At 42.4% G+C, this 72,089-nt stretch overlaps 1 protein-coding gene across 2 annotated transcripts; it reads right to left on the bottom strand.

The window, feature by feature from the left end:
- Nucleotides 1-3,566: 3,566 nt before the first annotated feature.
- On the bottom strand, nt 3,567-44,016 carry IRS1 (insulin receptor substrate 1). 2 transcript variants are annotated; one of them, XM_073674697.1, is made up of 3 exons: nt 40,086-44,016; nt 26,521-26,574; nt 3,567-4,661 (listed from the first exon to the last, which is right to left on the bottom strand). In XM_073674697.1, the coding sequence occupies exons 1-2, from the start codon at nt 43,324-43,326 to the stop codon at nt 26,537-26,539; spliced, it is 3,279 nt and encodes a 1,092-aa protein (XP_073530798.1). In that variant the 5' UTR covers nt 43,327-44,016; the 3' UTR covers nt 3,567-4,661; nt 26,521-26,536. The 2 variants fall into 2 exon arrangements, with proteins under 2 accessions (XP_073530798.1, XP_073530799.1); XM_073674698.1 differs by lacking the exon at nt 26,521-26,574 and having other exon boundaries at nt 40,086-44,015.
- Nucleotides 44,017-72,089: the final 28,073 nt, after the last annotated feature.

Consider the following 72,089-nt stretch of genomic DNA (forward strand, 5'->3'; position numbering starts at 1 on the left):
TTCACGAGATCTAGACTATATGCTTCTGTTAATACATCCCAGAATTGTATTTGCCTTTTTTGCTGCTGCATCACATTGTTGACTCATGTTCAGTCTATGATCTATCACATGTACTGTTGCTTAGCTCTATTCTTCCCATTTTGTATATGCTTTTTTCATTTTTATTGCCCAGATGTAGTACTTTGCATTTTTCCCTGTTAAAAACCATTCTGTTAGTTGCTGCCCACTGCTCCAGTTTATTTAGGTTTTTTTTGAATCCTCTCTCTCTCTTCTCTAGTATTAGCTATCCCTCCTAGCTTTGTGTCATCAGCAAATTTAATCAGTTTACCCTCTATTCCTTCATCTAAATCATTGATAAAGATGTTGAACAATACAGGTCCCAAGACAGAGCCCTGTGGTACCCCACTTGAGACATTCATCCAACTGAATGTGAAGCCATTTACGACCACTCTTTGAGTCCGATCACTAAGTCAGTTATGAATCCACCTAACAGTTGCCTTGCCCATTCCATACTTGGTCATTTTTTCAATAAGGTTGTTGTGAGATACTTTGTCAAATGCTTTGCTGAAGTCAAGATATACTAGAGCTACAGCATTTCCCTGATCCACCCAGTCAGTGATTCTGTCATAGAAGGAAATTAAGTTAGTCTGACATAACTTGTTAGTTACAAACCCATGCTGATTCTGGTTAATCACTTCATTCTTATCCAGGTACTTACATACATGTTGTTTAATAATTTGTTCAAAGATCTTTCCTGGTATAGAAGTCAGACTCACCGGCGTTTAGTTCCCTGGGTCCACCTTCTTCCCCTTTTTGAAGATAGGAACAACATTTGCTCTTCTCCAGTCTTCTGGGACTTCTCCTGTTCTCCAAGAATTTTCAAAGATTATGGAGAGTGGTTCTAAAATTTCTTCTACGATCTCCTTCAGTACTCTGGGGTGTAATTCATCTGGACCTGGAGACTTGAACTCATTTATGTTAGCTAAATATTCCCTCACAATCTTTCTGCTTACAGATAACTTGGATTCTTCTATTCCTTTAATAGGACATAGAAAAACAGAACTATTGTATCAAATACTTATTTCTTGCAATAAAATGCAAATTAATTATGTAAAAATCATAGTGATTTTCTGGATTTTTTTTTTTTTCAAGATTCTGTCTCTCACAGATGAAGTGTACCTACGATAAAAATTAGACCTCTCCATTCTTTGTAAGTGGGAAAACTTGCAAAATCTGCAGTGTATCAAATACTTATTTTCCCCACTGTACCTTTGTCGAACTGTTTATTGCTGGCTACACAAGGAATTAACAGAAAATCCAGAACAGGAGGAGTTGTAATTTAGGGTTTGTTCACAAAGTTTTTTCCAGGAGGGCAAAAATTAGCTTTGTTTTTAGGCAGAAAACACTTCAAGAATCAACAAGATAACATTTTTCTTTGGCTTCCTTTTGGGGCTATTTTCAACAATGAATAAAACACTAGCAATTTTTGAGACAAAAAGGTTTCTAAAATGCATAAAAAGGCACCTAGACATCTTCTGGGCATTCTTTTTAGCCTTCCCATTGACTTCTTTGTAAACTATGGAGCAACTTCATAATGGAAAATGTCCTAAGAATACTTTGCTCACTACTTTTAACCAATTGGTATTTTTGAAACCTTAAAGGCCAAGTTCCCACATTGAGCTTTTGGTGAGTTTTTGATGTCAGATTTTCTGCACCCATTAAGTAAATTAGGTTTCTTGCATTCTTCTGAAAATAAGCAGCTTGAAAAGCTCACCAAAAACTCATTGCAGAAATGTAGCCTAAGTGGTTAAAAGACGCTTAACAGACTGAACGTATGAAAAAGTGTTTTTTACAGTATAAATTAATAAGTCTTTCAAGCATCTTTTTTGAGCGGACTCTAAAAACATGAGAACATACTCTTACGGTATGTGCACAAAAACTAAAAAATAAAAAGTGCATGTCACTTCTTTGAATTGTCTTCTGATGGAAAATGCTCAAAATAAGGCAATGTCCATAATAAGGCTTCAAAAAAATGCTTCAGGGTAAAAAAAAACAAACAACTCATTGAAACCGCTTTAAAAACTCTTCAAAATAGTAATTCAGGAAGCGAAAAACAAAACTCCTCAAAGTTTCTGTAAATCGCTTTTTCTAGAAAACTTGTTTTTGACCTCTCAGCTTATTTATGACTACAGACCACTTAAATTGGAAAGCAGGGGACAAAGATCCTGTATAAATCTAATGGTGCAAAATAAAATCCAATTGCAAAAACATTATCCACAAAGATGTATAAAATAACTGAAATAAATATATGCCCAAGTTCACACGCTGTGTTTTCGCAGCGTTTTATTCAAGTTTTCAGCTGCGTTTCACAGTACCAGCAGAATTTATGAAATTTCAGAAAACTCATGCACACACCTTGGTTTTTTTCCCTGACTGTTTTGTCAAAGAGCTTCGTTTTTTGCAAAATGCAGCAGGTCACTTCTTTCAGTGTTTTTCACCCATAACGGCTAGTGCAAAAACGCTACAAAAAACAAAAGGTATCAGGTAAACCTACTTTTTTGACGTGGCTTCTTTACTGCCAAGAGAGCAGGTTTTGCCTGCAGGAAAAAAATGCAGCAAAAAGCAACGTGTGAACATAGCCTAAAGCTTCTTAAGGCCCAAATACACATTAAAGTCAGCTAAACCCACCACTTTTGCTGTGATAAGACAACCATCTGAGGTGAAGGAACCTCCCTACTTCCCTCAACAAATATCAGGGAAAATGAGGACAGGAAATTGTGAATTCAAATGTCTAATCAGGCATATACTCCGCTACCACAAAAGCCCAACAGCGGTTAACTAGCTCCTCATAAGACATGAAGCCTCAGCATAGCGCTCATGTGTATGGATTGTTGGGAGAGGTCGAGGTTGACCGCTCCATAACCGTGCATTCATACTGCGCTCTGTGTCCTCGTCGAAGCATACGTCCTAAAACTCAGCAGCCTACGTCTGAGTGCCCGCCTCTTGTGCGCATACACTGCCGAAAAACGTGCACGGCAGAGCTCACGTTCGCTCTGCCGTCACCATTGTGGTCTATGGCCCCCATCACAGCATACGTCCGGACCAGTTTTGCGGGGAATTTTAGGACGTATGCCCCGATGGGGACACAGAACGCAATGTGAAAGCACCCTAAGAGATATCAGCATCTTTACTTCTGTATCAATGGCTACAATTTTGTACACAAAACCAAGGCTGTGGAGGCGGTAAGTCAAACCTCCGACTCCTCAATTTCCATGACACCAACTCCCTGATACATGGCTCATGTTTAAGTGATAAATTTACTGTAGCACAGATTCATCTCAGCTAAAAGTCTAGACCCTTAGATCAGGAATAGGACAGACATTTATAGGAAATTTCATAACTTTCCCAAATTCTGAAAAAATATTCCCCACAAACTGCATTGAACTACTGTACTCAATTTATTATATATATATTTTAGGAGTCGGAGTTGGTCCATTTTATACAGACTCCACAGCCCTGCTTATAACAACTGCTTATACTTTAAGAAAATAAACATACAACTCATGTACCAGGAAAAAATTAAACAGTATCTAGTTTATTACATATAGAAAGATTTTCCAGAATTTACAAACAACCACATTGCTCATTCCAGGGAGTTTCATTTAAAGAGTTCAGCCAAGTTTCACTTTTTTTCCCTTTTATTTATTTTTTTTATTATTTTATGTTTTTATTTCTTTGTTTTACATTATATACAATGGAAGACTTGATTTCATATTTTCTTGTACCTGTGCAGTGAAAAAAAAAAAGTCTGTTTTTAATCTTTTACACCTGTGAGTAGTATGTTTAGGGTCGTCAGTTCTGATAAAACATCTTAGAAAAACTGCAGCCCTATCTGGCACAGAAGGAGTTAAAGCACGTCAATGCTGGGAGTGCGGATGTATTTTTTTTTTTTTTTACATACACTTATATTACAAGTGTCGCTAAATAAAGGACCCAAAATAAAAAAAAATAAAAAATAAGTCCTTACAATCTAGGACCTGCTCTGTTTCTTATAGAGGAGAATAGTACCCTACTTATTTTATTAGCCATATTTTAGCAATCAATTATCCAAAGTCTGTTTATAACAGAATACCTCAAACGCCCAAGTAAAAATGGGCTCTAACAAAACAAAAAAACTGTATAAATCAAAACCTATGTTAAATATTTAATGCTCATCAATCATTATTAACATTTCTTTTTTTCTCGTACTTAATAATTTACACCAATGATTTGTAATACAGTTTTTCTTTCTTGAAATTTTCAGCAGCAAATTAAATTGAATGAATCGAGAACAATGTGCGAGGATGCAAGTCCGTGCGCACCGTGAGCAGGTGCGGGGGACGATCGGATCACTGAGGTGGTCTCCACGGATGTAGAAGAAGGAGCAGATTGCTTCTGTCCAGACGTCACAGTGCTTTTTGCTTGGCACAACAGAGAAGGTGCGGTTCAGTCAGCTGACTCCTGAGGTTTGCGTGTGTAGTAAACAAAGTGAAGTGGATGCAGCGTACCATTTATTGAAGAGGAGGATGTGAGGTCCTGGTTGTGATGTGTGGAGGCTACTTAGAGTCCATAATCCCTTGAGATTCAACGGGTATCTTGCTGAGGTTGTAGAGGTTGTTATTCTGGAGAAAGAAAAAAAAATGCACAAAATATGAATATATTAATTTACCATCCAAGGATCATTAACTTTAATAAAACAGGAACAAGCGAATGACCAGAAAAAACAAACAAAAAAACACAACTTCCTTATGTCCTTCTTCATCACCCGATCCGGATGATGGAGAGTGACTATGCACATGTCCAGCATATAAAGAGAAATAGTGAGGCACTAGGGTTGAGCGAGTATGTTCTGTCCGAGTATGCTCGGGCCGAGCTCCGAGTATTTATAGCTGCTCGGTGATAAGGTTGAATCGCTCCCGTGAGCATGATTTGCAACTGTTTGACAGTTTTATTACATGTGAAGAATGTCTAAGAAATAGACATTCCTCACATGTAATAAAACTGTCAAATCATGCACACGGGAGCGATTCAACCATATCACCGAGCAGCTATAAATACTCGGAGCTCGGCCCGAACATACTCGCCGAAAGGGTTACTAGAACATACTCGCTCAACACTATGAGGCACCAGTCACGATGTGCAGCATTCAAATGTCAAGCACTGGTCGCTGCACTCTACATATGAAAGAGTGTTAACCTGAAAACCACGTAGACAGGGCACTAGCCGTGTGCAGGCGAGCCAGGTGGTGCAAATTCCAAAGTCCTCGCACCCTAGAACCTGCACCACCACTCTGCATGTGTAATCCCGAACAAACAGGAGTATTATCAAGCAACACTGTTGGTGAGTGCATTATCTGTTCCATTTCTACAGCTTTGACGGCTCAGGTGTGACTATGCACATGGTCACCATTTTCTTGACAGATCTGTGACCCTTCATCGTGGATCAGTTTGTCGACCTGTTAGAAAACTTGTTTAGCGTAGAGCTGCACATGATGGAAGTGATGTGGATTTTACCTCCAGATTCACGGAAGTAAAATCCACAGAGGATTACAGTACCAGGGAAGTGGATTCTAGCAATTGCAGCATGTCCATTTCTCTAGCGGATATTCACCACGGATTTCATCACGGTCAATGGCGGGTGAAATCTGTGGCGAATCCATCACACATCTGGATGAGACATGCTGCTAATTCACCACATGTGGACCTAACCTCAATTTATTCAACTCATATGTATTAGTTTCTATGGCCAGCGTAATGGGGGGGGGGGGGGTGTCTGTCAGACAACGCTTACAAAAATGTATCGTTCTGGGGTAACAAACAAATAAGTAGATGGTGAAGAGATTCAGACAGCACTGCATACAAGTAAAGAGCATTAATTAGAGAGGACCCTGTCATTTGCCAAAAATATGTATTTTTTTTATCGCTGTTTATTATTTTTCCTTGAATTCTGGTGTATTTTTTGTTCAGTCTCCTCTCAATTCTTGAAATATGGCCCCCTCTTTTCTGCATATGAAACTAGTATTTTTTTAGCCAACAGATTGTTGTTTTCAAGAGGACAACTACCGAGAACAGCCGATGATTACACCCACTCGGATACCAAGACTAGATTTATATACAGGGAGAAGGAGCCATGTCTAAAAAATGGAGAGGTGCAGGAACAAAAGAAATACGCCAGATTCAGGAGACTAGTCCTGGTAAAAAAAATGACATTTTATAAAGAAACAAGGAGCGCCGCCCCTGGTGGTGCAGGATACCACTATGTTTATACCATGGTGCTATAGGTGATGGGGGATGGGAACATCTATCACACAGTTATGCAGGTCTGATTTGCAGACGTTAGAAATAGAAAAATCATTTTTAGGTCTTTTTAAACATCCACAACTGTGTCAGAGGAAAAAACTCAAGATTTCCACATGATGCAATGAATGCAGTCTGTGCCGCTCATAATGGACTTATCAAGTGAAGAGACGGCAAGTGCTAAACGCCGAGCTTAGATTTGTGTCTGGACTCACCATTGTTTCTCATCAACAACAGTCACTATTTCCTTAACAACCTATAAAACAAAACTCCACACAAATGGCTTAGTGCAGGGGATCTCGGGCTACAGTGAGCTCAGCGCAGGATCATTTAATGTCACTGACATCAGTGCTGGCAGCTTAGGAACAGGGGAAACCTGTGTTTAATCTATTTCCTACTTACCGCCAGCAATAGCTGGAGTCCCCGATAATACAGCTTTGTGGTTGGGCTGCACGTTTTTGCTGGCTTACGCAAGCCTTCCTGGCAAGAGGAACAAGTAAAAGAAGGCTACAAAGAAGGAGGGGGGATTTTTGCATCAGTCTTGTGCTTCACATCTGCTCCAAGGTGTGTTTTAAGGAGACTGAACCTTATTTACTTTAAATGCTAAATTACTGTCATTGCCAAATAAGAAATTACTTTTCTGTACATATATAGGAATAATCATCATGCATGCTATGGACCAGGAACAGCAGACAGGTCTGGAGATTACTCCATCACTATTTATTCTGGAGCGGAGATTTAGGACAATGCTGCAAGTAGAAGCTGCACTTGACTTATTGCGATGTCTGCTAGAATAACTCAACAGGTGGGCTTATCAAGATGCAAAGGTTTGAACTTGATGCATTTACATTACTACCTAAGGCTGGGTTCACAACACACGTCTTACCCAACATTTTGTACTGTATTTGCCTTGTTGAGGCTGGAAGCATGACGCAGTCTACTAGGTCTTGGCGCCCGCCAACAATGGGCGTATATGGCTGAAAATGATGCATGACAGAGCACAGTGTGACCCCTTCTGCATCATAGTCAGTGACCCCATCAGCGCATACGCCCTAATCCAGTTTTTCAGGTATTCGGACGTTAGGCCCAACAGCCATTGAACGCATTCTACAACGATATGCGATCATAGTCTAAAAGGAGTACCCTTGTTACTCTACCATTCTGGGTATTTTTCAGATTTTCTGCAAGCAGTATGGGCTACAGGCTCTGTGCCTCCTGACCACACTATGTGGTCTCTGTATAGAACTGCAGACAGACCTGCGGCATCAAAGGAGGAATCTACTAAATCTTTTAAGCTTCTCACATGCTAAACAAGGTTTCCAATGCTTAGCTTTCGGTTCAAATGCTAGAGCAAATCTATGAACTCGATAACCCCTCGCTGACCGGTAGCTCTAGGTGCAGACCTCAGACACCAACCTAAAAAAAACCCCAGTGCTGGGGTCATTTACAACTTTTGCAAGGTGCAATGTATAGCAAAGATGTCGATAAATTTGTTTTCTGTTAGCAGAGCTGGATCCCAGACGGCTAGAAACCTCCAAGTAATGCGTTTGGTATGCATTTCTGGAAAAAGCACAAGGAAAACGAGCCAGACCTTAAATGATTTACCATATCCTGTGACGACATAAAAACAAAGTCAAAATGTTTCACACGGTATAAGCAAATATGAAGCATTTCAATATTGCCGCCCCCCTGGGGGCAAATCAAGACACTCGTGTATCTACCCTTAAGTGCCGGGTCTGGGTTTTGCTTGTACGATTTTTCCTTTATTACTTCATTGCATATAGCTGAATACAAGGAAAGCTTTACTCCGCTTATTAAACCTAAATTAAACTTATATGCAGAGGGAAACCTATGGGAGGCTGATATAATACAATGTTTAGGTTAAGAGGAATACATTCAGCATGCTTGCATGTTTAATCCGGATTCCTGTTATGCCCCATAATTGAGAGAAGCAACTAATGAGGACGAGGAAAGACGTCATGTCTGGTTTCATCTAGCCATCTTTGAAAGTCTTGCAAAAGTGATCATTAAAGTTCCGTTTCCATATGTGGAAGCCTTGTTCTGGGCATTGCCTAATAACGCGGCCGGCCATTCCAGTAGAGTTAGGCATGCAGAGCGGCAGACTTCTGAGGTGTACAATTAGGATTTTGGACACACAATCTGCCAGACAATGCAGGCTTAGCACAAAACAGCACACTACATGTGTTTACATGTCTGGAAAACCAACATTGTGTATAAATGATTGTTATGAGAACAACAACTGTCCTTTCGCCCTATGAATGTCAGGGGGTGGGGTGGGTCATCTGCTTGGAAACCTCCTCTGTGAGACAGAGGAGAAAGCAGCTCCCTTTTGGTTGGATTTAAGCAATTGTAGTATTACATGAATGCCCATTCATTTGTAAGGCCGCCATGGAATAAGGGCTGGCAACAGCTTACACTGGCAGAATAAGCGGGTTTCTGGGGGTATCGGGGCAGGGAGCAATGGCAAATCAGCAAACATCACAAATACGGGGAGTATAATGTTTTTGTTTTTTTTTATATATACACTACCGTTCAAAAGTTTGGGGTCACCCAGACAATTTTGTGTTTTCCATGAAAACTCATACTTTTATTTATCAAATGAGTTGCAAAATGATTAGAAAATATAGTCCAGACATTGACAATGAAATAATGATTTGTATTAGAAAGAATAAATTTCTCCTTCAAACTTTGCTTTCGTCAAAGAATGCTCCCTTTGCAGCAATTCCAGCATTGCAGACCTTTGGCATTCTAGCTGTTAATTTGCTGAGGTAATCTTGAGAAATTGCCCCCCATGCTTCCTGAAGCCCCTCCCACAAGTTGGATTGGCTTGATGGGCACTTTTTGCGTACCATACGGTCAAGCTGTTCCCACAACAGCTCAATGGGGTTGAGATCTGGTGACTGCGCTGGCCACTCCATTACAGATAGAATACCAGCTGCCTGCTTCTTCCCTAAATAGTTCATGCATAATTTGGAGGTGTGCTTTGGGTCATGGTCCTGTTGTAGGATGAAATTGGCTCCAATCAAGCACTGTCCACAGGGTATGGCATGGCGTTGCAAAATGGAGTGATCGCCTTCCTTATTCAAAATCCCATTTACCTTGTACAAATCTCCCACTTTACCAGCACCAAAGCAACCCCAGACCATCACATTACCTCCACCATGCTTGACAGATGGCGTCAGGCACTCTTCCAGCATCTTTTCAGTTGTTCTGCGTCTCACAAATGTTCTTTTGTGTGATCCAAACACCTCAAACTTTGATTAGTCTGTCCATAAAACTTTTTTCCAATCTTCGTGTGCTTTTGCCCATATTAATTTTTTCTTTTTATTACAAAGTCTCAAATATGGCCTTGTCTTTGCCACTTTGCCCTGAGGGCCAGCATTCCAGAGTCACCTCTTCACTGTAGAGTTGCCAGTTGAGGAGCTATGAGGCGTCGATTTCTCAAACTAGAGACTCTAATGTACTTGTCTTGTTGCTCAGTTGTGCCGCGGGGCCTCCCACTTCTCTTTCTATTCTGGTTAGAGCCTGTTTGTGCTCTCCTCTGAAGGGAGTAGTACACACCATTGTAGGAAATCTTCGGTTTCTTGGCAATTTCTCGCATGGAATAGCCTTCATTTCTAAGAAGAATAAACTGTCACGTTTCACATGAAAGTTCTCTTTTTCTGGCCATTTTGAGAGTTTCATAGAACAAACAAATGTAATGCTCCAGGTTCTCAACTGGCTCAAAAGGAAGGTCAATTTTATAGCTTCTCAGATCAGTCAAACAGTCTTCAGCTGGGCTAACATCTTGTGCAAGGGTTTTCTAAACCTCCATTAGCCTTCTTACACAGTTGGCAAACACAATGTACCATTAAAACACTGGAGTGGTGGTTGTTGGAAATGGGCCTTTATACATCTATGTAGATATTGCAATAAAAACAAGACGTTTGCAGCTAGAATAGTCATTTACCACATTAACAATGTATAGAGTGTATTTCTGATTCATTTAATGTTAGCTTCATTGAAAAAAAATGTGCTTTTCTTTCAAAAATAATGAAATTTCTAAATGACCCCAAACTTTTGAACCATAGTGTATACTTTACACAGGGGATTGCAACATTTAAGAAAGGTTAGTCCAAGAAGAGGACAACCCCTAAAACTTACAAACCAAATAAACTTGATTTTATAGACAGTTAGGAGTCAACCCTTCGCATGCCGTCAGTAATGGAAACTTTCTTATTTACATTTCACCTACACATTTGATACTGGAGCCAGACCGAAATGGGCTGTCCGGAATTAGAGAAGCATGGCGGCCTTCTCACAAACATCGCTAGCCCTGGCTATAGGTTTTGTCTTGTTTGTTAATGGGGCTACACAGCAATATCACACACAACCTCTAAACAACGTAGTGCTGTTTCTGAAAGAATTCAGTAATGTTTTTCTAATGCTGGACAACCACTTTAATTGTCTGGCTCCAAAAAAATAAATAAAAAACCAAGCTACTGGAATATTCTATTTGGCTCACTAATGCAGCCATAATGTCACTGTTGTATGATGGTGGTTATCAAGTTCCTGAGCATCTCATGGACATCTCCATCAGATGGACCCTCACAGCCATAAGTGTGAAAACCCCTCCCTGCCAAAAAAGCAGTATCAGCATTGCCTAGCAACAGTGCTACAACAGCCGGCAATGGCTTCTGGAAAGCGTTCATAGATCGCGAGCTGGTCAATTATCATGATTGACAACTAAACTGGTTTTCCCACTAACAAAATAAATTTTAAAAAGTTAATTTTAATCAATAGATCTTGGAATAATAATTTCCACAATTGGATTTGTTTAAATAAAATGCTCCTGTGTTGAGATAATCTTATAAATGTGCCCCTGTGTACTGTGCAATGGCGGTGTCTGACCGTACAGGGACATGGTCTGATCATACCACATCTCCTGGGCAGGGGAGGAAGAAAAAGAGTATACAGACATTTCAGCAGAGGATCACACCTGATTCTTTTTGTGAAATAAAGCATTTCCCTGCCGGTTTTTAAAAAAATGTTTTACTTCAAAGAAACATTTTTGTGATCCTGTACTGTAATGTCTGTATACTCTTTCTTCCTCCCCTGCCCAGGAGATGTGGTATGATCAGACCATGTTCCTGTATGGTCAGACACAGCTATTACACAGTACACAGCAGGGGCACATTTATAAGATTATCTCAGCACAGGAACATTTTATTTCAACACAACCAATTGTGGAAATTATTATTATTCCAAGATCTACTGATTTAAATTAACTTTCTTAGTGGGAAAATCCCTTTAAAGGTAATAGGCCAATATACGCCGGTGCACCATTGAGCCAATTTACTATCTGAAAGAAACAGAAGACAAAGTGAAGCAGTGTGGCACCGAAAGGGCACGACATATGGGGAGTGATTTTCGTTGTTCATAGTGATTATATCAAATTAAAAGTATAATGTTTTATTTTCTAACAGCGGTATTACACCAAATGAATTCACTATATGAAATAATAAGCAATAACAAAAACAAAACGATAACATTTCAATTACTGAAACACAAAGGCAATCCGGGTGACATGACGTGTTAGCATGTAGACCTGCTACCCCCCTGACTGATTAATAATCTGCCATAGCCATATATACAAATCTCATAAATGACCCACGTTAAGTGTCCCTGAATGCCATCTGGCGTTGTAACTCACATCTGAAAAGTATTTGTACCAGGACCAAAGTATGCAAAGCAAAAGTACATCATGAGACTCTTATTACTCCGTGGTCTCAAACGGCTACAGCAAATCACTGCATTTATCATCAGAAGCGAAACGTTCTCATGGCCCAAATATGTAGAGTAACAGCTTTCCATCCACGAGAAAGGCAAAGCAGACGCTTAAAGGAGCCCTAAGCATGTGATAGAGAAAGGGCCTTTAGTAGTAAAAGTTAATGTGCCAAGAATATAATGTATATTCAAGACCAGCTCTGGATAGACTGAAATACGGCTGCAAATCAAGTGCGAAACAAGTGTCCCCGGGGCAGTGCTTACACCTCTGGACTGCTGGGTGCATGTGATTTTGCTTCAGACCTGGTAAAAACTGGTTGACGTTGGTTGGGCCATCCATGCTCATTACGTGAGAAGACGCTGTTAAACACTAGGAAAGCAATGTTTAGCAAATAAAACCAGATCGATAATGACTTGGGGTTAGGTTCTCGTTAGCGTGTTATATTTCTTTAATGAAGGTTGAGTCATTTTGTGATTACATAATGAAAGTGGAAGTAGTGCAATACCCTTAAAGGGAACCGGTCACTAGGTTTCCCAGTATCGAGTACGGCCTTTTTTTTACAGCATTCTATAATAAAAGACCTTTTATTATATGCACATACAGTGGGGTCTTCATCCGGCGCCTCTTTTATTACAAGCACTGCCCTCCTTGCTTCCCGTGGATGATGCGTCCTACATCATCCAGTGTATCCCAATCGCGTTCCTGTGCAGGCGCACCTCTCTGCCCTGCCGAGGGCAGAACAAAATACTGTACTTGTACCGGGAAAGGACAAACAGCGCAGATGACCCGAAAGTAAAATGGACGCATGAGATCTATAGTGCTCTGCTCTGACCTCACAAGGGCAGAGAGACGTACACTTGCACAGGGCTGCGATTGGGGGGCACGGAGTGGATGATGTAGGATGCATCAGGCACATGAAGCAGGAAAGGAGAACGGAGATTGTGGGAAGAGATGAGGCATCGCCATATCAAGACCAGAGATTCCCATCGGACAACACCATATGTCAGTATAATAAAAGCTATTTTTGCGCTATGCAGAGGGGATTGGGCACCAACATAAGCTTCCCAGAGTGCTGTAAAAGAGGCGTTAATGATGGTGGCCGTACTTTACATTGGAAAAAGCTGGTGACAGGTTCCCTTTAACCCAATTTTGCAGTAGCCAGCCACATTGGGGATGAGCATCTTGGAGTATTCTTCAGATCAACACCAGCATGTTAAAAATGGCCTCTATGATCTCTGGGATTTTATTAGCAACATAACAAGTTTTGCCAATGTTTGACATGGAAATATTTATTGCTTGGTAAAAAATTGGATGACTAAAGCCCCGTAAACATCAAACTAATGTTGGCTACACCTGCTAATAACTACGTGTTTGATCGATAGTCTAATGTTTATGAGAGCTTAAGACAATTGACTGTCGGGAAAATTAAGAATCTGGCGTGTGATTCCGGACTGGTGATCCGTTTGTTCTCCCTGAGATAATCCACCACCAGACATGTCTTCCATAGGGAACAGGAGTGCCTGGCCGAGCAAGTGGTGCTATGGGAGAGATGGCCAAGATAGCTGTTGGCCGACTGATTAGTTGCCCCAATCGATCGGCCAACAGCCATCTAATGTGTATGGGGGCATAAAATACTAAAAACTTTTACAAATTTAAATAAAAAGAAACAAAAACAGGTCAGGTGAGTTGAGGCATACTGGCACAGTGTATGCATGGAAGCCTATGGTTACATTGAAGTTATACACCAGACCCGACACTCCCGATGTATACCATCAACAGTCAAAATGCGAGATGTGAACAGAGCCTAACAAAGTTATCAAAAGCATGCAGTAATGCTTACGATCTAGTCTTCCTATCATATAGCCACATCACTGCCTCAGGAACAAGATAACCTATCAGTACTTGGGAGGATATTACAGCACAGAGAAAAACCAAAAGGAAGGCGGTGAGGAAATACAAGCTTCTGTTATCATCAACCCCCAACCTATATGGCTCATCCATTTCTGCTTTGCTAGAAACATACATTGCTTTTCAATTAATAAAAAGGTAAAAAAAAAAAAAAAAAAAAAAAAAGATTATTCCCTGCTATACTGGGCGTAAAACAAGAGGTAAGACGCCAACAACACGGAGCTACGTAACAGATGAAAAGCCCCACGTAATAGACCGTAGAGTAGAATCACTAAGGATATCACAAGACAGGACCTTCCTAGGTTTGACTTTCAATGGCGCCGATATGCTCTTGGGATGAGTTTACGTAGGAATTAGGCAGGGGCAGGGTGGGAGGACAGCAGCCAACGCTTCCCCGGACCCCTACAAGTGGAATGCTGCCAGCTGGGGGAATATGACGCACTCCCGGCATCACAACGCATGTGGCCTCGCATGTATGACAGATGCATTATTTTTAAACCACTCAGAAGTATGGTAAGAGGAGGGGGGAAGGAAATATCCTATAACTGTTCATTAGTTATAATTAGGTGCAAAAAAAAAAAGAAAACCATGTGTGACAGTCATAGACAGAGCAGCCGTGGCACAAATCAGTTACGGTGTCACATGTGCCAGGGATAAGTCTTGTTTATGCCGATTAGAGCAGGTAGCGCTCAACCTAAATTGACATATTTCCTATTCTGCAACCTAAGCACGATTTCACACAGATTTCTTGTCTGTGAATAGAATTCCAGAACTACAGTGAAGACTGACACTTGTAGGTGGTGAAGAGAAAGAAATCTGCACACAGAAGAAAAAAAAATGGGATTTTTATACCAGGAAAGTTCTTAAATAGCCATGTTACAGCCTTTTCATTAGCTGTCTCAAGTTTTTAAAAATGAGCAAACTGTTTGAAAAAAACAAAATTTCCTGCTTATTATAAATCCTCTCAAGTCTTAAAAACAGGGAATTTTAATTTCATTAGTTTACTGCTTGTTACCCAATTTACCAGCCACTGCTATAGGCTATCAGAGGTGGCCGGTCTCCTAGGTAAGGAGGGTGAGCTTGCAAGCGGTTTGCTATACAGCTTGTAAAGGCAGCTCTGAATCTGGTCAACACTGGCCAGTAAACATGTCCTCTCCGCTTCTCAGATGCGGTCGCTGATCCGAACTGTCAATGTGCAAGAGGAAGGAAGCCGGGAGGCAGAGGAGCGGTGCGCTCTTGAAGAAAGAAGATTAGACAACCACTTTAACAAATTATTTTGATGGAGTTTTTTAGTTTTGTAATATATAGGGTGAGCAAAGCTGCTGCCCGTTTTAGTAGCATCATGGTCAATGAGATTTTATGACCCCTTATCCACACACTGCAGTGAAAAGCTGCAGCATTAATTGCGCAGCACTGCAGATCGAACATTCAATGTACAACAACTTATGCTGAGAATTTTCAGCGGATTTTAGTGTAATGTGAAGAGTTGATGTGTCAAATTTGCATAACTTCAGCGCTAAAATTACCATAGCAAAATCCATACCAATTTGCTGCAGATTTTGACACTGAATAAAGGCTCCAAGTGGATAAACCCTAAAAATGTGTTTTTGTTTGTTTCATTTTAAACTCCTATGTGGGAAGAAAAATAAAAACCCCAAAATGCCAAAAGTAGCTAAATCACCTAAAAACGGTCAATCTAGACATATATTTTTTTTTTTTTTTAAGAGAAAAAGTAAGAAAAGTAACATCTAGCTGCATTGTTTTTAACCAAAAAGTAGAGGCGAGCAAACGGCCGGCCATTAGTGATACCAACAGATTCTCCAGGATAAAGGTTTTCTATAAAAAGGTATGTGCGTTAGGATTTTGCAACAGAAAAATCTGCTGCACATACTAGTGTTGGCAGGAAAGTTACTGTGAAATGTGTTTTGTATGAGTTTTTTCCCTATACATTTGAAAGAGTGAAAAATACTGAAAAAACACCAAAAGAATTGACATGCTGCAGATTTGAGAAAAAGCTTTGATGGTTCAAATCTGAAAGTTAAAAATAAGCAGCATGTGCATGAGGTTCAGAAATTTCATTAGTTTTACTATAACATTAAAACACTTTCTGTGACAAAACCGCTAAGATAAAATACTGCAAAAACGCAACGTGTGTACAAGCCCTAATTGTATCCTGCGAAAAGGGACAATCCATGAAGTAGCAGATCACAGAATGAAAAGAAATGGTTCACTTATGTGCATTATATTTCACAGTACTTTAAGTAAAAAAAAAAAAAAAAGCACATTGTGACCCGATCAACAAAGAAACACATCCACTGGCAAAACATGCAGAACCAGCGCCATAGAAAGATGTAATGTAACTTTCCTGATCTAGAAAGAAAAGATAAAACCACGTAGGATGCCGAGCCCTGTAATGAGGAACATGTATGCAGAGCGTCATCCTTTCCCCGTAATCACAACAGCTGCTACATGTTCTGAAACATTAACCACTAATTAACAGATGTCTCCTATTGTGCCGAGAACACAGGCAGCACCAGCCCAGGTCCATGAAGCTGTGGCATGAGATCGTTTTATAGCGAAAGCCATCATGAATGGGAGATCACAAGAACAGGCAGGCACGTGCCCGCAACCCTCTGCTGAGAGGTGCCGCATGCTTCAAAAGGAACCTTCTCTTCAGAGCTGCCATCACACAGGGAGGGATGTGGAGATCTGCCAATGCTACAACCCATTTTACGGAGCTGTCATGTTGGCCAATATTCACTTTTCTCATCTTTTAGCAGAACAAAAGGTGGAAGCAGACACACTGAGCCGCTAGCTACTGCTACTCTAGCTGCAACGTAGCAAATGTAGAAGCTGTTGTAAACTCCAGCACTTCTTACTTCTTAAAGGGGTTCCTGGTGCACTGTTTATTTGTGTATACCAGATCACAGGTAGGACAATGAACAGACAGAAATAATGGGGGCTTCCTATTTGAAAAGTTTGGGTTACAGGGAAAAAGGCAACAAGTGGTCTTAGGCATCATGCGGTGATCCACCAGCTACAGAGTAGCGACACCACAATCTACATGTATAATGGCCAATGCATAATCTATTTAACATGTTCTTTAGAAGGCAAGAATAATGTAATCTGCCATGAACGGAAGCCACAAAGCCAAATAAAGTGTACTCAGAATCGATAACTAGGAGGATATTGATGGTTTGGTCCAATGTAGATGTCGTCAGAAATGCAAAAGCAGATGTTGTTAGCCATTTGATCCGCATGTGGCTTGGGAGAATAGTTTTTGGCCCTTTAGAGAATCTGATGGAAAGTGCACAACTTGGTGCCATTCTTCATACATTAGAGCCAAACCAAAAAAATCTGCCGTCTCACAATGTAACAGTAACTGCAAAGCGGGGACGCCAGCTCTGCTCCGATCGTCTAATATAGCCGAATATTCAGCGCTGCCTGTGCTTGCTGCCTCCATGAAAACCAATACCTCCAAGCTGCAATGTGTGTTGTTTATGTGAAGCTAAAGTTAGTAGCTGAAACAGGCACCGTGGAATATAAATCAAAATTGTGCGTAGATACGATACAGATATCTTCTGAAGACAGGAATGAAGCAGAGTGGAAAAAAGTAGCAGCCCGTCTATGCCCGTGCCCAATCTCTGCACGTTACACGCTGCAGAAGATATCGTTGCAGCTGCACAAAGATTTTCCTATGAATTATATACAAAGTCTTCAACTCAACAAATACACCCAAGTGATCCCTTAGCGCTCTTACCCTAAAGAACAAATGGGTATTTTCTCAGAGGGAAACCATCTTAAACTCAGTCCTTTGCCACAAATTAATAGAATGGTAAAACTTGCATTTGACATTTAGTGTGTTGGACTGGGCTACAGGTGTATTCTTTATAGGGTAAGATATGCAATCACTTTACAATCCATGTGGTTCCATCTTGTGATCCCCAAACCATGGCGGTGCTTTAGTCCTTTCACGGTCCTAGAGGTGCCTCAATCACCCACTGTGCAGGAAAGCTGCACCTCAGCTCCATCAAATGGAGTAGGGCTCAATACAGTCCCTTAAACAGTCAAGGGGCTAGGAGCGCTGCCGTGCAGGTAAAGACTGAAGGTGTTGCAGTGCAGATCGACTCCTATAATTTCTAGCTTGGAGAGTAACCAAAGTTAAGACCACCATCATTTATATCCTGGGTATGTGCCATCAGTTTATGAGACAATACCCCTTTAATTTTCAACCAATTAAGTGGAGGATTTGAGGATTATGGAGACCTATTTACAAAATTAGAGGCTTTACCTGTATTAACAATGAGTCCCACATATTTTTGGCTACTGCAGGACTCAAGAATGCTAATGTAGCTGCTGAATGAAGGGTCTAGCAGAACCTGCTTCCAGGGATTTGTCACTTGCTCAGCAACTTGAGGTAATTTCAATACAATCAGTGTTTTATTAGCAGGAGATCCACACTGCAAGACTAGGTGTCTGTGCCAGGCAGTCCAGCTAATATGTGTAATCCCACCCCCATCACTGATTGGCAGCTTGCTCATAATGCACTGTGGATACAAGAAGCTGCCAATCAGTGGTGTGGGCGGGGCTATACACAGCTCAGCATTCTGAGCACTGCTAGATCTGCAGCAGAGAAAACTGGGATTCTATCAAAACTGCACCAAGCAGCCCAGTACAAAGCAAAATCCTGCTGCCAGATTCCCTTTAAGAAGGAGCAACTGGGATATATGGTGTAATTGTGATAAATTCCTCTAAACACAGAGCCAGTCACATAGCGTTCTCAAGATGTTTGTTTTCCTGTGCTTCGGACTATTTTTAGTCTCTTCATTCAGATTGCTGCATTTTCTCAGTGCCTTCCTTTTATATCATCTTGTGGTTTTACAGTCTTTAGAAGTATGCAGAGCATTGAGAGCTTTATTTTCCCTGGGAAGAATAGAGCGTAAAGGCGTGCCAAAAACATTAGAAGCAAAACCGCATAACAGCACCGTTTGTGCCACGCGTCAAATACCCAGAGTTACAGAGCTTCAAGCACCACGGAAGAAAAGGCTTCCAGCCTTATCACTGTAAAAAGACAATGGAGCTTTACATATCAATCAGAGAAGATGCATCTAAGCTGCCTGACTGGCCACGTGTAATGGATGCTAATATTGCAGACCTTGCAAACTCTGGAGGGGGCTAAATCTCTTAAAGAACAGAAGGAGCAGCAGTCCAAAATCGGACATGACTTCTCTCCCCCGACATCATCTGCCAGGTAAGAATCAGGAGACCCCATTCACAGACTGTCATCTGAACCCGTTGACATCGGTGGGTCCAGCCGATGGTAGTCTAAAGAGGCAGTTACATTGCAAGATAACGAGCGTGGTTAAAAATGCTGGTTTCATGATCATCTTGCCTTGTAAACAGGCTGCCGGTCACTTGATGAACGATCAAAACACTCAATCTTCGGGTGCAACGATTCTTTTCCGCAGCACAAAAGATCATCGTTCTTGTTTGTGCATCGTCCTGTGTAAACCAGACTCGGACAGCCGAGAACTATGGCCGCCTGTGCGCTCTGATCAATCTAGTATCAATCACTTAATGTGCATGGTATACTTTGGTCTGCCTGTGTAGGCAGGTGTTATGTGCCACCAGTCAGTCCGTGTAAATAGTCATAAATTGTGTATGGGGGACTTTAGAAACTCACTAAATTTCCATCATACGGAGTGTATATACACCATGTGAATGCAATGTACAATGAAACTACCGATATGTGATATTTACAGTCCTATTGTGCTGTATCAACTGCTAGGGTATTGGCAGCTCTCAAAGCTAATAAAGCACATATTTACAATGTAAATGAGAATGTCAAGGTGGACATCAACACACAATTGGTCAGCTGGTCTACCAGTACAATGCATATCTGAAAGGAGATCATCATACTCTACTTCTGAGCATTCGCACTGGCCTCTGTTTAAAGGGTTAGCAATATGATAAGAATAGACGCTATAAGGGAACAGCCAAAGGCTCAATGGGAACCCCTATCGACAAAGCTCTCTGCCTGAGTCCACAGGCTCTTTCTACAGAAGATCCAGTTTGTGCTAAAACCTCCAGCTTTGTGGGGGCGGAGAGCGAGCTATCGGATTGCTGTGAGCTGTGGCCCAAAGCCATTAAATTCTTTGCTGCTCCCTGCTTTCCCTGCGTATCGTTTTCCGATCGCACAGAACTTCCATCAGCTGCGTGACCTCACGTTTGAGGACACATTTTAAAAGTAAAGCCCTCTTGGGGTTTTGAGCTCACAGCCATCGTGGCTACACACGGAGCCAAACATGTGCTCTCCAGAAAGATGTTTACAGTCTAAATTCCAGTACAGTTCAACTGTATTACATTAAGCTTCATTTTGATCACAAGTTACTAGGCAATGGGGGAAAAAAACAGTCATGTTCTAAAACGCCCAGTCTGAAGACTTGCTGCATTAATACACATATCCTAAAAAAGATGCCCTCCCTCCCTTATGGGGAAGCTCCACCTTGGCTAATCTGCATTAGAATGCAAAATTATTCACATCTGTTATTATTCTTTCTCACTCCCTTCAGTCTTATTGCACTGCATAGAACTGAAAAAGAGAAAAAAACGTGGCAAACAACTCCGCATATCCCAGCTTCCGGGGCCTCTGTGCAAGACTATGTTCACAAGTGTTGGGTTTTTCAGTGTGTGAAACCTAATCTCTAGCAGGAAATCAGCTGCGTCAAAAAAGCAGGTTTTGATGTGTTTTTTTCACTGCCCTTCTGTCTCTATTTATGCATGTACATAAAGTTCTGTGGGGAAAAAAAAAAGAACCCCATTCTATTCTGCCATCAACAAAGCTGATGCAAAATTTTGGTGCGTTTTTTCACCGCCCCTTACTTCCCATGGGTGAAAAAAACGCTGAAAGAAGTGACACTATTTTCCAAAAACCCAACCAAGGCACAAAATGCACAGCAAAAAAAAAACAAAAAAAAAAACACGAGATGTGTGAATAGAGAATTCTGGTTTGTCATACACTTTGCTGGTACTGCAAAACGCAGTTGAAAAGTCGCATAAAAATCTGCAGCAAAATATTTTGAAAAACCCAACATGTGTGAAATGCGGAGGTCAACTGGACTGAAATGTGTCCACATTTAGGATTTGATAAGTATTTCAGTGCAGATTCTGAACCTAAAAATGATCACACACCTTAGCTAAGTATGTAACCGACAGCTGTTTCTCCCGACTCGCTCGTTCATACACATGGAAGCTCACAGAATGCATGCGTTTTCAAAAGAAAGGAGTAATCGTGCATTTAGCAGAGCAGAAATCTAGAGAACGAGAGTGTTGGAAGACTCTTCCCAATTATTCACCCATGCAAATATGTCAACCATCACCAAACAAATGAGAAAAACACTTGTTAGGTGATTGGATTGATTGCCCTGTATAAACAAGAGCTATGCTGCCAATAATATGATCCTGTATGGGGAACCGTTCTGTCCCCATCATTGTCCATTAGTTTAAAAAAAAAAAAAAAAAAAAAAAAAGCACCAAATAACTAGTATATGCCTGTGGAAGCACACAATAAACCTCTGACAATCACCTTTGTGGGTGCCGCATCTCCTGGGGGCACAAAAGGAGAGGGCATTTAAATTCACAGTGCATGACCTTAACCCCCCCCCCCCCGTCCCGTCCCGTCCCGATAATACCTGTCAGGAGAGAAAGGGGAGGTCTTTAAGGGGCTTAAAAGTGGTGCAAACATCATTACCTATCCAAAAGGAAAGGTGATGACTTGTGGATCAGTGGGGGGCAAACTCGTTATTGGGATCTATGGGGGTTTTAGCAGTTAGACCCCCACAGATCTGCAAGTCATCCGTCTCATGGTCATTAAATGGAGCTAAAACAAAAAGGTTTTCCGTGCACAATTTAAGTACTCAGTCATTTTTGCAGATGATTTTCATCTGCGGTGTGGAAAATATTAGCTGCTGATTTTTTCCTCACCATGCATTGGCTGCACACAAAAAAGGGTTAATCCCACAATGAACAGTTATCACCTATCTGAAAGCGCAAAATACATGCCACAGGGAAACCAGTAATGTCTGAATACAGCCCTGGGCTTTCTATTCTGTTAAGCGGTCTTTTGCATTACAACTGGAGCTTGTTGGAGAACAACCCTCTCCACCCTCGGACAGACACAGGTTGTCTTCTTCTGTCTATGGTTTACCATGAAGCACACAGTTTAATGACTCATTACTGAAAGCATGCACCAGTACATGAAAGTGATTATAATCCTAATTAAGTCTACTTGTAAAAAGAGACCAGAGCAGCTGGCACCTGTGCAGAGCTACTAGGCAGCACCATGAAGTCACTGTCTTCTGCAGCAATCCTTGGCTGCATCTTCTAAAGTCTTCAGAGATGAACAGCTGTTTAACTAGTTGGTAGGTGAGAAATTGGTAGGCATTACAGGCGCTCCTAAATAGCTAAAAACATTGTAATGGAGCAGCTACGGCCACTTATTTATACAAACAGAATTTGGCACAATGTGCTCATAACAGGGCAAGCGTCACATTAGTCACATAATCTGGACCCTTGGAGCTTCTATATTGGAACCGCAATTGCACAAATGGTTATTACATCAATCTGTAAAGCAGCTGTAATACATACACTTTAATAAATCTATATTTATCTATCTATCCACGTACAAACACACAGGACCATAAATATATTACATAAAAATAAAAAACTACATCCTGGAAGTTGCATTAGTTACTATATTTCCATTATTATTTATCTACCAGACTGATGAAGGTAGATTTACTGTAAACACTTTTAAAAGGGTAATTCCATCTACATGGTTTATTTAAGGGTTAATATCATGAACGGATGATAGATGGAGGTCCTAATTGCGGAGCTGAAGTCCATTGACCACTGTTCCACCAGGCAAAGTAGTCCTGTCCAGTCCCAGAGTGCCCGCCGTAGTCTCCATTCCACCTTTAAAATTATTAAAAAAAAGCCCAACTCTGCGTGGGAATGGTACATAAAATACATACTTGCCAGATCTCCTGGATTGTCCTACTGGAAAAAGCAGAGATTTCTCAGACTAAGAGTCTGCCCATCTCCCAGGCCCTACTGAAACCTCCCAAAACTGAAGTTTTTTCCGCATCAGACAGACCTTGGACATCCAATTACAAATTCAGGGGATAGGACATGGCTTGTAAATAGGGGCATTTTTTGGAAAAGTTTTTGGCAATGTGCATCGCACACTAGAGAACTGCCAGAAAGGCAGCAGTAAAGTTGGCAACTATGATAAAAAGGTATGTAAAAACATAAAAATAAGTACACAAATAGTTTTTATGCAGATTTTAAGTATGGTATTTTGTGTAAAGTTTTTAATTTTTTTTTTCTATTTAAAAAAAAAACACAAGGACACAGACCGCTATATGTATGTACACATGGATGGATGAAAAATGTAATTGGAAGGGAAGGATTAGATGTCTGTCAGTACAAGACTTGTTCCTAGGGCCCTGCAAAGTCAGCGAGTCAGGTTGATAGACCATTAATTTCATTACAATATCCCTAACCTAATCTCAGCCTTGTGTGTCTAAACTGGCCTGCGACCAGACTGCTTTCTGCCAAGGTTTAGAGTGGAGATGAATCGAGGACACGAATCACAGAAAATGTGTAATACCGTCTAGGAATTCAAGGTCAGACTGTTTGGAAAGGGTGGAGGGTAGTAAAATACTTGGTGTTTTCATACTCAATGAGAATTTAAGAAGTGAGGTTGTTTAAACAAGATACACAAGTCCTGCCAGAACCTGAGGAATCCTAAAACTTCCACTTTTAACCCTATATGACATAAGTAACAAGACCACACAAACTACATTCACTACATTCATTATGCCCTATCTGATGGCCGGATTAGTAACATCCACATGAGAGCGTCTACAATACACAATATGGGAGACACTAGGCAGGAGACTACAACACAGCAGACATTACATAATCTGACCACAAAGGCTGATCACTCTTATTAGTCTCAGAGAACCCTTTTAAAAACGGGAATTTACCAATAGTATCCAGATGTTAGATAGTAACCTTGTAAAATATAGAGAAATCACGACCCAATATCTGTGCAACCCGGAGTTTGTTTGTTTATTTTACAATCTACTCACTGCTATATTGCATGCTGATGCAAAAAGGGGGAAAAAGCACATCACCCAAAAAAGCAACTGTAAACCATAGAGTTCTGCTGTGGACAACAACATTGGTCGTACTTCAAGAGCCCCAGAAACAAATGCAGAAATATCTCTAAAAACATACAATTGGCAATAAACTCTTCCGGAGTCTAGAATTAATTCCCCAAGTTGTCTTTAAACAGAATTATGAGAAGACAAGCTGTGGAGGTTAGCATTGCTAGGAGGCAAAAGCCCTGCACAGCTACTACATAGTCGGAATACTAGAGCAGCAGGACAATAGATGCTGGAACACATCTATGGCGAGTTGGCCGGCCGCCATTAGTGCAGTCACTCACTACTGCTCTTAGGGTTTTATATTCCCATCTTCTGCGATGTCCATTTAGGAAGTAACATCTTACGCAGCTGTCTTTGCATTACTTTTATGGTCTGAAACAGTTTTGCTTCCCTTGTAATTATTAGTTGTAGCAGCGCACCACATAGCAGCTAGCACAGACTCCAATACACACAAGCAAGGAGGCTGGACCCGGGAGTTGATGTGGCCTCGTCATGAAGGTAGTCGTGGAGCTTACACTTCTTACAATTTTCAAATTTTACTCAAATGTTTGCAAACTTGTTTTTTTTTTTTAAATATAAAACTATTAATAACCAAACTCCAAAAAACATCCATGGCTATTCAGAGAGGATTCACTAAAACCAGATTCCAATGCAATGTCCTACAGAATAAAACACTGAAGCCCCGAGGATGAATAGACATTGCCACCCAATTAGATCAGAATGGGAAGGCTGGAGGGGCTTTGTGTACGCCTGATAATAGCAAGCCTCTGCCCCAGAGATCCGGCCCAACAAAGGCCTGTGTGAAACCAGCTTTGAAGACACAATAACATTCCTCTGCTGAATTTCAAGCCCCGCAGGTTCAGCAGCGCCAAAAACAGCCACTCGCTCTTCCGTATTGAAGCACATTCCTAACCAGAAGTTCAAAGGCCTGCAAGATAACATGCCAGAGCTGCACCTTTCTGCTGGAAGATTAACCTGTTCACAACAGCACAGAAATTATGTGACCTCAGAAACGGAGCCAAATTCTCAGAATCTGCAGCGCATTATCCTGGGCACAACAACTAATGAACATTTAGGGCCATAATCGGATTACTCACATTCCAGAAAGTGACCAACACTGCAAACTAGATAACGTTTTCTTCCAATGACATCGCTGTAAAGGGAGCTGCAGTCATCATGATACATATACATCTGGCTTGACCGCCATATCGCCTACAGTGACAACATTAGGGGCCGCATGTCTGTCGCCAATGGCTGCCGGAGAGCTTGAGCAATGCCGACTGCAGAGGCCCAACACTAAAATTACCATGGTAGCACACACAGATGATCCCAACACCAACCTCCACAGGTTATGTAATGTTCTCCACGACAGTGCTTCGATGGGTGGAGGGATGTTATTAGACAAAATGCTATATTGTGAGCCATTAAGGCGTATTTGCTAACTGCAAAAATATGTGGACGAACATGTTTAATCCACAAATTATTGAGTATTTATAGCTAAAAGGAAAGGAAAGGGGGATGGGCAGTCAGCTAGCTTTTCTCCCGAAGTCATAAAAACTATGATTGTAGCATAGCATGCAATTACATAGATAGCATGCACATTTTTTTGCAAATAAAAATGGAGACCAACATCATCAAATGTTCTTGCACTATCAAGCCATGGACCAACGGGGGTCTAGCACCACAAGAGTCAAGGCGGCAGGGACCACAGCGAATTACACACAGTTTATATATTACTCTTCCCAACAATATCAAATATTAAAAGATTTTTTTTGTGCTGTGCACTTGGGGTCCCAGTCCCAGCACCTTAATCCACACATCTTTCCCAGCAAGGATTTAATTAAAAGCCAAGCCTGGATACTATCTCTCCCCAAGTTAATATGGCCTATCGGGGCACATGGAGAGGTGACACATTAGCTCTATGGACCATCTATACGAGGCACACCTTGGTATGGTTGGATGGCTTTTACAATTTTTAATTAACCAAGTATCTTCTTTTTAACGTCTATAGCAATATTGGAGTTCATATATTCATTAGTTACAGTGTATGAATAGGTTTGTATACTGGCCACTTTCATATTATTTTAATTCTCTATTTGTGCGGAACATTTTTTTTTTAAGTTATATTAAGAGGATGCCAAATACTTGTCTACTCTAGGGAAGCACTTTGTCCCGAAGTCTAATGTTCAAACCAAATAATTAATTTTTTTTTATAGAATTTCCCATTCTTGAGATTTGAAGACTTTCCAAATCTTACCTTACATCTTGAAGGGTTATTCCCATCTTAATAGATGAAAATTATTCGCTGGTGCTTGTGGGAAAAAAAAAAAAAAAAGCACTTTTACAATTTGCAGCTGTTAAAATATTAATCACTTTTGTTTACAGCTCGTTGCCTTGGCGCCCGACCACTGCACCCCTGTAGTTTGTAGGCACTGCGTTGAAGCTGGCCGCCAGGATTAAGAGGTAACCGCACATTAAAGCAATCCTGGCCAGATTGAACACCGTGCTTACAAGCTCATCAGAAAAGAGCTAGAAAGCACTGAGCATGGATTGATGAATAGAAAAAGGCGGTCAGTATCCAAGGTAACAAGTTAACAAAAGTGTTAATCTCATGAACGGCTCAAATTTTAAATAAACAGTATATTGCAAAGACTGCTATTCCTCCCAGCCACCACATACACATTCGCATATATTGCAAAGAGCACATGTGCTCACTAGGCAGAGGGGAATAAGGATCTGCTGAATACAAACATAGGATTGGACATGTTGAAAACCTTCCACTCAGTTATCTGTTGTTAGGAAACCCCTATAAATATTAAATGGTTATGCAGTTACATCGAAATTAGTGGATTCATCCAATGAGCCAGATTAATCAAAGCTTTTACGGCAGTATTCTGGCAAAAAAAGCTTTGATAAGTCGCAAAACTTTGTGGCAACACAAGGCTGCTGTACAATTTTGCTACTTTTGGTGATCTCTCGCCATTTTTGCCCAGCTCTGACAAAGTGGGAAGAGCTGAAGCGAGACAGGGGGGCTTGACATGTGGCATTCCTTACGTCAAAAATCTAACTCCAGTCTCTCTGACTGGAGTAAGGTTTATGGCGAGGTTGCACACGGAGACACAAGCCATGTTTCCGACCAGCTAGATTCAATAAGACGCCTGCGCATCTTAATGAATTAGGAGCGTCTGACTCCAGCACACCTTCCCATCAAGACTGGTGTGAAAAAAGCAGTTTTTAATGAATCGGGGCAAATGTGTATAGAAACCATAAGTAGATGGCTGCACTTGAAAAGAATCTTGGCCCGAGGATATGTTTGAGGCAATGTTACCTCCATTTATTAAGTTCTGCAAGAGCAAGGTCTTGGTTGGGAGTACAACTCTAAACTTGCTTTTCTGAAAGAGGTAACAAATCAGAGGATGTTCTGTTTGAAGGTGCACAGCTACTGACTCCAAGTACAGACTTTAAGTGATCTTCCCAGCAGATTAATTATTAAGAGATTAAATCTTTTCATGTGGCAGTAGGTACCGCTGCAGTCAGCCTGATGAACCCTTTGTAGCAATGAGGGATTTTCTCAGGCATCTCAGACATTGCGCTAATTAGGTAGCTGCAGGTGGGATGCAAATCTGCAGCTGGCTGTCAGCGTTGGGAAGCTCTGATAAAGCCAGTGAAGCCTGGCACACGTGTAGCAAGAACAGACAGGCACAACCACCCAGCAAAGCAGACTTGTTGACTTGTAAAGGCTCCGTCCCAATGTACAGTATTAGATGGCTAAAGCGGCTGGACATTGGCTAATATGTGGGCGCATTTCACTCTGGGGAATTACCTCCCCATATAAGATTCCCAGCTTGATATATTCATCCGGCCAGAAATATAGCGCAATCAGGTGGTAAAAATACTCAATACTGCGCAATGATCTTCAATGATACATCGGGTAAGCTACCTGAAATTGTAGGTTTCCTGCTTTTTTTTTCCTCAATGAAAAGCTATATATAAGGTACTGTGCCATGGTAAGAAATGGGCACACAAAAAATACTAGTTAGCAAAACAAAGGACCAATAATCAGATCATTCAATTAAATAATAAATGAACATATAACAAAAAAAAAAGGTACATTTTTCTTTCTAAAATCGTAATCTCCAGCACAACGCAAATTCTCACCACAGCAAAACATGGTTGAGAAAAATAACACAAAAAGAGAACATCTCGCAGCTACTTTAAGGATAAATCTCTGAAGACATCTCCTGAGTTAGTGACCTAGAACTGTCACATTTCATCAGAAAATTGCACGTCAATACATCTCCATGCTCCCCAGCAAATAAACTAAACAAATGAAACGCTCATTCCCATCTCACAAGAAATTAGAGATTTATGGAGCAGAGGGCACTTTCCAGAGACATGACTTTCAACAAAACCATGGCCAATCCGCTCTCTTTTTAATGCACTGGAACTTGGATTTTAAAAGGAGCATTTACTGAAAATTACACAGGCAAGGACAGTGCAGAATAGCGCAACAATGCTGATGCGGCCGCACCTATTGGAGGGATACAACCAAATAGGATATCTTTGCTTTTTAAAGAATCTAATGAAAATGTGTCATACATAGCAACACGGGAAATCTAATAATACTGATTAAGAATGTTCTCCTTTTCACTATTCTGGACTAGGGCACCACTTTCAAGCATATTAAAACCTATTGCCAGCTGGGATTCTCCATACACTGGGCGAGAATAGGGATGGGACACCCAACTTGTGAGGCTTTGAAAGTGTAAATATTTTTCTAAGGACAAGTCCAGGTGTGGTGGAAAGTTTCTGCTACAGATCTCACCACAATCAGTAGCAAAATCTCCATTTGTAGATTTTGTTCCAGGTTTCACTCATTATCCATTGAAAAAGTGAAATCAGTAGTAGAAATTGGAGGCTGTAATTTAAAGTAGCCCTCTCATGACGTTTCTTTTTCCACTAAATCTGTGTATGTGGTGTGGTAGGTGTGTTAATGTTAATATACACACGTACCGCCAACCTCTCCAGTATTCAGCACGTTCCGCTCTTCTTACTCTGGGTCACGCTGCACTCTATGAGATTCGGAAGTCGCTTGTACAATGTAAGTCTATGTAATGTCAGAGTTAGGCTACAGAGACTTATATTATAAAAGATTTCAGGCTTGTGCATAGAGTATAGAGTGATCCGGAGAGCCTGAAGAGCGGTGATGTCACTCAGAAAAGGAGTGGAGCTGGATGCCAGAGAAGACAGCAGTAGGTGAGTAGATTAACACACACATATACAGAACATACATATATTCACAGATTTAGTGGAAAAAAAAAAAACTATGGGAGGGAGTCTTTAACAATCCCCAGCAAGCACATCTTTCTGTTGCAAATTTCCATTTGGATAGTTTCCAAAGCCATGTTTCAAAGCACTGGAGAGATGAATCGCAGGTGACCTCCTTAGTCTCAGGTGGACACTACGATGGCCAAAGCCACTCTTCAGGGAACAACATCTGGAACTATAAATGTGAGAGGAGGGGAGTGGGATCCTGGGACTAAACTCAACCATAACCAAACTCCCGCTCAAAAACAGAAGAAAAAACAAACCAAAATGCTATCACTGCATTTGTTGCCATAGCTCAAACCTCAGGTACAGGTTGTTTTGTTATGTTAAAAGGGTTTTCTAGGATTTCAATACTAATGGCCTGTTGAATCCTGTGAGAAGTTAGTGATGACTTATCCCTAGGACTGGTCATCAATATTAAAGTGGAAAGCCCCTTCAATTTTAATATTTTTTCCCCCCAAGTACACGTATTACAAGCAAACTTGTCATTTCATCCTGTCTCAAGGTGCTTTTGCCTGTATTGCACTGAAAATTCAATCCTACTTTATGACCTGAGCAAAACACAAGCTCTCCTGGTGGTGAAGAACGTAATCATTTTCAGAAGACCTGAACAATGCTTTACCCGAGAGTGAATAGCCTGCCCAAGGCAGAAGATTACCTATAAGACTGAGCATTAGACTCATCACAACAGCATCGGGGAACTAGATCCTTTCACATAACAAATCCAGCCATTATCGGGCTAACACAATCAGATGTGTGGCTGAAGGTCAATGGAGGAGATGCCCGCCTTTCTACATGTAGGAAAAGGTCCAGAAGATGCTAGGTACCAAAGCAGATTGCTCACTATTGCTAAAGTCCTTCATGCACCCCTCCTTAGTCCTCCAACATTACAAGCTTGCTGGAGTTACAGGAGGTTCCTATGGCAGGGGGACTAAAATATTTGCTGTAAGTACAAAGTGTTATTAAAAGGGCATAAATTGTCATAAGGCCATTTCAATAAAGTTTTTTATGCTAAATATATTTAAGAATTAGTTTTGGTTATTCTCCATATCACTTCACCATCAACAATAATAAAAAAAAAGACCCTGATATTCTGCAATTTTCACTGACCATTTTTAGCCTTGTATTTCTCTTTGAGAGATCACTTTTCAGCCGCCATTTCACTATCATCACAGACAGAATGACAACGTAAAAGGACACTTTATAGACCTATGATTCAGGATCCACTGTGCACATTAGGCAATACTCACAGCTCACCTCCTCTCCCTCTCTGCACAGGTAACAGAGCATGCCTAACTGCACCATAAGAAATTACATGCAGAAAATAGAATTAAAATGAAAAAAAAAAAGGTTTCATTACCTGGAATAATGTTAATCAGTATAATAACGCTAAATAGAGACCAAACAAGTAACCAGTAAGATTAGAGTAAGGAAAGCCTTTGCCGTCACAGATATTACAAAATATGACAATATAAGAGCTGTTTGATCTAGGGAACCCTATATTGATTAGACGAGAACGCCTCTCCTCCCCCTGGTCTCCCAGCACATACTGACATCTCTACATGCATCACTGGATTTCCCTCTAATAACGGGAAAGCACATCCTCCACAATGGCAACACTAATTTATCTTGACACACTTACTAATTCTTCCAGAACACACAAATACCTTTCCAAAACGTCACCTACAAGCATGTCTATTTGGAATGAAGCTTTCAATGTCTCTCTATTTTTAATTTACAGATACTTAGCTGCTGAAATGTCACACAACTACAAATGTACACACTATGATGGAAAGTAAAATCAGCTACATCTTCATAGCATGTCACCGACCGATATAAAGAAAAATGCATAGGTTTGTGTGCAGATCACCAATGCAATCTCAGCCAGATCACAACATTGTACAGTAATCAGATCCCACAGACGGCAGTGGACATTTTCATTTCTCCTTAACAGTAGTGTACCAATTATTTAATTATATGGGCAAACTGCAAAAAAAATATTATTACAGTTGCCTGATCAGCTCCAGTGGTCAAGAAGATGTGCTATCTCAGCACCCAAAACTCATTAATCTCCTGGAGAACGTCTAGTGTGCATTTACAGTCCTGATGATCAGTGTTTAGGACCAGACAGCCATTGCTCCTGGAGATTTACTGGGTGGGTGACCTTTAGGGGTTTTTTCCACTAGGGAAAAAAAAAAAAAAAAAAACACAAACCACCACTCTCACCTCCCCCTACCCCACAAAATATTCCCTAGCTGTGAAGAGGACATTACCACCAAGGGCCTCCTAGTGTGTCCTTAAATTCACCATATGGGTCAATGCAAACCTGTCAATGTACATAGACATACACTAGTTAAGTTTCTATAACAGTATAGCGTTAATCCATTCATGATTCTAGACAGCAGAAAGGCATTAAGAATTCAGAGGCTACACACAGTCTGGCACAACATATAAAAGGCTATGTAGTAATGAAGCTTTACTAGATAAACAGTAGCAAACGGAGTTTCCAGTGAGGATTGCATTCCTTCATGACCTCAGCGGCCATACTGTTTTCACAAATGGCATTGTGTTACAATCTCAGAGATATTGAAGCAGTATTAAAGATGTACAATGTCTGAGGTACAAGTGGAAAAATTTGCACAAAACCCATGCACCAGATAGAGATATATATATATATATATATATATATATATATATATATATACACACACACACACACACTTTTTAGTTCTACCAAAAGGCAATTGAATTGGAAAACAACCCTTTATTATACTTAGGAAGGGCAACAGGTCCAGATAACGGTACAGCCAGATGCAGTTTCTGCCATCATACAGGAGTGACACATTACATGCTACATGGAATACTAGACTCAACTGAACTGCCCAACATATAATACATGGATTCCTTGCTTAGGTCCAAAGGCTAACATCTATGAAATCCATATGCCCCAGGGGGATATCCTCAAGAAACCCTCCTTTTTAACAGGATATTAAATAAATAATCCCCACCTTAAATAATTGAGAGGATTCAATCACTAAATTTCCAGTGTCTCTAAAAAGAACAATAAACATGAAGTAGCAGTCGGACAAACGTTAAGTGTTTATCTCTCCCGATTTCCCCATGCAGATGAATGTTCAGCTCAACTGAGCATTCATGTGTTATTTAAAGAAGAGAAAAGAGAAAGCTGCTGCCAGACAGTTCTGGCACTGGCTTATCTCCCAATAAAAACAAAAGGATCTGGTGTGGAAATGCCATCTGTCCTGATCCTATTCTCCCGACATAATTGGATCCACATGATATGATAGTCGGGTTAGATAGACTTTCATCTAATATGTATTGGAGCCCTAAGAATAAAATGATGTGCAGATTCAGAGCCCTTCATTCGGTCCCGGACTCCTGCAGTGCAGGGGAACAGCACCAGACAACATTGGAAAACCCTAATAAAAGAATATAGAGTTGATAGCTTGTTTCAAGTGTTTGTACATTGTGGATTTATTAAGACTGGCATTTCATATGTCAGTGCAAGATAAAAAATAAAAAGTGGTGTTGGAGTAAATTACGCTAACATTTATTTAAAAGGCACTTGCTTCCAAATTTGGCACACGTAGGGCTGTCCTAAAGCCAGAAAATAAATCTGTGCTTGTTCTGAACGGTCACAGATATATGACAAAATGTTCACCATTTTCTGGCTGTAGTATTTATAAATCTGTCAACACTTGCAGACCATGCTCACTCCAAGTAAACGGTGCCCACTTTTCTCATCGCTTTACAAAGCTGACAAAAGTTGGAAAACATTAAATAATCAAATATGATGAGAATGTGACTGTTTTAAGCCAACGTGCCTGTGCTATTGATACATTCAGACAAGCCACTTCTATATAAATAACATGAAAGATCTTTTGGGGGGGGTTGCACTGCATGAAGATATTAAAGTGCATTAATAAGGACATCCACACATCGAGTAAAAGCTCTTTATCTGCAGATGATGTGAATGAATTCATAGCACTGCCGCTTTAACAATATAACAGAGGTCTGGGAATGGAATGGCATTCCTGTGGTTTAATTAAGTAAAAAAATACTCCAGTAGATTGGCCTGAACATGGGAAACTGATATACCATTCTCAGCGGTCAATCACTTCTTTAGCCTTTTGCTGGTTTGGAAAGAGAAAAGAGTCTGGACTGTGAACAAAGGCTCAAAAAAAGAGAGAAAAACAGCAAGTGACAGGTTTAGATCAATCCAACATTCACCAGAAGTGGAGAAAACACAACAGATCAGCATCTTTGCAGACACTTCCATGTCAAAGCCATAAACAAGTGAGCAGATATCATAGCCATGTAATGCAAGCAAATCTCATCCCACAGCAATATATTAGATTACAAGGAAACTAAACGCAACAAACAAAACAATCTTCAACATATGAGCTTACTTCTTACAGTTAACACCATGATGGGACTGAGGAGATCATTAATACCCTCTTGGTGTTAACAAAAATGACAAGATTAAATCCTAAATCTTTCTGATTCCACACTCCACAACTAACCATTACATAGACAAAAGTTAGCCACAGTGACCAATTTCCACTATTTCCTCTAAATATGGTCAGTAAATCTCACAGCTACAGGCTTGACAGATCTAAATAGAACAATAACATCAGGACCATCAGAGCCATTGGACATTTTCCAACCCTTTATTGGCTATAGCTGCACTAAAGGGGTTTTCCCAGGAACGAAAGTTCATTTTAATCAATACATCTTTGAGTAATAAGTTCCACAATTGGATGTGTTAGGCTGTGTGCCCACTATGCGTTTTTTAAACGTTTCTGCAGCGGCAATTTCGCCGCAGAAACGCTTAAAAAATGCTTGTTAGTAGGTCTGCAATGTTCCCCAGTGATAATCCACATGTGCTGTGCACATGCTGCGGAAATTTCCGCTGCGGATTATCATTGCGGAAAAATCTGCAGCACTGCCATTTTGCGTAATCGCGTCGTTTTCACCGCCATTGACTTGCATTATATTGTTTAATATCCGCATGACTACATGTGCACATGCGGATATAAAGCAATTCAATGTGCGGATGGTACCCGGGTCTGGAGAAGAGGGGACTCTCCTCCAGACCCAGGTACCATAGTACCTGTAAAAAAAAAAAAGAATTTAAAATAAATAAATACATTATACTCACCTTCTGATGGCCCCTGGTCTCCATAGAGATGCGTCCTGGCTTCCCAGCGGCTCGCGATGGTCTAAAAGGACCTGCCATGACGTCATTTAGTCATGTGACTGCTGACGTCGGCGGTCGCGTGACCTGTCACATGACTAAATGAAGTCATGGCAGGTCCTTTTAGACTACCGCGAGCCGCCCAACACACCGGACGAGACCGGGGGCCATCGGAAGGTGAGTATAAGGTTTATTTTTTACCATTCTTTTACTATAACTTGATCACACTATATAAATCCATGCCAGTTGCATGGATTTATATAGTGTGACCAAGTTATCAAGCACTTTCCAAGTGATGCTAATATCGTTTGGAAAGCGCTTGTCAACCCGCATGCGAAATCGCATGTGAAGAACGCTTCAATTACGCTTGTCCCTTTCAGGAAAAACGCATGTACAAACCGCATGTGTTTTTTCTGCCAGGGAGATGCAGAAACGCTCAGGAAAAATCTGGAGCATTTCTGCATTGTGGGCACATAGCCTTAAAAGAAAATCTCCTGGGCAGGGGAGGAAGAAAAAGAGTATACAGAGATTACACGGGATAACAGTTGATTCTTTTTCTGAGGTAACACATTTCCCTGCCTGTTTTTAAGCAATGTTTTACTTTAAAGAAATAATCAGCTGTGATCCCGTGCTGTAATATCTGTATACTCTTTCTTCCTCCCCTGCCCAGGAGATGTGGTATGATCAGACCATGTTCCTGCACGGTCAGACACAGCCATTACACAGTACACAGCAGGGGACATTTATAAGATTATCTCAGCACAGGAACATTTTATTTCAACACATCCAATTGTGGAAATTATTATTATTATTCCAAGATCTATTGATTAAAGTGAACTTTTGTTCGTGGGAAAACCCCTTTAAGAAGCTTTAGCCCGTACACTGTTTCAATACAATCTTCATAATGCACAATAATAAAATATATTATATTGTGGTACTGTGTTAGGCTGGAAAATCTGTGCAAAACACTTTTATGCCCAAAGTATTCTAGAAGTGATAATTGTATTGACTAACCAGAGAAAAAAAATTATAATTGCAAGATTTTGAAGCCCAGAGGCCCCTTTATCAGGCGGGTTTCCGAAAAGCTGGCAAATATAAATATTTATTCCTAGAATCCTTTTTTTTTTTTTTTTTTTTTTTAATATATATTACATATTTTTACATATTTTTTTATTGTAATATATATTACATACATACACATATATATAAAATTTTCTAGAAATAACTATACTTTGCCTTTTGATTGTAAAAGATTTACATTAAAAAGGTTCTCTGGGCTGACCGTATTGAGGACCAATCCCGAAGGTAGGTCATCAATAGTAGAGCAGCGAGGGTCCGAACCTTGGCACCCCTGCTGACCGGCTGTCTGAAGAGGCTGTGGCAATTGTGAGATATTTCTGCATGTTCACATGTCCAGTAATGATCCGTTAGAACGAATCAGCAGCAATCCATTGTGCAGACACAACTTAGGTCCGTTTTGAAAAACTGATCTCTTCTGGATCAGTTTAACATAGAGGTCTATGGAAAACAGATCCGTTAGATAGCCATCTGTTTTTCTCACATTTGAAAAGGATCCGTTTTTTTCTTACTGGAGGTGAAGAAGTAAATATTTATCTTCTACTACTGGACTTTCAAGTAATCATCTATTTTCAACTAATCCAGTATGGCTATTTAACAGATCCTTTTTCCATAGACTTCAATGTTAAATAAAAAAAAATAAAAAAAAAAGTTGGATCAGTTTTTTCTGGTGGGCAAAAAAAACAAAACAAAAAAAAAAACAACTTGTGCATGCAACGGATTATTGCTGGATCAGTTCTAAAGGAGGACCCCCGGACATGTGACATAGCCTTAGTGGCAGTGCTCAATATTACAGCTTAGGACAGTTTTAGTGAATGAAAAAATGCTGCAATACACAGCACAAATTATACCAAGTTGAAAGCATTAATGGCATTATAACAAGTGTTTTAAAATAGTATAAAAATATGTATACGAGTCCTTAGATGGTAATCTTAACATGGGAATATATGGCATTAACATCTACAATATGAATGATGGACGTAGATCCTACTTCTGGGACCTGCATGTGTAACGTGAGTGGGGGTCCCCCAACCAGTCTGGTGTGTGAATAATTAGCGAGGTAGTTGTACAAAGCTCTGTGTACCTTTGTCGAACTTACAGAAATGAGCTGCTGTGCTGTGGATATGCCATAATCATCCCAGTTGGGAATATCCCTTTAAATAAATATACATTTAAATTAAGACCATTGACAAATAGACAAAGCATGGCAGATCTTGTATTTGTAACAATAGCCGTGACACTGTAATGATGTAATAATAGACAAGGGTCGGTACTTGTACACGAGTCATATCAGTAACTACCATGACTACCACTACTCCATATACTATCTACTGTTAACATCCAATTCTACATTATTAAAAGGGCCTCTCTTCCAGGACCACTTCTTTCTAACGTTTTCATTCAAAGGGGGGAGGATCCATCTGAAATCGTCCCTCTGCAATCCCTGCGCGCTCCCAGCAATGTGCTCCATACAGCGTCTAAGATCATATTACCTTACATGACCTTAGCTCATTAAGCACAGTTCTTTCTATCGATGCCACATTTCATACAGCGGGTAGATCTGTTTACCAAACACAGATTGCGATGTGAGCTTCCAAGCAGAATTTGCCAAGATAAGTTATCAATAGTTATAGAGGGCAATTAACGTGTGATAAATATTGACACATCAGCGAGTCCAAACTCTAAAGATTGCCATTTGCTGGATCACAATTTTCATAGCCAGATCCAAACCATTAGGACCTGGACACAAACCCGAAACTGTGTAACTACTAAGGACACCGAGACAAACATGTCAGTCACCTTTACTCCTGACTCGTTACATTTTAATCTAAAAGGCTTATGTAAAAACAACTAAGGCAAGAAAAGGCCATCTAAACAGAAACAAGAGTGGCAAGCCCTGTGAAACGTTTCGCTGATGCAGGACTTTAGCTCAGACTGTGCACCAGTAAACATCAATTCCCTCCATATCAGACACAAAAAGCAGACAGGGTGTCTCCTGTGCGTACGCTGTAAAGCACACACCTGCTGCCAGACCCTGCAAATGCAGCTATACCAGCTGCCTGCTTTTTACATTCTGAAAACAGTGTTTGATAGACAGTAGGCCAATGGAAACAAAACAAAAAAAAAAGTGTCAGGCTGCCAGACAAGGCAGTGAATGAGTTAAGAAAGTGATCTCAATAGCCGCAGTCTCACTGGTGTTCTGCAAAAACCATCATCATGAGGAGCCACAATAAGATGCACATGGAAACAGACGTGGAGTATTGTTTATCCAACCAGGGCAGCCAAAAGTGCTAAGAATGGGTAAAGGGAAGTCATGGCAAATGATGGCAGCTCAAGACAATGTAATGACTTAAGGCATAAAAAACAAGGAGCACAGTGTGATCCCATCCAGGAGGAGGAAGGGTAAACAAGTTGACACACAGAAGAGTATGCTGCTGCCAAATGGTTAGAGAGGCTTGGGGGTTAAGCGGATGTGTGCTAATAAGAAGGAAGAGAGGGCGGGATGGAAGCAATGAGCCCATGAAATGACAGATTCCCACGCTCTAATTTCTTCATTCATGAAGCTCTGCTGGTCCACTAAAGAAAAGTGCAGGATTACAACCTCATCATCAACTCATTACACAACGTGCCCTCAGCCATGTACAGCACATGCCCTATTTATGCACAGTCACTTTAAGCCACACAAAAAAAAAAACATATGAAAAGCAAAAAACACTATACTCAGGGCATGCTGCATGTTGTAGTAAACTCCACAAACCTCCAAATGCCACAAAACGCTTTATATGTAATAATGTCCTACTGTCTTTACTATATCTGACTTCAGCACTCAACCTCAAAATGTTAGAAAATAACCAAAAAACTGCTGCAAAACAGTGTGAACCCAGCCCAATAAAAAGTGCACCATTACACTGTGCATTGTCTCACATGAACTTGAGTAACGTTAGGATGAACAGAACGCAGAGTTTTGTTCTTGGATATTCTAATCATAGTGGAAAAGCCGCAATTAATTACAGAGAATAATTGACTTCTGCAGAGACTAAAACAATCACATTAGTAACGGAATTTCCTCTAATTGGGTTTTCACTGTGCAATTAAACTCGGAAGAGAAAGGATATAATTTCAAGCTAAACCCATTAGGATTTCATTTTTAATAAACTCCTGAAGCATCAACAAGCGCAATCTTAAGGGACCGCTGTAAAGTGCGTGAAAGAAAGAAGTCTAGACTACGTTATCACAGCCAAAAATGCACAATACACCCAGCTGTGTAAAACAGAGCGCATCAAAGGAGAGGATAATATTTTAGGACTGACTTCATGTGTATGGTGGTCTCCGGCAGACACAAAGACGTGAAACAAAGGAGCACTGAAGACTAATGACTGCTCCTTGCTAAATCAGCCCCATGACAGGCTACAAAGTATAAGCACATGGCACAACACTAACATTTGTAATCGCCAACAGAAGACATCATGAGGGCAACATGCCACCAACAGGCAAACAAGATCCCTGACCTCCGCAGTGCTGCACATGCCTCACCCTGGCAAAATAAAACACGTGGCTGCAGTACAATAACTTTCAACATCACATGTTATGAAGATAAGCTGAACATTGCCAGCATTTCTCTTTGAAGACAAGCATGCAGAATGTAACAATGAAGTTATAAATTCACCTCTGCTACAAAAAATAAAAAAGTGTAAACACTGAAAAAAATAAATAAATAAAAGCAAAAAAAAAAAAAAAATCCAAAACAAAAAACAAAACAAAAGAAAAAGAATTGCAAGCCAGGAAGGTACAGGAACCTAAGAGATCAGTTGCAGGAGCTGGACAATTGCACCCCACCTTTCTTGACCTCTGTCACCACATGTACAACAGTGAAGCTTGTGTAACCTGTCCCACTACTGATCAGTATACAAAGGTCTACCTGCAAAAGAGGACACAAAAACAAAAGTATTGGGCAACATTTGAAAAAGCATAAGAAGGTCTTAGTGAGGGGATAAAAAAAAAGTCACATAAGCTTATCAGTTTACATCATTATTTATACACTGGACACCCCGTATATCTCTGCTACATCTGACACAAGATGAGGTATGGATACAAGGAGTAACAACTAGTTTTATGGTCTGGTCTACTAGCAACAGGATTAGAGACAATGGCCTGATATGCATGCACACAAGGATCTTCAGAAGAGCAGCTCTGTAACCTACCTTCTGTCTCTGCCTGGCTCCTGCGTTCATCCAACTTGTGGAAAGTGATGCTAGCATAAGCACTCAAATCATCTGAGGGGTGGGTGATCCCAGTCTGATGGGGGTTACAATGTTCCAGGCCAGTCAAATCTTTAACTAGATCCAAATCAATGTAATTGAGGCCATTTTGATGGTGGTCTAAAGGTTGCTGAGACTCCCTCCTTACAGAGTCTCCAGACCGAAGCCAAACATTCTCAAATGAAGCAGAACTGTGTCTCTTTACATCATCTCCAGAAACAGGTCCAGCACTTACTCGGGCTGTGGTAGGGGTAGAAGAAAAGGTCTCCGAGCTGTGTCTCCTCCTACCTTGAGGGTCACCTGCCCTGACAACTTTGGCACTCTGGTTGCGATTTGGGCTTAGACTAACACGGGTAAATGCACTGGGGCCAGAGCCCTGGCCCAGGAGCGGGCAGGAAGTTTCCGCTAGGCTTGTATTACCAGATGGTGGGGGTGCAGGCAAATTATCATGGACTACCCCAATTGTCATTTCTGCATAATTGCTGTTACAAGATGGAGAGATTGGTTTGGAAGTGGTCCGGGCAGGTGGTAATTGACTGTAGTCTGAACAAAGGGAACCTAGTTGCATGCTCATATAGTCCCGCTGAACAGGCTTTCCTCGAACAGGTGGACGACTACTACATAGGTCTGTTGAACACACGGTGCTGACAGGTTTACATGAAGTGTAAGCATTTTTTGCCCTCCAGTGCTTGAGGTCCATGTTCATATATTCAGACAAGTTCTCTCTCTGAGGAACCACTCTACTCTGCACATAGGATGGTGAATGTACTGAAGAAATTAATCCCCCAGGAAATATCTTTTCATTGAACTCTATGTTCACATACTCCCCAGGACTCTTTGGCTCTGGAGGTAAAGCAGGTTCCCGAGCCCTTGGCAGCGTGCTGGCCTTACTACTACTTTCTAAGGACAACCGTGTGGGCTTGGTCAACCTGCTACTTCTTCCATGGAGACAAATTTCACTTTTCAGACTCTGCTGGGTTTCTTGTCCACCAAGACTATCACTGCTTGTGGAAGAAGAGGAGGATTCCTCGGTATATAAAGGATGACCTGAGCTTACAGATGAGCGAGAGTGGCCATCATCATTCTTCCGGTGAACGTGCTTAAAGGACCTTGGCAAAGAAAAGTAAGAATAGACAGGTTTGGATGGCTCCTCAACAGAATTCAGATAGCAATCAGGTGGAGTGCTAGTAGTTGAACCACTAGCTGGTGACATATTTATGTAATCACTGCAAGCCAATTTGCCATCATTGCTCTCTATGGACAACTTTGGGTTGACACCATTTGTCCAAATTTTGCTGTAGTTACAGCTGTCTGGAGAACAGCTACCACTAGGAGACATCATCATATAGCCATTGGAGTCCACTTGTGTATGTCGTCTCGGGTTAATAATCTGCTGTGGGGCTGACACACTCTTCGGACTCATGGGCATGTAGTCACCATTCTTAGTAGGCACAGGAGCAACACCTGGTGACATTGGCATATAGCCATCATCACTGTGGTTTGGTCTGTTTTCCAAGTGGAGATCTAGGCACTCTTCAGGATATGTGTAAGTGGGCACAAAAGCTGAGTGCCTAAAGGATGAGAGGCGCAGAGGATAGGAAGGCATCATCTCAGTGTATTCCTCTATGGATGACTGTGAGGGGGTCTTCTGGTGGGAAACAGTAGGTGGGGAAGTACCTGAGGAATGAGTCCTCTTTCTGAACACTTTGTCAAGGTCGCTATTCTCTTCACCCCTACTTAACTGGTACCTTTGCGGTGTGCTTCTCTGGATTAAATTGTTGGATTTGCCCATGCTGATGTAGTTGTTCAAGTCTTCTTCTCGAGCTGGAGGCGTGTGCCCCAAAGAATCTGGTGTCACGCTACGGAAGGAGCTTCTGAAATCACACGGACTGGATCCATACTCATCAGAAGAAATAAATCCACCATCACTGGGGGAACCTGAAACTGAGGCACTGGATCTTCGTGGACACAAGCAGTCAGAAGTGGAACCATGTCCACTGGTGCTGCTAGAGGACAAACTCACTGGACTTGTAGCAGATGGAGAGCATCGACTTGTCGGCATGGGAATGGAGCGACTATGGTTTAGAGGTGGATGAAGTCGAGAACTGCCTCTATGCCGATGCAACTGGGTCCTGCTGGCACTCGGGCTAACGGGGCTGCCATCCATTGAGGCGGGTCTTGACATTGTACCCTCTCCATCACTTGAAGCTCGAACCCTGAATGAGGATGAAGATCCATGTTTACCGGTTCCTCCAGCAGGAGAGGTGGCTGTAACACTTTCTGTACGAGCTCTCCGGTTTAGCCCTACTTGGCTTGGAGGAGGATGGTTAATGTGATGCCTTCTGAGCGGCACAGAAATTGGGTTGGAGCAATTAGACGAAGACTGACTCTTGCTACGAGGTCGAAATTCATCGCTCAATGCTTTCATGGCTTCGAGGATTGTCTCGTGCATATTTTGCGCCACCACAGAGTCATCCACCTGCATCCAGAATTCACCAGCCCCAGTCACGGCAGAGCGACCAACTTCGATAAAGAAGAAATTTTCTGAATGACCACATCGCCGGATGTTCATGAGCTGCAACACCACAGCTGCCGCATCAGAATTGAGTTTAACCAAACTGATTGTTCGATGGGTCAGGCACAGGCGGTAGATTCCAACAAGATTTTTAAGTTGCCCTAAACCCTTCGGCTTCATTATCACTTGCCACACTTCCTTGAAGGCTAGACCAGGGGGGGTCACATCCCCATAGACATCCTCTCCATTAACTCCGTCATGCACCCCATTGGCAGCTCCTTCACTGTAATGAGGGTGGTGGTGAGTTTTCCCCCGGTTATGCAGATCCACTAAAGCTTGATACCATCCCTCCTGTTCTTGTTCACAGTCAGCAGCAATGGCAAAACACTCGTCTTTCGTGTACAGGGCGACTAAATGTTTGTTCTTTGAATCCGCCCTCTTGTTGATATTAAAGCAGCTTTCCAGTGGAATGGACCTTTTTGGGGCCCCAGATTTGTGCCGCCACTTTTTCTCGTTCTCATAATACTCCAGACGGGCTAAACCCGACTCACTGGCAGCTCGGAGCACGAAGAATCTCTTGTGCATGCTCTTAGGTTTTCTAAGGTAGCCTACCTTCTTGACATCAGAGAAGTTGTTCTCTTGAGGTGGAGGATCTGTGGGGCTGGCCATGGTACCAAAGTATAAATAATTGTACAAAATCAAGAAAAAAAAAAATGTGTAGTCCTTGCAAATAAAGTCAGTGTGCAGCAGTGTCCCAGCTCATTCAGCACCAGGGGTAGCAGAGCCTGCAGCACCGTGCAGAGGGAATGGCCACTTGGCAGAGTTGTATGTCCCTTGGATCAAGAAATCCACAGAGTAGCAGAGCCCAGCAGCAGGGAGCCCACCGTGATCCTGTGCAGGGAGCCTCGTCCACACCCGGGGAGCCTCATCGTGGGCTGCATGTGTCTGCGCAGCCACGGGGCAGGTCGCCCTGGAAGGATGCAGCAGCACTGCGGGCAATCAGCGCTGCGGGCAATCAGCTGGGCTTATTCCTGCCCGCGGGCTGCAGCTAATGTCACTGCCGGGAGGGGGTCACTGTCTGAGCCTGTCCCCATTCAGTCCCGTCACGTTGCAGAAAGTGGCATCTGATGGCTACAGGAGGGCAGGTCGCCGCTCTCCCACCCGGCGCCAACTGGAGACTTGTCCGCCTCCCCACTCACTCCGGGGAGCACGGACCGAGGCTGCAGCGCTGCGCTGATAAGTAGGTGCTCCGGGGGAGAGCTCGGTGCAGGAGTTGCCGGAGTTTCTGCCAGGCGTCCTCTCCCCCCGCCTCTCCTTACGAAATAAACCAAAACAAGCTGTGTCTGTGTCTGAGTTCCCGGGAGCGCAGCCCCGCCCCCTCCCTCAGCTCCCGCCGCCTTCGTCTCCCTCTCAGCCACACGTGACCGCTCCAGCAGCAGCACCACACACATTGCGTGCAGCAGAAGCCGCCGCCAGGGACAACCTAGCCTGCTGCCCTCAGTGCGCTAAAGCCACGCCCCTCTGACTAGACAGCGGTGAGGGGGGCGTTGGAGCACAATCCCGCCATCTCATTGGTCGCTCTTATCTGTCGATCACCTCTATTCTAAATATTAGTTAGGTTGAGGTGTGGCGTAGTAAAAAAAAAAAGGCGTAAACGCCATTCAGTTCCCTGTTATTTATGAAAAGTGAACGTATAGCGCGGTGTACAGGCGTATCCTGCCTGCTGCTGCTCCGCGCCGTGTGCACTGAGGACACCGGAGCCGCACACGCGCGGCGGCAATAACGTGTGATCGTGCTCCACGTGGCAGCAAATCACTGACTCGACCCTTTATATATCATAGTCACGCAATCAGTGGCCCATTCCTGCGCATTGTGCACGTTTTGGTTCTGTTCACACTTGCATTTCTAACCTGAGCTCCAAGCATTTTTGCAGCTAAATCCCATGTAGCTATTCCGCACTCAGTCCTGTGACTTTCTGTTCTTTGTTGTAGAAATGCACCAAAAAAGACCACAGTAAAGCAAAGCCGCCAGCCGCTTAACCTGAGGATTTCATGTCCTTGGTGAAAGGAATGGGTTAAATCCGCACCAAAAAGCCGCATTTACCAGCAGAAGCTGGCAGCTGCGCGTTTAACCCCTTCCCTGCAGGGCGATTTTCTATTTTTTTGCGCTTATGTTGTTTCATCCCTTTCTTCCAAGAGCCATAACTTTTTTATTTTCCCATTGACTTAGCCGTATGAGGGCTTGTTTTTTTTTTGCAGGGCGAGTTGTACTTTTACATGACACCATCCATTTTATCATATGATGCACCGGAAAGCGGGAAGAAAGACATTCCAAGTGCGGCAAAATTGCAAAAAAAAACACAAGCCCACCATTTTTTTAAGGTTTTGTTTTTACAACGTTCATTATTTGATAATAATGACCCGGCAGTATGATTCTACAGCTCAGTATAATTACGGTGATGCCAAACGTGTTTCTTTTCATTTAAGTGGTGAAAAAAAATTGGAAATTTGGCAAGAAAATTCTGCTTTTGTCACCATTTTTGTGAGACCCGAAACGTTTTGAATTTTCGATCAATGGGGCTTGTTTTTTTGCACCCTTAACTGATCCCCTAATTGATAGTATTTTGGGGTGGATATGATGTTTTGATCGCTTCTATTGCATTTATTGCGTGCGGCCGCGGAAAAAAACTTATTCTGGTATCAAGATTTTTTTTTTATCATTACGCCATTTACTGATCAGGTTAGTTAATTTTAAATTTTAATAGACTTTTATGGACATAACGATACCAAATATGAGTGTTTTTTTAATTTGTTTATTTTTAATAGGGTAAAGACGGGTGATATATATTCTTTTTTTAATATTTTTAAAAACATTTTCTTTATTTTTTACTGTATTTTGAAGTCCCCTTAGAACTTGAACCTGCGATCGTCTGATTGCTTGTGCTATATACAAATACATGCTATATAGCAAAAATCACAGTCTCCTATCCATAGGAGTACCACCATAACATAGGGGTCTTCAGCTGGACCCCCAACCATCATAACAACCCATCGATGCCAAGGGCCAATGAGAGCAGTGCACCCCCAGCTGCAAGCTCCGCTCCACTTGTGGCTGTCAAGGACAAATGACAGATAAATAAGACAGCTATCATCGGCCAACAAAGGTCCAGGCTCAATCCCTGAACCTGGATCATAGACAGGGAGCTGACATATGACGTACCATTATGCCATTTATCGGTAAAGGGTTAAAAACACAACAAAAGCCAGTTTCCGCACTGATTCTGCACACACGGCATGTTGATGAGATGAAGTTAAAACTCGCCCTTTTTGTTGATACGGGAAAATGCTGCAGATTTTACCTGCTTACAATCCACCCATAAAATCCAAACCAAATGCACATGTGAACGTGTCCTTATAGATATATGATTGCGGTCAGTCAGAAGGCACCAAAAATATCTACAATGTATGATCGAAAGTTCCCCAGCACCACAGTATGCATCAGATCGCATAGGATATTACAGGACAGGTTCTTCTACAAGACGTGGAAGGTGTTACATTAGTTCTGTGCTGATATTGGGGGCATGATGCAATAAAATGAGGAATCTGGAGACTCACAATCCACGCTGTCAGTTATCCAAAATACGATCATAGCCAGAGATGTAGCATAATTGGGGTTTATTCTGTCAACGTGTTTTAAAGTTTAGAAACCTCTTCATCAGGACAAAACAATAGTCAATTGGGGGCATGGAATATGAGGTGGCACACAGACCGCTCTGGACATGGGCTTCCATATATGCCAACACTAGGCTGAACCAGGGTTGCCAACCATAGAAATTCCTGGACAGTCTGTAAAAATAGGGGACTTTTTTGACCTGTCCGTAAAAAAAATTGAAGGCGTCTGTGATTTTTTGTGAAGCTGAAGAAACTTCTACAAATTATTTTGACATCATTGTAACAGTGAAGGCAGCTGATGTCTCATATGAGTCTTATGGGCTGTAGACATGGATCACTTATAGTCATAATGATTCATTAAAGTTTTCCAATGTGTCCATAAAAAGTATTGTCTGTCCGTGATTTTTTGATAAGCTGTCCAGAAAAAACTAAACAGTGAAGGTGGCAATACTGGGCTGGATGGTAAATAAAATCCACCCCCCACTAAAGTCTTAAGCTCCCAAATCAGTACTTTGGGGTTGTATTTTATCCCTTTCTAGCTCTATATCGGAGGCTGGCCATACACTTAGATTGCAGTCGGATGAATCTTAGTTTGGCTGATCAAGCCCACTATACATATGCATGTTTGGCTGAGCATGTACTTAGGTAGAAGGGAGTAAGGTCCCCATACACATTAGAGTAACTTTGTCCAAACCTGTTAATATCAACGGGTTCGGCAGCCAGTCTAATGTGTATGGGGACCTGGACAGATGATTGTCGGGAGAGACAAGGGTCCAGCATGGCCAATCTCAGACTGCCAATTCTTTTGTTCTCAAAGTGATTAGCTGCCACTAGAGATGTCTGGTAGCGGCCCTCTTAAAGAGAACACAGGTCAGTAGGGTGAGATAGCTGCTGGCCAAACGATTGGTCGAACCATCATTTGTCCGACAGCTCTCTAATGGGGGCCATAAGCGTCTGCAAGACACCCTGGCAGCAGTTTATCTCTGCCATCTGTGTGCTGTCCAAATTTTTGCCCCTAGGACCCATAGACTTCCATTGGCAAGTTTTGATCTGTGACTCAGACTAAAAGACGTATGTGTTTTATCGTTGAAAAATATGGATCGACCGCATGCATGAAAAACAGACTTCTGGATATGGTCTTTGATAATCAGTCCTGCTGAGATCGGTGGGTTCAGCCGACACTGTATATGGTCGACTTATGTGCATACAATTTCAATATGAGATGAAGATAACCTTTTACTACAACGAGTACAGGCTAACAATCATCTGATCAGCACTCTCCGGGTTATATAATAGGTGGAGGGACCAGGGTTGCCAACTTGACTTTTTATTTTTTTCTGGATGTCTTATGAAAAAATCCCGGACAGACAAGATTTTTTATGGACACATTGAAAAACCATAATAAATCATCATAATTATAAGTGATACAAGTCTACAGTCCATAATTCTGATATGAAGACATCAGCTGCATTCACTGCAAAGTTATGAAAATTATAGTCAAAATAATCAGTAGAAGTTTCTTCAGCTTCAGAAAAATCATAGGCACCTTACATTTTTTTTACAGACAGAGCAAAAAAGTGCCCTATTTTTACAGACAATCCTCGAATTTCTGGATGGTTGGAAACCCTGGGAGCGGCCGAGTCTGTGCTCTTTATTAGTAACTCCCAGTCCTGGCTAAGGATACAGTATAATCACTCACCATCTCGTCTGAATGGCGCTTGCTGAAATCCACCCACATGCTGCAGGAACAACCTCTTTCAGATAAATGGAATGGATGTCCAGTCGCAGACATTTCTGAATTCAATCTGCAACATGTGAGTATATCATCCTGAGGTCCTCCGCAGGGGAGGGCCAGATCCCTACATGATGTCCATTTATCCTAATAATGTGAACAGGGGGTGTCCTTTTGCCACAACCCTTGAAACTGATATTGTTATATGAAACTAACCTGGTTTCTATCTACCAAAATGTGTTCACACACCAGTCCTATGCAAAAATGTGACATGAGAATGTCTCACTGAGAACATCACTGAAATTTAAAGTTTAAAGGGGTTTTCCAGGGTGAGAAGAAAAGTGTCACAGAGAGTTACCGCAACAGGGTGGAGCCAGAAGACCGCAGCGTCTTAGGGCTCCTACTCCGGCTCCGAGAAGAAGCATTTCTCCTTCATATTAAGACATGTTTTATTTCTTCTGGCAGAACAGGGGTTAAACAGCCATCTTGGAAATCCCTGTGCTCACAGCTGAACTCAGTTAGCCACTTCTTTTCCCTTTAGGCTATGTGCCCACGATGCAGAAATGCTGCGGATTTTTTCCTGAGCGTTTCTGCATCTCCCTGGCAGAAAAAACGCATGCGGATTGTACATGCGGATTGTACATGCGGATTGTACATGCGTTTTTCCTGCCAGGGACATGCGGATGTGAAGCGTTCTTCACATGCATTTCCACATGCGGGTTGACAAGCGCTTTCCAAGCGATTTTAGCATCACTTGGAAAGTGCTTGACAACTTGGTCACAGTATATAAATCCATGCAAACGGCATGGATTTACATAGTGTGATCAAAAGAATGTTAAAAAATAAATATCATACTTACCTTCTGATGGCCCCCGGAATCTTTATTTGATGCGTCTCGGCTTGCTGGCAGCTTGCGGTACACTGAAGGACCTGGCGACGTCAGCGGTCGCGTGACCCGTCACATGACTAAATGACGTCAGCACAGGTCCTTGAGTCCACCGCGATCTGCCGACAAGCCAAGACAAGCACACCGCGGGCCATCAGAAGGTAAGTATAATATTTATTTTTTATTTTATTCTTTTTTTACAGGTTCTATGGTACCCGGGTCTGGAGGAGAGTCTCCTCCTCTCCAGACATTGAAAATCATGGAATGCGCATCTACAGATCCAGTGATGCGGATTCCATGCGTTCCAATGCAAGTCATTCCGCAAAATAATTGGTAGTGCTGCGTTTTTTTCCGCAATGATAATCCGCAGCAGAAATTTCCGCAGCATGTGCACAACACATGCGGATTATCATTGGGGAACATGGCAGGCCTTCTACCAAGCGTTTTTTAAGCGTTTCTGCAGCGGAATTGCTGCTGCGGAAACGCTTAACGCATCGTGGGCACACAGCCTTATAATCTGGGCTCTGACATTAATCCTTGTCAGAGCAAGCTTTTGCTGCATGGCTAAAGGAGGGAGAGACGTTCTTATGAGAAGGAGAGTTGGTGGAATTATTTGTGACTGTTGTTCAATTTGTACGCTTGGTAATTCCTTATCCTTCTCCATTTTGGTTTATTCCCCTACCTTCTCACCCCAGTGCTTTCCTCTGTTATATGTGAGTGAATATTTTGTGTTCCTGGAGTTTTCTGTTAACCTCTGTCTGTGTAGCCCTGTTTGTCGGGCTGGTGTACTACGGTGCACAGAAGTGACCCCTTCTCTGGGTGGGAGGAAAGAGCAGACGGAGGGCTAGCTCTGGAGTTAGGGCAACGGCGGAAGCCCCTGCATCCTCACCTTCAGAGGTATCCTGGGGAATAGGACGAGCTAGGGCGCCCCTAGTGTTAGGGACAGGGTAGGAGCCCCTGATCCCTGGTCACCCGACAGCTGTGTCGTGACAAGAAGTCTGCAGTCACTCAGTGTGACTGCAGACTGCCAAAACCTGACAGTGCCTAGTACACCAACTATCACTAGTTTCCTTTTCTCCCGGTGTGAAGTGGCAGTCATGTGACCGCATTTAGCATATTAGCATAATTGCAGTCATGCGAGACTAGATTTCTCCATGTTTCTCTCAATAATACATTGAGAGAAGTGGAAAAAAGTCTTGTCGGCACGTGACCACAACTATGCAAATCATCTACATGAGGTCACATGACTGCCCCTTCACTGGTAAATTGTAACAGTCATGATTCAGCATTCACAAAGTGCTGACTTTTCTTCTGAGGTCGTGGAAACCCCTTTAACTTGTTTTTCTATCATTTTTATATATACGCCCTATTTGACATTGTTACTTTGTACTATTCCTGCTAATCAGTTCCAAGGAAGTGGTATTGTACCGTAGAAGAAGAATTTTAAGGAGTTATCAGTCTTTCCAAGAATCTGAAGTACAGAGTGCATATGTATCAAAGGCTTGTAAATGATGGGCAGAACCTCTGATCTCTCTTCAGTGTGACTAACTGAATCAGTGCTGTAAAGTCATTATGCACACTACATTTACTACATTACACAACCTTACAAAACAATGCGTCCATGAGGTTCAGTACATAGCCATGAAACAAACAAGAGAAGCACAAATCAAAGCCATAGTTTACATATAGAAAGAATCTACAGTATTAGGGTATGTGCACACGATGCAGAAATGAAGCAGAAAATTTCTGCATCATTTCTGCATCTCCCTGGCAGAAAAAACACATGCAGATTGTGCATGCGTTTTTCCTGCGGAATACATGCGGATTCACATGCGTTTCCACATGCGTTTCCGCATGTGGATTGACAAGCGCTTTCCAGGCGATTTTAGCATCACTTGGAAAGTGCTTGACAACTAGGTCACACTATATAAATCCATGCAAACAGCATGGATTTATATAGTGTGACCCGAGAGAGTGTATATACTTACCTCCGATGGCCCGCGCTGTCCTGCTTTACACTCCGTTCTCCCGGCAACTTTGAATTGAAAGACCTGCCGACGTCAGCGTCACGTGACCCGTCACATGACTCTGACGTCAGCGCAGGTCCTTCAACTCACTGCAAGTGCCGGGAACCAAGCAGGAGCGCTGCGCGGGCCGACACATGGTAAGTATATATATATTTTTTATTTTATTCTTGTTTTACAGCTTTTTTAATTGTGCCTGGGTTTGGAGGAGAGTCTCCTCTTCTCCACACTCGGGTACCATTCGCACATTAGAACGCGCCAATAACGCAAGTACAGATGCAGTCTTGCGGAATTGGTGCGTTGTAATGCAAGTCAATGGCGGCGAAAACGCCGCGTTTGCGCAAAATTAATTGACATGCTGCGGATTTTTGAGCGCAGCGTTTACGCTGCGGAAAAATCCGCATCATGGGCACAGCACATGCGGATTTCAATTGGGGAACATTGCTTCCCTTCTACCATGCGTTTTTAATGCGTTTCCACGGCGTTTACGCAACTGCAAAAACGGCGCGGAAACGCATTAAATACGCATCGTGTGAACTCAGCCTTAAAGGGGTTGTCCAGTCTAAATTGATAAGTCTGCAGTCCGTCTGTGTGACTGCAGACTTATGAATCCCCCCCAGCGCAGACACTGTGCACTGCAAGGATTCGCTGGTTTCTGAGCTGGGAACAGTGGTGATGTATGCGTTATACATACTCCGGGGCAGAGCCGTCTAGTGGGCACGGCCTCGTTCCATACAAGTGTATGGATTGAGGCCGCGCCCACTGGACGGGCTCTGCCCGGGAGTATGTATAACGCATGCGTACCCGCCATTCCCATCACAGAAACAAGTGAATCCTTGCAGCGCACAGTGTCTGCACTGGGGGGATTCATAAGTCTGCAGTCACACAGACGGACTGCAGACTTATCAATTTAGACTGGACAACCCCTTTAAGTATCTCATGTTAAAGCTGCTGTTATTGCAATAGTCCAGAACTGCATTCAATACTATTCAAGCTCCAAAGCTAAAAAAAAATCTCTGTAACGTAAGTTAGAGTAAAGAATGAATAATTCTGCAATATTATAGGAGTTGAGCTAATCTATGTGACAAATGGCAGGCTTGTTGATTGTACCAATGACAACCTCAATTCTTAGCTCCGGACTATGAGGCTGTAAACCAAGATGAATCCAATGTAATTATTGCAATTTATTTACTAAATAACTACCTTACCAAGTATCTTTAGTATTTTTATATACTGTAATAGGGCCCTTACATGAATGTATACCTTAATTAATGTACACCTGCAATTTATACTGTCTTGATATAGTAAATAAGCTCAGAGGCGCTCCTGCTGCTTCCATACAAACCAGGCTATGGACAAAGCATGCAGAAAACTCATAGGCCCCGATTCATCAATCTTAAAGGAGTTGTCCGGTCCAAATCGATAAGTCTGCAGACACTCTGTGTGACTGCAGACTTATGAATCCCCACAGAGCACGCACTGTGCACTGTTCTGAGCCAGGACCAGAGGATAAGTATGTGTTATACTTACTCCCGGGCAGAGCCTGTCCAGTGGGCTTGCCCTCGTGCCATACATTTGTATTGAGCAAGGCCGCGCCCCATCTGGTGACATCGCCGTCCAGTGGGCTACATAAGTGACACCACTCCAGCGCTGGAAAAAAAAATGCTGGAGTGGTGCTTTAACCAATTTGGAGCATCATTCTTCTGCTGTGCCCCATTAACAGAAATGTTACTCCAGTCAGGGAATGATGTCATAATTTACACTTTTGGTAGCATAAATTATGATGAATCTGTCAGGTGCGCTTGGTCTCGCCCTGTCCTGCCCAAGTTCTGCCAACTTCTCCAAAAGATCCATGCTACAAATACTGTATCTCCCCTTTTATTTGCATGGCCTCAGCTGATATAATTCCACTATTTGTTACATTGTTACACTATGTACTTTCATGCTATACATATTTTCAGATTAATACCACAAAAAATCCCAAAGGCATATTGCCTAATAGCACACTATATGAACCACAGGTAGTGTGCAGTAACAAGTACTAAACTCCAAAAGCATGTATACCACCAAGAGAAAAGAGCGGAGCTTTTATGGCAAAGATAAAAAGGTATAAATTTTATTGACACAGAGTATAAGATAACACAAAAACATATAATAAAAAGACATGTGCAAGGGGGCTAGGAGCAGTAGCAGCGAATACTGACAGTACTAGGGGGGGGGGGATGGGAATAACGAAGTGATACATAACGGCAAAATCATGAATCAATAGATATAGCTTGCATCCATAAAGTGCATAGATCCCCGGACCCCTAACTGTGGCAATGGGGCTCCACGGGGTAGAGCCCTACGAATGGACTATAAATTAAGGCAGTATCCAGATTAAGTAAATCACTAATAAATATGTCAGCCATAAAAAGTCCAAATAGCAATAGAAAAAGTAATAAAACCCCTCATTGGGGCATGTAGAAAAAAACACCACAGTAGGGGAGGATGGCAGATAGACAATGCTTACCCTAGGTCAGTAATCCAGTAAGTAGAAGGGAAAGCCCGCTTCCCGACGCGCGTTTCGCGTGTATATTGATCGGCTTTCTCAAGGGAAGGTCACCTCTACTCCATGGAGCCCCATTGCCACAGTTAGGGGTCCGGGGATCTATGCACTTTATGGATGCAAGCTATATCTATTGATTCATGATTTTGCCGTTATGTATCACTTCGTTATTCCCATCCCCCCCCCTAGTACTGTCAGTATTCGCTGCTACCGCTCCTAGCCCCCTTGCACATGTCTTTTTATTATATGTTTTTGTGTTGTCTTATACTCTGTGTCAATAAAATTTATACCTTTTTATCTTTGCCATAAAAGCTCCGCTCTTTTCTCTTGGTGGTATACATATTTTCAGATTAAGGCTGTGTGCCCACTATGCGTTTTCCAAGCGTTTATGCTGCGGAATTTCCACAGCATAAACTTTTGGGAAACGCTTGGTAATCCGCCCCCCATGGTCCCCAATGACAAGCTGCAATGTCAATGCCCATTCTGCGGATTTTTCCGCAGCCTTTATGCTGCGCTCAAAAATCCGCAGCATGTCCATTAATTTTGCGGACACGCAGCGTAATCGCCGCCATTGACTTGCATTGAAACGCATAATATCCGTGTCAGTACATTTGTACACACGGATATTATGCGTTTCTATGTGCGGATGGTACCGAAGTCTGGAGGAGAGGAGACTCATCCAGACCTGGGTACCATAGAAACTGTAAAAAAAAAGAATTTAAAATAAAAAATAAAGTTTATACTCACCTTCCGGTGTCCTCCGGGTGTTTTGTCCGCTCCGTCCGGTCTCTTGCAATGCTCGCGCTGTTGTGAAGGACCTGCCATGGCGTCACTGAGTCATGTGACCCATCACATGGCTCAATGACGTCACCGCAGGTCCTTCACAACAGCGCGAGCCGCCCAACACACCGGACGCAGCGGAGATAAAACCGGGAGGACACCGGAAGGTGAGTATAAACTTTATTTTTTTATTTTTTACCATTCTTATTCTTTTTTTTTAACTAACTTGGTCACACTATATAAATCCATGCCGGTTGCATGGATTTATATAGTGTGAACAAGTTGTCAAGCACTTTCCAAGTGATGCTAATATCGCTTGGAAAAGCGCTTGATAACCCACATGCAGAAATGCATGCAAAGACGCTTGACAAACGCTTCTACCTGGCGGGAAAAACGCATGTAAAAAACGCATGCGTTTTTCCTGCCAGGGAGAAGCGTAAAAAATATGCAGCATTTCTGCATCGTGGGCACATAGCCTAAGGAAGGAGAATAGCACAGTGGTTCAGTGCTGAGCACTTTTGGTTTGCGGCGCTGGGGTCCTGGGTTCAGATCCTCCGGGTTCTCCGGTTTCCCCCCACACTCCAAAGACATACTGATAGGGAATATAGATTGTGAGCCCCAATGGTGACAGTGTCTGTAAAGTGTTGAGGAATAAGATGGTGCTATATAAGCAACTCATAGTAATGAATAATAATTTCTAAGGGAGAACACACGTAACCTATAGAACTCTATGTGCGGAGTCTGTGCATACGTCATTGCTGTGTCTATGAAATCCCGCGTGCTAAATCTGTGTCACAGACAAAAGTATATAGCAGCTTTAAACAAAGCTACTGGATGTTTTTTTTTTCTTAAAAAATGAGTGGAATTTAAAAAAAATCTGTTCAACATATCAAAAACATGTCATCTTATTTGAATTGTTTTTTTATTCGCACCTTCTTATTACATGACTGCAAGCATAAATCCTTCTCCCCAACTCCGATCCCTCCCCTCCCTAGCTGCTAGGACTGTATGGATCACAAGATTGCAGGTCATATTTATTGGGGGCGTCTGAAAAGCACGTGGTCACTTCTACAAGACCAATGCCTGAGGCTTCTGTTTGGGCTTGATATACAAAAAAGAAAGCCCTGGCCTCAGTAGGACGGGGTAACCCAGCCTTTAGTTTGTCAACTTTTGTTCGTTAACAGCTTTTGAAGAAGACTTATCTATATACAACAGCTAATTTCTAAATAATCGCGGCACTATTTGATCAGGATTGTCCCTCAAGTGGAAGGCAGATATTCATTGATAAATCCACAAGAAATACTCTAGTTCAACTATGCAGAACACAGACTCAATGCTGCCATCTTTTGGCCAGTTTCATATTACCTGCTTATCATTGATGAACACATACTCTAAAATAAAATCTCTAATTTATAGTCATGTAAGCTCATTTTTATTAACATTAGCAAGAAAAAAATGTGCAATAATTTTTTTTATATATGATTTATTCAATTTATATTTGTGTAAACTGTTTGTTTTACACCAGAAATCTGAAATCATGTTTTACTTAAAAAAAAAAAAAAATGTGCCAACATTTTCATTGCTTATAGGGTTTATGACTTTCACAAACCATTTTACACCAGATACTTTTTGTGTAATATTTGAATGTGATGTATAAAATAATATATGCGATACTGATTGCAACATCTCTACTTTAGCACAGGACCGTATACATATTTAGAGCTCATTCACATGACCGTATTTTCGGTCCGAGTGCTGTCTGGGAGAAAAAAACGACAGCCCTTGGATCCATGTTATTCAATGGGGCAGTGCAGATGAGCGATTCTTTTTCACTGACTGAATCCACGCATGAAAGAAATCTCAGCAAGCGCTAGTTTCTTCCGTAAATCAGATTAGACTCACACATTCAGGTCTATGGGTGAGCAACCAAAAAATCAGATGCCATAAGCAGCCACAGTATAGCACCCATTTTTTACAGACACATTGCAATTCTGTAACATAGGAAACTGTAAATGGTTTTGTAAATGATTAATAGCTGGTACTGTAAAAAAAAACTGATTGTATACGGATGACAACGCCCCCCGAGGAAGCTCACGCGAAACGGAGTGACACCGGTCCTGACATCAATATGGGTGAGTCATGATTTACTCTCACGGAGTGTGACCATTTCCTCTCCAGGCATTGTCGGCACACCTCTGACTGTCATCTCATACTTAGGACTCTGTGCACATTGAATAGGGACTTTCCCTTTTATTACTGTGGTGCCACTTATCAGCACATATTAACATCTATTCACTGTGCTTGTAGTCCATGCTGTTTATGTGGCGCCCAGCTGTGCTTGCTACCACAGATCCTAGAAGTGTGCATTAATGGAATCCTCCACAAGAGGCCCCCATAAACATTCACAGATCTCCACCTGAGCGTGGCCGAAGGCGAGTGGAAAGTGAGTAGCAGTGGGGGCAGAGGAGCTTACCCAGCTCACCCCGAAACATATACCGGACACCGGGTCCGAGCTTACCGGGATCTCTACGACCCAGTAAGGCATAACCGGAATCCCTGGAGAACTACAGGTCCCAGGTTCACCAGAGAGCTGATACGTAACAGAGCCAGGAGACACATAGGCCCCGTAAACTGGGAGCGTGCACTCCAAGAGAAGGCCCTACCACAACGTCAGCCGGTACAGGACAGATATAAAGTTAGGCCTAGCTCCAGGCAGGTCAGAAACTTACTACGCAGAGGCAAGAAACAGGAGGCCCTACACCAGCTCATTGGGGAGGATGCTGATGTGCACCCTTCACCCTACAGTGCTCCGGGATGTGCCTGAACTACCACCAGTGAAAGGTACTGAAGTGACTACTGTGTCCATCCCCATTCTTGCTCTGACCCGGCTGGGTCTCGCCTGTCCTGCATCCCCCTCTCCTGTGGGGAGCTATACCATCGAGCTGCCTTGTCACCGGCCTCAGTGGACTGCCGCAGCGCTGGTGATTCTCACCAGAAACCACAGGTGGCGTCACGAACTTCCATAAAATTAACAAACAATCCCCTTTTAAAAGCTCACCCCAGGGTACGGGCCCGGGAGCCGACCACCGCGACATCCCCAAGGCCAGGCAAAGGCCCGGGTACTGAGTCTTCCCCATCCCCCTGGGCGAGTCATCTTTATCTGGATTGGATTTATTGTTACTCCTCTTCATGCACCTTCAGCAAAATGACAGCAAATAGCTCAGTAAGTGACACTTTGCTGGAACCAGGGTCTCTGCCCCATACATCGTGCTGCTCTCAAATGGGGTAGCAAAAACCTGGTGACAAATTCCCTTTAAATACTGCCAGAATTCCTAAAGAAATCTTGTGAGTCCTGCTTCTCCCAACCACACTGAGTGACTGACATCTCGTCCTATGTACAAACTCATACAAAAAGAACGGTCAATCCTTTGGGTGGAGAAAACAGGACCCCAGGGCTTTATTTATGAGTCCTAACAATATTTAATCGGCTTTTTACAAGAAAATACTAAACCAAATGGTAGAAAATTAGTGTTTAAACATTTACCCCTTCATAATATAGCATTTTTTCTACTACTCATTAATTGTAATGGTAGATTTTTTAAGAAAGTCATCCATCCATTTTTGATCTTGTTCAATGAATCAGCAATCACAACAATGTTGACAGAGTCTCATTGTAGATAGTAATATTAAGATTTGTATTCAAATATATATCTCATACCCAGTCATCAGGAGATTAAGCAAGGGCATTAACTATAAAATATAACTTTTAATAGATAAGTTTAAAATGTTTAGTGTAAGACAATTATGGTGGAGATAATGTGCACATACTCCCCAGGTCGGAGTAACAACAAAGTAAGAGAGTAAAGCACGTCACCTAAGTGGCGTACCAGATCCTGATCAGAAAGGATCATTTATTAATGCCTAAATGACACAGGGTCTCTGTGAAACGTCCAACAAGTAAGTGGACAGAATTAGACGTTTCTCAAGTGATCAAATACTATCAATATGATGATCCTTCTATTAACACAGGATAAACGTCTTAGAATGATTGAAAAAACGTTTCTCATATGCATTCAACATACTGTAGATAAGGTAAGATGACGATAATGACATCAACAATAGAAAACGTTTATCATCCATATAGAATAACATTTAGAAAATTGAATAAAATTAATGGAACGTCCTCACCCAACATGTGGAGTAGCACACATCACAGTAGGGAAAAAAGGACGAGATGTTTCTTGAAGGGGAAGCAGGTAGATAGGCAATGGTCCAGGGGAGGCGTATTTTTCTGCCCCTATTAATACCCTACATGGACTGCACTATCCCTGTGCCCCTTTACTCCTGCCCTAACAAGGACAGTCCACATCTAGACTGCTCTAATAGCCCTGTGCTTGCCCTGTAATCCTGACGCGTTTCTTCCTTTCATCAGGGGACCCTACTGTGTAGCACCATAAAGGCTAAGCTATCTCAACATGATAAAGCATAACTGTCTTCACTAATCTCAGGTAAAGCATTGCTATGGCACAGAGGAGGAGTTTATATATGATGCTAATATTCAAGTAATCAGGTGGATGTAGGTCCACTTATAATTGCCAATAATGTCAAACCCATCAGTTTGATGTATGAGAGTAAATGACACGCCGGACAGTGGCATACGGTGATGTGTGGAACGCACGCTCACCTAGTGGAACGCAGGCCACTTCCAGTGACGTCATATCCAGTGGAGTGAACGCAGCAGCGTGTGAGACGCATACTATATCTGTGGAGCGCACCAGACGTCACTTCCAGTGACGATATCTCCGAAGGCTTTACCCTAAGCGGCCTCATCGCTGGTCAAGCAGTCACAGCACCAATTACAGCGTCATAGCCGGAGGAGCTCAAAAAAACAGCATCACTTGGTGCCATATCAAGACACAGGCATGGGACCATTCACATAATGTCCCAATTCACACCGGCGTCGCACAACATGCAAATCCATAACTTACCCCATTAAGCGTGCATGGAAGGGGCAGAAACTGCACATATATCAACACATGGCTCATTTATGCAATGGATAGCATAGCCAGATTATTCCCTCCTGTATATACAGGGGAGAAGGGCCACATAAAACAGTGTATTATTATAGTGTCCACACCAAAATGATTAAGGAGTTCACACTATATTGGCAATGTACAAAAGAGGATATGTTGAACTTTGGTACTAGGAGTCATATAGGTACAGAGTAATAGGATTACCTCTGGCGGTACAGAGTCCAAGACAGAGACATAATTGTGCGACGTCAGCCAGTATTAAATTGATCAAGCTAAAGAAGTAATAAAATTAAAATTACAATGTGAGGGGCAACCAAAAGGATGTAATTCTTTAAATAAAGCAATTATAAGTACATTGCTCATTTAATCCTAATGGTGCCACTGTATTGAGATAGAAAATCCACCTAGTCTCGGCCTGCAATATCAATCTGTCCCAATTTCCACCTCTCTGGGGTTTAGGAATGTGATCAATCCCCATGAATTTAATCAATTTCATGTTTCCGTTATGGTGCAAGTTCATATGTCTAGCAAGTGGAGTGTCTCTTTGATGTTCAACATCACCAACATGTTCACCTATACGGCGTCTAAACTCCCGGATGGTCTTACCCACATATTCAAGGCCACAGGCACATGTTGCTTTGTAAATCATACCCTGGGTTCGACAATAAAATTATATCATAATTTTTCTTGGTGATGTTGCCCATAAAGCTCGAGCCTGTCTGGTCATATCGGCAGGACACACAATTGTGGCATTTGTAACACCCCTTATGGTTTTCAAGCCATGTAGGGGTTCTAGAAATTTGAAAGTGGCTTTGGACAAGTCGATCACTGAGGGATCTTCCCTTTCTATATGTTATTAAGGGACTGTCCGTCAGTAAAATCCCAATATCAGAGTCCATTTTTAGAATGGCCCAATGTTTGTTAAAAATTTCCCTGACCTGTTGGGCTCCATTATCAAAGGTGGTAATGAACCTAAAAGATTCAGTGGTGGTGGGTCTCCTCGGGGGTGCAAGCAGGCTCGATGGAGTCTGACCTCTAGCATAATGATAGGCTTTCCTTAAGATGTAGTCAGGATAGGTGTCGGTTTTCTGTGAGTACATGTGGACAATTCACCTACATTGTTTTTGGTGATTAGCAAATCCAAAAAGGGTAGTTCCGATGTCTCTAGTACATAGGTAAAGAACATTCCTATATCATTCTCATTAAGAGCAGAAATTAACTTACTAAAGTCCTGCCGACCACCATTCCAGACTAGAATCACATCATCGATGTAACGTGTCCAAAATTCCAGTCTGGAGGTGTGTTCGTCCGGAAGACCCCCGAAGACCCTAGTGTCTTCCCACCAGCCCAGGAACAGGTTTGCATAGGTGGTCACACAAGGGCTACCCATCGCGGTGCCCCTGAGCTGGTGGTACACTTTATGGTCAAACAGGAAGTAGTTCTGCGTGAGGCAAAATTCCAACAATTTAATGACAAACTCATTATGGGCCTGATATTGACACCCCCTGGAGCTGAATGGAATGGAAGAGTAGAGGGACTCAACGTCAATACTCCCAATAATCACTCCAGGTTCGAGAGATAGTCCTTCCAATTTCCGCAACACGTCAGGAGTATCACGTACAAAAGATTGTAATGACGTGACTAAGGGTTTTAGAACTTTGTACAGATAAATGCCACAATTCTGTGTCAAACTGCCAATTCCCAAAACAATGGGCCTACCCTTCAAAGGTTTCTGACCCTTGTGAGCCTTCGGAAGGCAGTAGAAGGTTGCAGTGACTGCATGTTGAGGTAGAAGAAAATCATATTCCGTTTTATTAATAACCTTTTTAGAGAGGCCTTCATCAAGTAATTTCTTAAGTTCATTAGTATAAACAGTAGTAGGGTTGTAGGACAAGATTTCATATCCTTGGCAGTCACTGAGAACGTCCTCATAAATCTGCTTGTAATGAGGAGTGTCCAGGACAACCACATTGCCACCTTTGTCAGAGGGTTTAATGACAATGTGGCTGTCCTGTTCCAAACCCCTCAGGGCCGCCATCTCCACCCTACTACAATTGTATGTGGTGAACCTAGGTGATGCAGACAGTTCCCTCAGATCCTTGGTAACAAGGTTACAGAAGATATCGATGGCTGATACATCATTAGAAGGTGGTGGATTCTTTGTACTTTTAGTTTTTAGAGAAGTAAATGGGCCCATGCCCAAAAGGTTAGGGTCCATGTCACCGATACTGTTTAATAGTCTAACCTCAGAGAGTATTTCATTTGGAATACCCATATCTTGACAAGTACGGTTATCCTGCCTAAGGAAATGTTTCCTCCATCTTAACTTGCGAAGGAACAGATGGAGGTCCCTGTTCACCCCAAATAGGTCAAAATTAGAACTAGGGATGAAAGATAGACCCTTACTTAGGACTGCCATTTCAGAATCACTCAGGTTCTTTTTAGATAAATTAACAATCTGTATATTAGATTTTAGATCTTGTTCTGCTGCATGCGGTTCCTCAGTGGGTAGTTCTGTTCTAAAAAAGGGGAACTGAAGGGTCTGAATTGATGATCACGAGATTTATATCCCCCTCGTCTGCCTCTTCCCCTTCCTCTCTGAGGTCGTCCTCTACCCTCTGAATCTGAGAACTCGTCTGTAGAAGATAAATCAGTTTCCCTTTCGTGTGGGATAGGATTAGAATTAAGAACCAAATAGGCTTTATTGTCCTTAAAGTCTTGGCAGCCCCTAGAATATTGTTTGTGTTTCCTATCTTTTAGATGGTATTGATAGCGTTCTAAGGTACTCTGCAATTTAGTTTCTTTTGTTGAAAAATCTGGTTCTGCTGAGTATTTTTTGGTGACCTCCACCTTCACTTTCTCGATTAATGTATTCAAAGATAATTGTTCCTGTTCAAGCAGCAATTTCATAAAACGTATTGAGCTATGGGTGAATTAATCAACAATCACAACAATGTTGGCAGAGTCTCATTGCTCTAAGGGATGATGATCAGAGATTGAGTGATTACTGAATTAAATCGGTAGCACATTGCCCCATGTAATCAGGTAATATATTTTATTAACTTTGTGGTCAACATGTCTAAACAGACCATTAAATGATTGCTACTTGACTTCCATGTAGCTGATTGGCCATCGTTTAAAGGCTGCAGACGATATGTGTAATCCCAGCATTACAGTAAGGGACGGTTTTAGACAAACTAGGGAACCCTGGCAAAATTCAAAGTGGGGCCCCCAATCCTGAAATATTCCACCAACAACACTACCTCTGAGGAAGATGAAACATTTGTGAGGGATCTCAACTCCAATTCTTGTGGTATGAGATTCTCGCATAATTTTTCTCCTACAAACATAGAATTTTTTGGATTTGAATATATACAAAGAATAATATTTACACTTCAACGTGCTTCAAGAGCGTTGATGTCAACAGTTATCTTGAATTTACTAGTGGTCACCACCCCAAATGAATCACCAATATTCCATACAGCCAGTACAGAAGAGTATGAAAAATTTGCACCAATCATGCGGATTGCCTAAAGGAGGAAAGGAATACTTGAAAGGAGATTTAAGGAAAAACATTTTTCCAAAGAAATAATCAACTATGCTTATCAACGTACTGGCATTTTACAACAAGATGACTGTATATTGAAATCAATCAGGACAAAAAAAATCTGTGGATGCCAGTGGGATGGAACTTGACAGGGAAATCAAATACAGCCTTGTAGAAGAAAATAAGGGATGTTTTTTCAAAATATTGGGCACTTCTCATCAATGGTCCGATATTATCAGGGAAAATCCCCGATCATCCCAGTTTTATATTCCATCGGAATAGGAGTTTAAAAAATCATGTTGCCCCTAGTCAGGGGCGGACACAGACTGTAGTGGGCCCCTGTGCAAGAATTTTTTGGGGCCCCCCCCCCGCCCTTTATAGGGGGCATGAAGGCCCTCCCCCGTGCATCTCTCATCCCCCCATGCATCTCTGATTCCCCCCACTCCTAGTTAATTAATTGTATTTTAAAAAAAATAAAACTTGTTATACTTACCCCCAGGGATGGCTCCAGGTTTTTGTGGGCCCTGGGCGACAGAGTTTCAGTGGGCCCCTTTAACACATACCATGATTCATGATGCACAGATACCACAGAGAAATATATATATATATAGTACAAGGCCAAGGATTTCACTTACTACATGACATGAGCGATATCTATTGTAAATTCTACAATAGCTCAGAAACCGGCGAATCCTCACAGCGCACAGTGCAGACCGGACAGTATAGTCTTTCATACAGTATTATGGGCACCATATAATGCTCCATACAGGATACTGACCCCCTTATAATGCTCCATACAGGATACTGGTCCCCATATAAAGCTCCATACAGGATACTGGCCCCCATATAACGCTCCATACAGAATACTGACCCTCATAAAATGCTCCATATAGAATACTGACCCCCATATAACGCTCCATATAGAATACTGGCCCCCATATAACGCTCCATACAGAATACTGGCCCGCATATAACGCTCCATACAGAATACTGGCCCCCATATAACGCTCCATACAGAATACTGACCCCCATATAACGCTCCATACAGAATACTGTCCCCCATATAACGCTCCATACAGAATACTGACCCCCATATAACGCTCCATACAGAATATTGGCTCCCATATAATGCTCCATGCAGGCTGTTCCCCCCCTTATAATGCCCCATTACACGAGCGATATCTATTGTAAATTCTACAATAGCTCAGAAACCGGCGAATCCTCACAGCGCACAGTGCAGACCGGACAGTATAGTCCTCCATACAGTATTATGGGCACCATATAATGCTCTATACAGGATACTGACCCCCTTATAATGCTCCATACAGGATACTGGTCCCCATATAATGCTCCATACAGGATACTGGTCCCCATATAACGCTCCATACAGGATACTGTCCCCCATATAACACTCCATACAGAATACTGGCCCCCATGTAACATTCCATGCTGGCTGTTCCCCCCTTATAATGCCCCATGCAGGATGACACCCCCCTTTTAATGCCCTATGCAGGATGTCACCTCTACCCCCCCTAAAATACCCCATGCAGGATGTCACCCCCCCGATATAATGCCCCTTGCAGGATGTCACTTCCCCCCTTTTCAATGCCCCATGCAGTATGTCAGACCACCCCCTCCCTTATAATGCCCCATGCAGGAGGTCACACACCCCCCTCCTTATAATGCCCCATGCAGTATGTCACACACACACCCTCCTTATAATGCCCCATGCAGGATGTCAATTCCCCCCTCTCCCTCTTATAATGCCCCATGCAGGATGTCACCCCCCCATATAATGCACCATGCAGTATGTCACTTTCCCCCTTCCCCTCTTATAATGCCCCATGCAGGATGTCACGCCCACTCTCCCCCCACCATATAATGCCCCATGCGGTATGTCACCCCCCCATATAATGCCCCATGCAGTATGTCACACACACCCCATATAATGCCCCATGCGGTATGTCACCCCCCCCATATAATGCCCCATGCAGGACGTCACACCCACTCTCCCCCCACCATATAATGCCCCATGCGGTATGTCACCCCCCCATATAATGCCCCATGCAGTATGTCACACACACCCCATATAATGCCCCATGTGGTATGTCACCCCCCCCATATAATGCCCCATGCAGGACGTCACACCCACTCTCCCCCACCATATAATGCCCCATGCGGTATGTCACCCCCTCCATATAATGCCCCATGCAGGACGTCACACCCACTCTCCCCCCACCATATAATGCCCCATGTCCGCATACATAAAAAAAAAAAAAAAATACCTCACTTCTTACCTGATGCTGATCCGGACTCCACAGCGTCGCCCGCGTCTTCCCGCTGTGACAGCTCAGGAGAGATCGCGCGTGCTGTAAACATATCACCGCGCCCTCTGACCTGAGACGTCACAGTCAGAGGACGCAGAAGACGCTGCGGAGGCACGGGGAGGGGTAAGTATTGTGTCGGCGCCGTCACATGACCGGAGATGTCCCTGCGCTCAGCATGGGGCCGGGGGCCCATGCTGAGCGCAGGGACATCTCCGGTCATGTGACGGCGGGGGGTCCTGCGGGGGGGCCCCATGAGGAGACGCACAAGATGGGGGCCCCAACGGGGCTCCGAGGGGGCCCCGACAGCCCGGGCCCCATGCTGGAGTCAGGGCAGTCATGTCCTGATGGCGGCCCTGCTGGAGGGGCCCCCTCTCCCTCGGGGCACCCGTTCAATGAACCGGCTGCACGGGCGGTAGGTCCCCCCCTGCCCCTAGTAGAATAAGATTGAACAGCATCCACCACGCGCATTTCCAATGAATGCAGAGGAGATGGAAAGCACGCGGTGGATGCTGGGCCGTGACGTGCAGGGAAACCCCACCCACAGCTCATCAATCAGGGGGGGAGCGCGTCACTGGGTCACGCCCGGCTGCAGCCAGAACTTGACATGACATCAGCGGATGTCAGAGCCTACTGCAGCCGGGGGTCACGTGATGCCTGTGAGCGGTCAGCGATAGCGCTGCTCATAGGCAATAATCACAACAGAAGGTATTTACAAAAAAAACGTATTTCCACCATTTAAATACATTGAGGCATTCTCTATAGTAGTGGACAACCTCTTTAATAACAAACCTTGAAGGTTTAGATTATCTCGGGACAGGAACATAATTCATGGATAAAAAACCTTGACTTAATAAACAATACAGAATATGTTGGCTGGTTTATAATATATTAAAGATGAATCCCATGGAATAAAGCATGCCCTCAAAAGAGGGGTAATATGATGACAAAGAACATAGAGTAAGTGATTACATTACCTTCCCTCCTGCAGTGTGTGGTGCCAAACCCTGACTCACGTTTAAGCGCAATACCTTTGTCTGGGGGTGGCACCACACCTGCAAAAGGATCCCTTTATATCAGTCACCAACCAATCAAGACTAACACCATAGAGAATGTAACAGTCCACTTTAATGGAGGAGACTAGAAAGAACAGAGTCACATGAGCCAGACTAGGATTCAACCAATAGTAAATGGTGGTATTGTCAATCTAAATAAAAAAGCCCCATTCATTGACGCACAGCGTGATAACAGGTCAGGGGCAAACACATCACCGTATGGGTTACAGGACCCGAATCCCCGCCCGCATATGTACAAGTGAACCGGGAGTTAGATCACTTGACCGGAGCACCAGCCGGGAGAACCTTGCACAGCGATGGGGCTGCCCGCGCCAGTAGCTCATGTGTGGACGAAGGGCAAGGTTACCATGGACACTAAGACAATCAATAAGAGAGCAGGTGAGGTAACCATGGTAACTGTAAACAATTGAAACCAAAACAAAATCTCTAATGTACAAGACAAAACTCATACAAATTAAATAAGATAAAAGGATGGGGGTTCAAGGATTAACAAATGATTTGTGGAATTAGCATGCGTTGTCTAGTAGAGCGGGCAAGGTCTAGTAGACATTGGGTATTTTCTCGCAGGCAAAATATTTGCCCCTCGAACCAGAGATTGACATCTATGATTTATGATGAAGGTTGCAGGCCTACATGTAAAAACATTATTACACAGATCTTTGTACTGTCCATTTATGTATTTGAACATGATAAGCAGATCGCCACGAGCTATCTTTCTCTCAAATTCAATAACCCCAAGTCTAATAATCTGATAAAGATTTACCAAAGCTCAATTTGTAATGGGGTAACGGCCAACGTATGATTCGGCGGCTTTCGCATAGAAAACACAGGAGCGCTGGGCCGAACGTGCGCACCTATGTATGCGACTGCCAGCTGAGATGGTGGTCAGCCGAAGCATCGTTTGGCTGACTGCCGTCTAGTGGATATGGCCAGTTTTAGAAGGGTCCATTGACAATACAAGGATTACAAAGTGCCCATTGCAGGGATTTTCTTACATGCGTTTGCAGTCTATGGGGAAACCTGTCACTGAATGTTATATTTCCCTGCAGTATCACCATGGGAGAAATTAGGCATTACTAATGCCAGACAGGACAGTACCTCCAGATCACGGATGTCAAACTCAAACACACACAAAAATGAAAAACTTAAACAAAGTTGTGGGCCAAACAGTATAATGGGCCCCAAATAGTCCTCCATACAGAATAACGGGCCCCACATAGTGCTCCATACAGAATAATGGGTCCCACATAGTCCTCCATACAGAATAATGACCTCACCTAGTCCTCCATACAGTATAATGGGCCCCACATAGTCCTCCATACAGAATAATGGGCCCCACATAGTCCTCCATACAGAATAATAGCCCCACATAGCCCTCCATACAGACTAATGGGTCCCACATAGTCCTCCATACAGAATAATGGCCCCACATAGTCCTCCATACAGAATAATGGGCCCACATAGTCCTCCATTCAGAATAATGGCGCCACATAGTCCTCCATACAAAATAACGGGCCCCACATAGTCCTCCATACAGAATAATGGGCCCCACATAGTCCTCCATATAGAATAAGGGGCTTTACATAGTCCTCCAAACAGAATAATGGCCCCACATAGTGCTCCATACAGAATAATGGCCCCCACATAGTGCTCCATACAGAATAATGGTCCCCTCATAGTCCTCCATACAGAATAATGGGCCCACATAGTCCTCCATTCAGAATAATGGCCCCACATAGTCCTCCATACAGTATAATGGGCCCCACATAGTCCTCCATACAGTATAATGGCCCCCACATAGTGCTCCATACAGAATAATGGTCCCCTCATAGTCCTCCATACAGAATAATGGGCCCACATAGTCCTCCATTCAGAATAATGGCCCCACATAGTCCTCCATACAGTATAATGGGCCCCACATAGTCCTCCATACAGAATAATGGCCCCACATAGTCCTCCATACAGAATAATGGGCCCCACATAGTCCTCCATACAGAATAATGGCCACACATAGTCCTCCATACAGAATAATGGCCCCACATAGCCCTCCATACAGACTAATGGGTCCCACATAGTCCTCCATACATAATAATGGCCCCACATAGTCCTCCATACAGAATAATGGGCCCCACATAGTCTTCCATACAGAATATTGGCCCCACATAGTGCACCATACAGTATAATGGGCCCCACATAGTCCTACTTACAGAATAATGGACCCACAATGGGTTGGTGGTTCTGGTGTCGTGGGCCAAATTAAACCACCCTGCGGTCAGATTTGGCTCACTGGTTGGAGTTTGACATGTATGCTCCAGATGATGAAACAGTCTCCATTTTCAGTGTAATAGTGAGTAGAACTTTGATTTCAGTACGCAGAGAATAAGGGAATTATTTTGTGCTTCCCTTATACATGATTTACCTTACAGTACATCTAGAGATTCCACGATATAAAGTGTTGACAACGGTATAAGTAGTACGTCAGTCACTACCTGGACTGTAAATATTCATGAAAAACTTCCATTTACTGCCTCATTAATATACGTGATACAACAGTTTTGACGCTGGACTACAAGGGTATGAATAGACATCATACAGCCTTCAGGTTGAGATGATGATGGGTCAAATTAAAATACCTAGCAGCTTCTTACAACCTCCCTTTTGTATGTTGCTTTATTTTTATGTGCCCTATAACAAGTGGCTTTCAGATATTTTGACATCTGCAGTTATTAATAGCACTTTAATTCCAACTATAGAAGTCATTTTACATCCTAGATATCTTTTGCCCTAAATTGAAATCTATTTTTATGAACTTCCAAGAAATTTTATGGTAACTATGAGCCTCATTGCTCCATTACTATATTGACTTTCTATTTTTGCTGACTTAAAGCAAGAGTAAATTACAGTAGAAGAAAAATAGGCTAATAAGTGGCAATAAGCAAATGAAATATAATATCCTGTAAGGGGTTAAGCACGCCGTAGTATGAACATTCCTGCAGATGCCTTATATAAGAAATTTAGTCTTTTTGTCAAAGGGAAACTAACAGTAAAAGTTCAAATAATCAGCTTGAGGCAAAATTTCAGAGTGAACTCACTGTGTGCTGCCTTGGAATTAACTGGCTATAAAGTGTGGTACGTGCACATTGATATTACAGTGATGAACTGTTAGCTGCAAGAAGAATATGTACTTTCCCAGCATACTGCCTGCTCCAACACTGCATTTCTTCTGAGACCAGAACGCTCAGGTCACTGGGAGCTCCATGAACATTGGATCATAGAAGACTACATGGAAGCAATGTGCAAACTTCATAATGAACAGATTGCTATCAATGTTCACATATACAATCCATTTTGTGGGATTAAGCTATTTAATAATAATAATTTTTATTTCTATAGCGCCAACATATCCCGCAGCACTTTACATTACAGAGGGACTTGTACAGACAATAAAGACATAATAGAGTAATTCAACAGATACCAAGAGGAGAGAGGGCCCTGCTCCAAGCTCTATATGGAAATAGGGGAGACACCGAAGGTGATTGGTAAAAAGTACTTGTATTATACGGTCCAGTCATCTGTATAATAAATAGGGTATTCACATAACGCTGCGTGAACCGGTCATCAGCCAGTATGTGTACAGTACAGATACAGAAGGCTATTAACCCCTTTCTGGCCCAGGGCATACTAATATGTATCTGTGCCCTGGGCCTTATGGGCCAGATACGTATTAGTACGCCTTGGCAATTTCGCCCGCACACAAGCGGTGCGGGCAAGATCGCCGCCGGGTGTCAGCTGATTGTTACAGCTGACACCCGGTGCTATGTGCCAGGAGTGGTCCCGCACCGCTCCCGACACATTAACCCCCGAAATGCTGCGATCGAAATCGATCGCAGCATTCCAGTGGCAAGAGGAGGTAAGCGTGATACTTACCTTCTCTGCCAGCGTCCCGCGGCTTCTGAGTCCGGTCCCGGATGTTGCCATGGTGACCCGATGTCATCATGACAACATCCGGGTCACCAGGAGGCAGGAAGTTGCTTTGGTCATGCGCAGTGCACGACCAAAGTAACTTCTCCCTGTGCAGCGCTGACAGGCTGCATAGCACAGGGATGGTGCTCCATTCCTGTGCTATACAGCCTATCAGGCTGCAAAAAGTGAAAGTCCCATAGTGGGACAAAGTGTAAAAGTAACAAAAGTGCCAGAAAATGAAAAAAAAAAATTGTAAAAATATTATATATATATATATGTATATATATATATACAGTGGTGGCCAGAAGTATTGGCACCCCTGCAATTCTGTCAGATAATACTCAGTTTCTTCCTGAAAATGATTGCAATCACAAATTATTTGGCATTATTATCTTCATTTAATTTGCTTGCAAGGAAAAAACACAAAAGAGAATGAAGCAATAATCAAATCATTGATCATTTCACACAAAACTTCAAAAATGGGCCAGACAAAAGTATTGGCACCCTCAGCCTAATACTTGGTTGCACAACCTTTAGCCAAAATAACTGCGAACAACCACTTCCGGTAACCATCAATGAGTTTCTTACAATGCTCTGCTGGAATTGTAGACCATTCTTCTTTGGCAAACTTCTCCAGGTCCCTTATATTTGAAGGGTGCCTTCTCCAAACTGCCATTTTGAGATCTATCCACAGATGTTCTATGGGATTCAGGTCTGGACTCATTGCTGGCCACCTTAGTAGTCTCCAGTGCTTTCTCTCAAACCATTTTATAGTGCTTTTGGAAGTGTGTTTTGGGTCATTGTCCTGCTGGAAGACCCATGACCTCTGAGGGAGACCCAGCTTTCTCACACTGGGCCCTACATTATGCTGAAAAATTTGTTGGTAGTCTTCAGACTTCATAATGCCATGCACACGGTCAAACAGTCCAGTGCCAGAGGCAGCAAAGCCATCCCAAAACATCAGGGAACCTCCGCCATGTTTGACTGTAGGGACCGTGTTAGTAACATAGTAACATAGTAACATAGTTTGTAAAGCCGAATAAAGACTTGCGTCCATCAAGTTCGACCTGTTAGTTCTGTAATTGCTAAAGTTGATCCAGAGGAGGGCAAAAACCCCAAATGATTTGGCCAATCTTCACCTGAGGAAAAATTCCCTCCCGACTCTGAAACCAGCAGTCAGAATAAATCCCTGTATCAACCTACTATTTTATTTTATTTTTAAGTATATGCTGAAATCTGCCTGGTATCTAGAAATGCATCCAGTCCCCTCTTGAACTGGTGTAGTGAATCCGACATTACCGTCTCCTCACTCAGTGAATTCCATATTCTCACTGCTCTTACCGTAAAGAACCCCTTCCTATGCTGGTGCTGAAACCTTTTCTCTTCCAGTCTTAGTGAGTGCCCTCTTGTTACCGTAATATCCCTCCTTTTGAACAAATCCCGGGCAAGATCTCTATACTGTCCCCTAACATATTTGTACACATTTATTATGTCCCCCCTCAACCTTCTCTTTTCCAGGCTGAATAGTCCTAGTTTTGCCAACCTCTCTGGGTATTGCAGTCCCTCCATTCCCTTTATTAATTTTGTTGCCCTCCTTTGTACCTTTTCAAGCTCATTTATATCCTTTCTATATATTGGGGCCCATAACTGAGCACAGTATTCCAAGTGTGGTCTGACCAGTGCTTTGTACAGTGGAAGAACAATGTTCTCATCCTTTGCAGCTATACCTCTTCTGATACATCCCATTACCCTGTTTGCCCTTACAGCAGCGGCCTGACTTTGGGCACTCCAATTTAGTTTGCTATCAATCAAGATGCCCAAGTCCTTCTCCATCTCTGAATTCCCCAA

This window comes from Phyllobates terribilis, unplaced genomic scaffold (assembly GCF_046119375.1).
Source record: "Phyllobates terribilis strain yellow unplaced genomic scaffold, ASM4611937v1 Scaffold_3__8_contigs__length_932513732, whole genome shotgun sequence".
In the NCBI taxonomy this organism is placed as follows: domain Eukaryota; kingdom Metazoa; phylum Chordata; class Amphibia; order Anura; family Dendrobatidae; genus Phyllobates; species Phyllobates terribilis.

Coding starts and splice junctions, on each gene's coding strand:
- IRS1 (XM_073674697.1), bottom strand. CDS start 43,326: ATGGCCAGCCCCACAGATCCTCCACCTCAAGAGAACAACTTCTCTGAT. Junction 26,575..40,085: donor GAGCCAGGCAGAGACAGAAG/GTAGGTTACAGA, acceptor TTTTCCCACAAG/CACCAGCGAATAATTTTCAT.